General features: G+C 45.1%; 1 protein-coding gene across 1 annotated transcript; it reads right to left on the reverse strand.

The window, feature by feature from the left end:
- Positions 1 to 17,604: 17,604 nt before the first annotated feature.
- On the reverse strand, positions 17,605 to 43,038 carry LOC144685058 (integumentary mucin B.1-like). Its single transcript, XM_078549592.1, has 6 exons — positions 42,966 to 43,038; positions 37,293 to 37,321; positions 37,070 to 37,207; positions 36,457 to 36,508; positions 30,185 to 30,287; positions 17,605 to 18,022 (listed from the first exon to the last, which is right to left on the reverse strand). The coding sequence occupies exons 1-6, from the start codon at positions 43,036 to 43,038 to the stop codon at positions 17,851 to 17,853; spliced, it is 567 nt and encodes a 188-aa protein (XP_078405718.1). The 3' UTR covers positions 17,605 to 17,850.
- Positions 43,039 to 72,089: the final 29,051 nt, after the last annotated feature.

The following is a 72,089-nucleotide window of genomic DNA, read 5'->3' on the forward strand; positions in this document are numbered from 1 at the left end:
TCCACATCGTCAGAGCTAATATCTTTCCTCACTATTGCGTTAATTTCCTCTTTAACCAACAATGCAACTCCACTGCCTTTTCCTTTTTGTCTGTCCTTCCTAAATACTGAATACCTCTGGATGTTCAGTTCCCATCCCTGGTCACCCTGCAGCCATGTCTCCGTAATCCCGACTATATAATACCTGTTTACATCTATTTGCGCGGTTAATTCATCCACTTTATTGCGAATGCTCCTTGCTTTAAGGCACAAAGGCTTGTCTTTTTAACATTACTTGTCCCGTTCCCATTATTTTTCACTGAGGCCGTTTGATTCTTGCCCTTGATTTATCTGCCTACCACTTTCTTATTTCCCTTTCTGTCTTTTGTTCTTGTCCTTGATTCTCCCTTGTTTGACCCCTTGTATAGGTTCCCATCTCCCTGCCATTTTAGTTTAAACCCCCCCCAACTGCTCTAGTAAATACTCCCCCTAGGACATATTTTGCAAGGCTAAGCCTTATGCACAATTAGATGCAGTAAATAAAGAGCTGGCTAGATTAGAAAGAACATGGTCAAACACAAGAAAACCTTGGGAATAAGCACATGCCGATTTCTTTGAAGTGGAAGGGAAAGTGTACCTTGTTTTGGCCAATAGCTATAGCAAGTGGATAAATGTTGAGTCTATGCTCAATACCTCAAGTGCTAAAGCTATTAAGGTTTTGAGAAGTTGGTTTGCAATTTATAGGCTGCCAGAATTGTCAGTGTCAGATAATGGTTCATAGTTTACATCAGAAGAGTTTGAAATATTTCCAAATAATAATGGAGTCAAACGCACTCTAATACCACTGTATCACCCAGCATCCAGTGGTGCTGCAGAAAGATGTGTATAGATTGTGAAGAGGTCTTTAAAAAAAGTATTTTCTAGGTGACAAGCTAGTGTTATGAACAGGGGAGAGAGGCAAAATTAACTCCTTTATTTTTCTCGCCATCTGTCCGTAAACAGAGGTGTTTTAATTTTTGTAATAGACTGTAGTGTGTTTTGCCAAACCCTCTGTTTAAGGAGTTGCAGCAAACCCTCTTTAGGGTTAAATCAGAAGTATTGTTCATTCATACATAGATTCCCTAGACTGGAATGTAACATTAAAACTTTTCAAAGGCCAGACGAGCTTAGGTCATGTGGTGTTGCCCATTGATGGGTCAGATTCAGGTTAACAATCAGTTTCTATGTCTCTGGTCAAAATCCATAGTTCACCTTAGGAGATAGATGGTGACTATTAGCACCTTTGCAGGTATAATGAGTTTCAATGGCTCTCTCTTTGTTTTAAGTCCAGACTAGGAAGACAGACCATCTGCTGCTCCCTTGTTTCATTGATTGTAATGGATCTCCACAATGATAGGTGTGAGATTCCACAAGGATGAGTGTTGAGCTTTGTCCTTATGTAATTAATGTTGGAAGCTTTCAGGACTGTAGCCAACTTGCAAATCATGTGACCTGAAGCAGCCATGGTTTGGTCCAGCAAAGTCCATTTTTAAATAAACAGAAAGTAAGATTTAGGTAAACAGTTTATGATCTCTTTCATGTCTTATAGGCAGTAAATCCCATGTTTCTCTTCAACACAGACTAGACAATTTCCTGTTCTCTTTCACAACAGGTTTCTCACCTTATGAGTTAGTATTTAAACATGTTCCTAGGACAAGGTTTAGTTTGCTTAAGCTTAACTTCAATAACAAAGTAAGAGTAAAGCAAGACAAAGTGAAGGTGTGTTATGATATATGAGGCATGAAACTTAGCGAGTTCAGTGCTGGTGAAAGGAGAAGTGTGTGATTGAAGTTGTTGTAAAAAGACTAGTTGCATTCACATATCTAGTGAATATTGGAGCGAGACCCTGTCAGTGTCATGTACATCATTTGCGTGAAAGAGATGTCTGACAAAGGAAGAGCATGATAAACCTCTTATAGTCCAAATTCCTCCTATAATTCAAAATGAAAGTCAGAAAGAAACTTAATGAAGAAACTTAAAGTTTGCTGGAATAACAGAATCCAACAGTGGAGCAAAGTGAGCCAGAGTGTTTGACAAATCAACTAATGTCACAGACTCAACCATTAAGCAGAGTTGGTAGTCAAAGTCAAATTTCATATTTGACGCAGCCAGAGATGTTGAGAGAACGGAGTCAAGCAAATGGAAATGGAAGGAGATATCCAGACAGAAAGAGAAAGGAGCCAGAGAGGTTAATTAGATAGATATGTGGGAAGGAAGAAGAAGGAAATTGTTTTGTTATTTCCTGTCAGAAGAAGATTTTTGTTAAACACATAGTGGTGGTAAGGAAAAACATTTTTTTGGCATGTAAATTACTCTTTAACATTGTATATGTTTTGGCTGTGATTACAGTAAAAACAACAATCTAACCCAACCTGTTAAATTTCAGGTATTGTTGATATTGGTTTAGTTACATTGGGAGGAATTTTCCGTTCTGGAGACCAAGTGTGTTGGCCGGTGGGATAAGCAACGTGTTTCCCATTGGGCAGTGGGGCTGATTATCGTGCCTAATTTTATGCTTGGAAGCTCATTAATTGTGTATTGGCAAGCAGCTCTCTTAATCACATGGAGGGGCGGGCACTGATTCGTCAGCCCCACCATCACCTAGTGGGGTCAACGGTGCTGGTGCCACATTTAAACGCCACCCAAGCACACAAATTCACTCTCTCCAACTGGCTGTGTTCTCGAGCGACCCTGAGATAGCCCCCAGGACAAAGAAGAGTGTGGCTCTGATCCAAGGTGTCTGCCAACACCAGGATGCCCTTTTCTCAAGGGATGGAGCCAGGAGGTCCACCAACCTCATCTCGGTGGCCTGGGACATAGTTGCAGGGGAGGTCTGCGCATTGGGCACCCGCCAGTGAAATGCCCTGCACTGCAGAAAGAGGGTGAATGCTCTCAACTGCCCAGCCAAGGTGAGTCAGACTTCTGCTTACTCCAATCTCAAACTCTTAATGGCATCATGCATCTCTCACAATATTAGCAAGGGAGACATCAGCACTGAATGTCTAATGGACACTTTAACATCACCAGCGTCTCTTCGATCATCTTTTTATATTCATTCATAGGATGTGGGCGTCAATGGCTAGGCCAGCATTTATTGCCCAACTCTAATTACCCTTGAGAAGGTGGTGGTGAGCTGGCTTCTTCAACTGCTGCAGTCCATGTGGTGCAGGTACACCCACAGTGCTGTTAGGGAGGGAGTTCCAGGATTTTGACCCAGCGACAGTGAAGGAGCGGCGATCATCCTGCACAAACAGCATCTTCTGCCCTTACTGGGGGAGGGCTCAGCACACACAGCAGGTATGCATGCTTTTCAAACTCTCCTCCATCTCTTTGCATTCCATCCATTTGTCTTCATGCAGGCCAAGTTGACCCATAACAGGAAGGAGAGATCCCAGACCGGAGGAGGGATGGCTGATATTCAGGAGCTAACTAAGTTCAAGGAAGATTCTGCCAAGTAGGCTGGGGAGGAAAGGAACCACTCCTGTGGTGAAAGTGAGATCAGCCTCTCCCTGCAAGCCAGTACGTATGAGCCCTCCATGAGTTGATCACATCCTGATATTCACAGTGCGTGAAATGCAATGTTGTATTCTCGCTGGTCATGAACTAAAACTCTCTTCTCTCTCTTACAGACACCACCATGTCCCAGGAAGAGGCCCAGACCAACCATAAGCCCAGCCCCAAGGCCGCCTCAAGGAAGAAGCTGAAGATGCAACTGATGAAGACCCATCACTGCGTTCACCTGCACCCTCCACCGGCACAGCAACACACACCCTGGGGCCATAGATCTAGATTAAGCTTGGGGTCACATTCTGGGGAACAATTCACAGATACATCACCGCAGAGCAGTCAGAGCCAGCGACAGCCCAGGTCTCCAGTATTTGGAGGACTGCTGGAGATCAGGCAGCTGTTGAGCCTGAGTCAGAGGATGAGCCCCTGGAAATGGCCATCGCTAACCTGGTGGAACTGCAAAGGCAGGCGGCAGGCAGTGGATCAGACAGAGCTGTGAGAGGCACTCAACAGACTAGACCAAAGGTGTTATGGCACAGTTGATGGTAAATGCTGAGTTCTTCAAATCCCAAAGGGAAACTTGAAACAACTGTCACAACTTGTTTTGCAATTTGTATCAATTTTGAGATGTGTGCCCTGAATTCAGTAGTAATAAGACCACCAAGTCTTACAGGTTTTTGAAAAACTAGATTAAACATTTATTAATCGAAGAAATGACTTTAAATCCATACATATGTCTACAAATTGCTGCTATGATAACTCCTAAATCCCCTACTTAATCTAACTCCCAGCTACACTTTCATTAAAGCAACAGTGAGACACAGATTTAAAAAAACCCAGGCAATGTAAATGATACCCTGAACAGTCGAATTCAAAGTGAGTTCTCTGAACTTCAGTCCCTGAAGGCAGCAGTTTGAGGCATAGATGCTGAAGGCTTTTCACACTTGTTGACTCTTAGACTGTCTTCCCTTACACACAACCTTTGCCCCTTGATACATATTTTCCCCTTTGAATGCAAATTCCTATTGTTTCACTAAGGTAAAACCAAAATAATGCGGATGCTGGAAATCTGAAACAAAAACAGAAAATGCTCTGAAGATTTTTTCTCTCCACTGATGCGGTTAGACCTGCTGAGTTTTTCCAGCATTTTCTGCTTTTGTCCCATTGTTTCACTATGTCTTTGGACTTTATCTTTCTGATAATAAAAAATCTCTCATAGCATTAAGTTTTACCAGTAATCTTTGGGAAAAATAAACACATTCTTTCTAAACTTCACCTGGCTAGGTGACACATTTCACTCCCTCTTTTCAAAATAATCTAGTCTGGTTTATTTAGAAAAGCAAATGTTCCCTCGACACCTATGTTTCTAAATTTCCCCATGTTTACCTAATTAACATTTCAAACCTAACTTCTCTTCTTACATCAAAGCACCCAGCCTAGCTGCCTCTAATTCAATTAAGTCTTGCTCACACACAGACACATTTAGACCGGACATTATTATATCTTCCTGACAAAATGATGGAGGAGTCCGTCCATATTCTATCTGATGTTGTGGCTCCAGCATGTGAGTACTTCAAGGTCTTCATGGGAAGGATGGCAGCCGCCTTGGTCCTGCCAGATTTGTGTTCAGACCTGTAGGGTTAGTTATAATGTTGTATCATCACCACTGAGCTGTGTTCATTGTGTGCGAAAGCACATGACCTGAAGCCATTATGGTTTCCACAACCAAGTGCAAATCTCTGTGGCCGCACAAAGTGTCTCCTACAGGTGGCAGCGACTGCATCATGTGCAGCTGATGCAGGGTTTGCGCTGATGTGCTGCCTTTCACTTCCTACTGTGGCTATATACAGCTTTGGCTGCTGACCTGCCCAGAGCTGAGACCTCATGAAGGCTGCAGGTTCAAGGCTGATTGCTGAGCTTGCTTGCGATGTGCCTGCTTGTAAAGGCCGTTCCAATCACTGGCACGGCACTAAGGGGCAGGAGAAGGGCACTCGGGTACCCTTACCTGGAATTTACTCCCGCTGGAACCTTGTGGCAATCAGAGTGTCAAGGGCACGTCCACAGCATCGTGCCACTGAGAGGGCATCCTCACACGGAAGCTGACCATCATCGCCGTCTTGAGGCTCCTGCCCTTCCAGGTCTTCATCTTCCGAGGGGTTCTCAGCCTCCTCTATATCTCCTGATGACAAGTGACCTCCAGTTTGAGCACCAGGTTGTGCAGGAAGCAACACAACATAATGATGAGGGGTACCCTCGATGGAGGGTACTGCAGAGCCCTACGTGAATGGTCCGACCAAGGGAAGCGAATCTTCAGGATGCCAATGGTTTGCTCCATGGTGGACCCGGTCACAGAGTGCACCGTGTTGTATCTCTCCTCTGAGGCCCTCTTCAGCGGGTAGCCCTTATCACTCAGCAGCCAAGCCTGTAAGCACTGCAGCCCCTCGATTACCTGGGAGTGATGTAGGAGTCGTGGGAACCTGGCACAAATATGCATGATGTGCTTCTGATGATCGCACACTAACTGAACGTGAATGGAGTAGAACCCTTTCCTGTTAATGAACATCCGGGTCTGCTGCCAGGGAGCTCTTAAAGTGACATGTGTGCAATCAATCAGACCCTGACTCTAGGGGAGCCAGGGATCACTGCAAATCCCAGAAATCTGTCATCCTGGCTAGCTTCATCCATTGTGAACTTAATATAATGATGATCCTTAGTGTACAGGGTGTCCGTCACCTCCTTTATACATTTATGTGTGGAGGACTGAGAGATGATGCATTGGTCCCATGTGGATCCCTGGAACAAACAGCTTGCAAAAAAATTAAGTGTGACGGTGACCTTCAGGGGCACTGGCAGGGGCTGTCCTCCCAGTCCATGGGGCGTTAGATCCTCCCACAGATCTCTTGACAATCGGAGACGTGCTCTGCATTATCTCACGCTCATCTCTAAATAGGAAAGGTGTCTTCAGTAAACCCTCGGTCGTGCCAGTCGCCTCCGTGGGATGGATCTGACCTCCTCTGCCTCGGGCTCTTCCCGGGGCTCCCCTGAGCCATGGAGCTCAGGATGGGGCTCATTGCATCTGGGAAATTATGTGCATTTACCATTTTACATTTTAATTATAAGCTGTTTTTGTAAGTGGGGAGGGAGTGTAGTATATTGTCATAGCCGACATTTTGTTATACTGCCCTTTCTGTCGGTGAGGTGTAAATAAAGTTAGTTCAATAATGCAGCTCAGCTGTGTTATTCTTATTCAGTGTAATACACAACAGTATTAGAAATGCTTAAAGGCTGAGTTATTTTCATTAATGTCTATTGTTGTTGAGAGTGGATCTGTACCTGCAAGGATAGAGAAGCTGTGCTTATGTGTTTTTTAAATTAGAGTTTAGATTCAAAGCATATTCATCAATACAAAATCAGAGACAGCCATATAACTAATGGTTAAACTTCAGTTAAATGTAATAGGAATTCAATAGCTGAAGTTGGGAGCAGTACTGATCTTGTTAACCTAATGAAAAAAGACATTGTCAGTAAACATATTGATGGAAGTTACTGCTAAGATACAATTCCAAATATATTCTCCTTATACAGAGCTGTAATTTAACCTTTCGCATAATCACGTGACAGGGAAACATGCCGAGGACCATGTCGTAGGGACAAGCTACAAGAAGCTTTGGGAAAGAGGAAGCTAAATGTTACTCCTCAGACAAAGGTGTATCGTAAAATTAGTTTAAAGATGTAAAACTACGCATGTGAATGAGACATGATCAGATTTGAGTAGCTTGGCATTAATGAACATTTTGGTATAGAACTTTGACTGAGAAATATATAAAAAGAGCCAGATTGTAAAGGGAGTTTGAAATCGGATGGTTTAATCAACCTACATATAGAGCTGGAAGAGATTTGAGTGCCCAACCAACAGCTGGGATTGTATTATATTTTAAATGTAAGGCTTGGTACTGTTGTATGTACTTTATATGTAGGGTGGAATTTTCCATTTTTGAAACTAACTGCGGTGGTGGACGGGTTCCCACTGATCAGAATGGTGAGTATTCGTGCACGATTCCACCCTTGGAAGCTCATTAATTATGAACAGATGAATATCTCTCCGAATCACCAGACGGGTCGGGAGGTGATTCGTCTGACCTGCCTTTACCTGATGGGGTCGAAGGTCTGGGTGCCATATTTAAATGCCACCTGAGCACACACATCTCACTCTCTCCAGCCAGCTGTTCCCAGGAGACCCACAGACGCAGAAGGCACGCCGCTTCGGCCTCGACATCCTCCAGGCCTTGATCCAAGGACTAGGGCAGCATAGGGATCTGCTTTCTCCCAGGGGTGGCTCTGAGAAGCATACCAGCCTCACATCTCCGGCCTGGGAGGCCATAACAGTGTAGGTCAGCCCAGCTGGCAACCACACCCACAACAACATCCAGTACAGGAAGAAGATGAATGATCTCAACCACTCCACCAGGGTGAGTAAACCTTCAGTCCCCTCCAATATCAAACTCTCATCGTGGAATCACGTACTCAAAGGTCTACTCTCTTCAGGGATCTCACACAACCATTAGCGCAGGACACGTATCACCACAGATTCTCTCTCAGAAACTCACATCACCACTATCTCATCGATCTTGCTGCTCACATTTCATCCTCAGCCCCTTCTGGGGAGGGCTCACCACACACAGGGGATATGCATCCTTCCCAACCCCTGCTTCATCCCTTCTCATCACATTCCTTTATTTTGTCTTCATCAAGGGCAAGCTGGCCCACAACAGACAGGAAAGATCCCAGACCAGGAGAGGGATGGCCAACATTGTACTCCTCACCCAGTTTAAGGAGCATGCCACTGAATTGGAGGCGGTGACGTAGTGATATTGTCACTGAGCTAATAATCCAGAGACCCAGGGTAATGCTCTGTGGTGGGGATCAAATCCCACCCAGGCAGATGGTGAAATTTGAATTCAATAAAAATCTTGAATTAGAAGCCTGGTGATCACCACAAAAGCACTGTCGATTGCTATAAAAACCCATCTGGTTCATGAATGCCCCTTTAGGGAAATCTGCTGTCCTTACCTGGTCTGGCCTACATGTGACTCCAGACCCAGAGCAATGTGGTTGACTCTTAAATGCCCTCATAGGGCATTAAATGCCCTGGTGAGGGCAGCAACACTCACATCCCAGAAACAAATAAAGAAAAAAAAAGCTGGCTCGGGGGGTGGGGTGAGGGAATGACAGGGATCACTCCTGTGGGGAAGGGGAGATTGGCTCGTTCCAGCAACCTGGTACGGTTGACATCTCAATGAGTTCATCACATCCTGACATTCACAGTGAGTGACATGCAACCCTGTAATCTGTCTGCTCATGAACCAAAACCCTCTTCTCTCTCTTACACGCACCAACAGATCTAGGTAGACGAGGAGGCCAATGTGAGCCCCAGCCCCCAGACAACCTCGGAGGAGGAAGCTGAGGAAGAACTCTCACTGTGCTGACCTACACCTCCACCAGCACAGAGACACACACCTCTAGTTTAGGCTCAGGGTCACCTACTGAAGAACATCTCACTTACACAGCAGTTGAAGTCAGGGACAGCCCAAGTATCTGGCACTCGGAGGGCTGCTGGCGGTCAGCCACCCACCACCTGAGTCCGAGTCAGATGATGAGCCGTGAGTGGCCGCCAACTCAATGCAGGAGATCCAACAAAAGACAACGCAACATCAGGCAGAGAAATGGCAGTCACTCAGCAGACTGAAGTGAAGGATGGAGGAGTCCTGTCTGATGCTGTGGCTCCAACATGTGTGCACCTCGAGGTCACCATGGGAAGGTTGGCGACCTCAATGGAGATCTTAGTCCAGCAAGTTATGCTGGATTTGCACTCGGTCCTGGACTCCATAGCCACACACATTGGTGGGCACCATCAGTATCCTGGCGAGAGGGGGGTGAGGAACCTTGCCTTCCCTCCAGGTTCCCCTACTCCTCAATGTGTTAGGGAGGGATCCTCGGGCACCCACAGGGAGGATGAGCCTCAACCGGACACCCCCGTGGCCTCCACTCAGGACAATCCAAAGGTGTCCATCCGCTCTGAATCCCCTCTGCCTGTGACTCCATCCACTCCAGCTGCTGAGGCCGAGGAGGGGCATCTGCCCCCGAGCAGGAAACCCTTATCAAACCAGGGCCCTCCAGGCCTCAGGCTAACAGAGGATGTCAGCCATCATCGTCACAGACACAGGACGTAGCAGTCAGCAGGCTGCCTCCACCTCTGCTGCACCCAGGCTTAGTGGTAGATTAGGAAAATTAAGAAATATTGAAATCAGTTTTGGGTCATGGGTGTGCAACTCTGTAAAAATATTGCAATTTTGTAAACACATTAGATGTTTATGTGAATGGCTTGGTCAACTGACGGCGTTGTGATTATATACACATGAATCCTCTTATTTCGAGGTTTAGACTTCCTCCCATTCACTGATAGTGTCCCTTTGTGTTATTCACATTCATGTGATGCCAACCTCACTAAGATAGTTTCCATACCCTTGTGTGATATCATGGAGATGCGTTAAAATCTTTATTGGAAGTATGTGCTTAATGCACTTGTAACCCTTTCTCCTCATGATACACCATTGTGTGAGAGCAGCTCAGCAGCATTGAAGGATTAGAGGCAGTTGTGTCTCCGCACTGGTAACACCAAAGGTCAAGGCCTGGATGGGAGGATGATATCCCCAACCATGTCCTCATCTCAGTGACTGCTGTAGTTTCTCATTAACGTGGCAACGACTGCATCAAGTAAATTTCCACAGCGTTCTCGCTGTTGTGCTGACTTTCATTTCCCAGAGCGAGCGCATACAGGGTGTACTGCTGAGCTTCATAGAGATATTGGCCTGGTCAATGATGAAGCTCGAAGGTGAAAGTCAGAATACTGAACCTGCTCTCGATGTGACAGGTTGGACGTCCCTTTCAATGCAATGAAGTTACATTAAGTGGCAGGAGAAATGAGGCCATCTCCTGTTGCCTTCACTTTACTCCTCCTGGAATCTGGTAGCAATTAAAGTTGCACGGGAACATCTTTCACATCATGCTTCCTTGATGGCATCATCCATGGAAGCTCATCACGCTCTTCAGGTTCCTGACCCTCCTGCTCTTCATCCTCCGAGGAGCTCTCATCTTCCTCCATTCTTCCCTCTGGCAAGGAATCATCCCTTTGTAGCACCAGGTTGTGAAAGATGCAACACACAACAATGATAGGGGTACTCTATCTGGAGCGTACTGCAGTGCCCTACCTGAGCGGTCCAAATATTGGAAACGCATCTTTAGAATTCCAATGGTCTGCTCGATTGGAACCGCGTGGAGCTGTGATCTGCATTGTACCTCTCCTCCGAAGCACTCCAAGGCTGACACATGGGTATCATGGGCTGGTGTTTCAGTGAGCACCCCTTATCCCCAAGGAGCCATCCCTGAAGACGCTCAGGCCCTTCTATCTGGGGCACCTGGGGGTGATTCAGGATATGGCAACTCCCAGCGTACCTGGCACAAACCTGCATTATGAGCTTCCAATGATTGCACACCAGTTGAACATTGATAGAATAAAAGACTTTATGTTTGATAAACATGGCTACTGCTGTAGAGCCCTTAAAGCCACATTGGTGCAGTCGATTGCACCCTGCACTCTTGGGAAGCCTGAGATGGCTGCAAAGTCATTGAATCTCACTGCCTTGATGCCTTCATTGAGTGCAAACTTCACATAGTGATGAGCCTCATTGTAGAGGCATCTGTGACCTCCTTGATACATCAAATTGTGGTGGACTGCGAGATGCCACACAGCTCCCCTGTGGATTCCTGGAATGATACGCAGGCAAAGAAATTGAGTGTGGCGGTGACCTTTAAGGCCGCTAGCAGTGGATAGTCTCCACCGATGGGGAGCTAGTTCCTCCTGTAGAATGTGCCAGATGTGATCCACCAGAGCTCGGGACAAGCGCAAATGACATTGTCTCTCACTCATCTGCAAATAGGAGAGTCTTCTTTAGTAGACCATTGGTCTAGTGAGTCGCCTCCACGGTCTGGGTCTATTCTTGTGATCTTCATGTCCTTGCCGTGGTCCCCTGGACCTCAGGCTGAAGCTGCGCTTGGCGTCACCTGTCCCTTCCCCTCCTCCCCCATTCTATTGGAAGCCTCAATGAGGCAGCATTAATTCTTAGATCCATTATTGTTTTGTCCTTCTCTTTGAAATGATATATTGAATACATTAATGAATAATGGGTAAAAATAGTGAAGCTCACAATCTTGAACTAATAGCAATTGTAATGGTCTTCATTGGCTTCTACCCTACTGGTCTTGTTGCTGATGCAGGATTGTAACTGAGGCGCTAACAGGCACATTGAGGTGACCAAGGTACCATCCCTGAGACTCAACATCTCAATCCCACAGAGGTTGAAGAATGTTTGAATGACATGCACAGCCTGCCCTAGTTCAGCGCTCCAAACTCAGATCAGACATATTAATTGATAATAAGTTTCTCATGATTAATGACTGGATGCCCTTTGGCCAGTTAGGAATGCAAATTCTGGAAAGCACATGACAGTCCTTCACTGATGGAATGCCATATACGCAGCACCAGTGCCTCCTTAACAGTTGCCTGCATCCCAAATTTCACATTCCTGTGGTGTTAATGTTGAAATACAGTGACTGTGATGTTAAGCCAATGACTCCTAAATTTCTCTGTTACAGCATGGCTAAAAGCATGGGATTGAATCTTCTCAAGGAGGTCTTCCTACTTGCTCTCAGCTCTGGCTCCATATTAATTTTGTGGCACCAACAGGTTAGAGGGTGCCCCAGAAAGGGCCCCTTAGCGCAGCAATGTGCTCCTCTCACAGTGCCTCAAAGCCCTCCCATGCAGATTAGTTTCTACTTTCAATTTATAATTGCACCATTAGTCCAAGTGTGCAAGATAGGGGTTCTGCACTTACTTTGAGACCAGCTTTGACATTCCCTCTCTCACTATCCACATCTCAGAAATTTACCTGGAACCTCACAGTGTGCAGGTAGAGATCCCTCCTGTTTTTCTCCAGCCTCCCCCAGTAATGCTGGATCCCATTGTTGTTGTAGTAGACATTCTTACCCTCCTTCCTGAGCCCATCATTACTGATGTGCCCATGCACCTTGTGAACCTCATCCCTCCCCATCTAGAGGTCAGCTGCAGAGGAGACCCCCCACCACCAAGAGAACTTAACATATTCCCTATCCCCCCACCTTGTTATGTTTTCCCCAAATACAGGCTGCAGATGCCTCCCATCACCATTAGTATCCCATTTGCAGACCAGTACAGAGTGTAAAGAACATATCTTTTTATTTTTGTTTGATTATGGAATAAAATTACAATGGCTGCAGTTTGAAAGACATGCATCCTGGAACATTGTGAGGGATATGTACAGTGTTGCTGTCCTGGAACAGAGTGTGCCATAAAAGACAGGATGGTGCTGAGGAGGCGTCAGGTTTAATGGCAACAACTTTTAATTGCCTCATGACCACGGTTTGTGTGAGAGCAGTGCAGCAGAATAGCTCCTAGACTGAAAAGAGAAAAGACCTAAAACTTTTTGCTCCTGTGTGTGTAAGATTCCAGTAATTCTACAATAATAGCTAGCTGGCTTTTTTCCCCTCATATCTCTATAATCTGCTCTCTCTCGGAAAACCCCTGTAAAAAGCAAAAGGGGAAAATCACCATTAGAGACATGATTCTCTGATTCTGAGACATTGAAAGGCAAATACTCAACCAGTGAACTAAATACTGAAAGTGCTGGAAAACCACCTCGTGTCATCAACAAAGAACTGAAAGGAATTTGGAAAACATTGATCAAAATCAACCCATCGAATCCTGTACTCCAGAATTAATGCTATTGAACTGTTTTTATCCCACCCTTAATATCCATGTTTTGTGCGTCTTATGCATCTTGTGTGTGTGTGTATAGGGATTTAAGAAGGGGAAGAGTTTAGGTTATAGAGTTAGAAATTAGCAGTTCATATTTCTTTCTTTTGTCACTGGTTAAAGACAATTTATTCAGTAAACAGTTATTTACTTATTAAGTTTACAAACCTGGTGCTCGTATTCTGTTAACCTAAATTAAACAATTAGGTAGTTTGATCAAACTTCTCACATTTGTCATGGCTCAGGGAGTAGTGGGGCTTGGTATTACAGCACGCTATCCCCAGTGAGCCGTGACAAGAGACAGACAAACCCATGGACAGTGACTTGAATATGCCCTGCACACCAAGCTGTGCATTATCTCAATTGAGCATGTGCCCCTCCCAGGAGTGGGAGGTCAAAGTGTGTGCCATGCATAGCATGGCCCGTATGCCCCAGGACTGTCTCTACTCTCTCACTCCTGACTGTGAGCCCAAGGATTGTCTTCACACTCTGACTCTGAGCTGCTAGCCACAGGCCAAGGACTTTGACTTTCAATGAGTTTCATACTGACCTTATAAGTGAACACTACACATTCTCCCTTCCCATCCCTCACCAATTCATTAATCTCAGTGTGACCAATCCCTCTTGTGCCACACTACACACCCCTCTTTCATATTCTAGAGTCTACGGGCATCCCCTCCTATTCATACATGTGGTATCCCATTCACTGCGTTGTTTGTCAGCATTTCAGTTTCCCTTGTTGAGCTCCAGAATCCCACCCCTCTGTCTCCCCTCTGCCTGCTATCATTCCCCATCCTCCTCCAACCCTTTGCAAAGCCTTCCTGCCTCTTTGCCCTCCTGGTGTTCCCCCTTTCCCCACACCGTTGCTATGCTTTCTTGTCCCTTTGCCCCCCATGTGTCTGTTATTCATTCTCCCCCCAACCCTTGGTGGAAATGCTGGTCTCTGTGTGAATGTTCAGCCCTGCCTGAATACCGCTGCACAGTGGTGTCCTTCTTGACCACAGAGGCACCCACCGGGAGCAGTCCAACCCTACAGCCCCAGTAGTGGGGCATTCCAGTGGCTTAGCAATGAGAGCAGCACAGCGCTGTGGCAGGTAGGCTATGAATGTTGCGCGCACCTCGAAGTTGCGAGCAAAGTGAGGTCCAACCGCTGCACGCCACTCTTTTTCAGAAGTGATTCAGACCGGCGTGTTTTCCTGCTGGTGTGACGCAAGATTGGAAGGTGGCACTGATTCTGGTGAGCAGCATATTTAATGAGCATTCATGAGATGATAATGAATGTAAATGGCATTCAAGCCACTAGCCAGTGGGATACCTGGCCTGACTTAACCTACCATTGGGAGAATTGCAAACTGTTTTTATTCCAGCTGGAAGCGGGTTTTTGGATTCCGTTAGATTCCCTGCTCCTGCACACCATAAAACCTGCCATGGACACGATGGGAAAATTCCGGCCTTCATTCTCAAAGAACACTCTTGATTTTGATGAATAGATAGAACATCTACTTATTAATGAAAACCATCCTTTAACAGAGACAATGGCCAGGATTTTACGGCCCTGCTGTGCTGTGTCTTCCCCCAACGGATGCAGTGAGCCATTTAAATCTCCATTCAGTTCAGTGACACCGTAATATCCCACTGGGTGGGAGGGGCCATCAAATCCTGGCCAATGTTCTTCAATGTAGATAAATTCAGTGTGAGGCATCTGGGCCATAGTAATTCCGGGCATGTGAACACCCTGCAGAGTTATTCTTTGAAGGCAGTAGAGTATTAAATTCCTCTTGCAATAAGCAACAATGTTCTATTAGCTATCCTAATTATTTGCTGTACCTGAATACTAACCTTTTAGGATTCATGCACTAGGACACCCAGATCCCTCCGCATCGGAGAGCTCTGCATTTCTCACCATTTAGATAATAAGCTTCTTTTATATTCTTTCTGCCAAAATGGACAATTGCACATTTGCCCACTCACTTAACCTATCTGTATCTCTTTGTAGCCTCATTCTGTCCTCTTCACAACTTACTTTCCCACCAATCTTTGTGTCATCAGCAAACTTAGCAACCATACCTTCAGTCCCTTCATCCAAGTCATTTATATAAATTGTAAAAAATTGAGGCCCAGGACTGATCCCTGTGGCACACCTCTCATTACATCTTACCAACCAGAAAATGACCCATTTATGCCTACTCCCTTTTTCTTGTTGGCTAGCCAATCTTCTACCCATGCTAATATGTTACCACTACACCATGAGCTTTTAGCTACTGCAGTACCCTTTATGTAGCACCTTATCAAATGCCTTCTGGAAATAGTACAGCACATCCACCGGTCCCCTTTATCCACAGCACATGTTACTTCTTCAAAGGACTCCAATAATTTGGTTAAACATGATTTCCCTCTTATAAAACTATGTTGACTCTGCCTAATTAACTCGAATTTATCTAAGTGCCCTGTTACAACATCTTTAATAGTAGCTTCTAACATTTTGCCTATGGCATATGTTAAGCTAACTGGCCTTTAGTTTCCTGCTTTCTGACTCCCTCCCTTTTTGAATAAATGAGTTACATAGATTTTACAATCTAATGGAACCTTCCCCAATTCTAGGGAATTTTGGAAAATTAAAACTAATGCATCAACTATCTCACTAACCACCTCTTTTAAGACCCTAGGATGAAGTCAGTCTGCAGCTCCAACAATTTGCTCAGTATCACTTCCTTGGTGATTATAATTTTCAAGTTCCTCCCTTCCTTCCATTTCCTGATTTACAGCTATTTCTGGGATGATACTTGCATCCTCTATAGTGAAGATCGATGCAAAATACCAGTTCAATTCATCTGCCATTTCCCTACTTTCCATTATGACTTTCCCAGACTCACTTTCTATGGACCGATCGGGCTCTCCTGAGAGGCCGTGAACCATGAGTCATGGAGAAGTTAGTCCAACTCCTAGAAAATTGTGAGGGGCTTGGAGATGCCTATCCCTGCAATGTACCCAACCAGGTCTGGAGTGCAGGGAGTGGGCTTGCTATCCGCACCCTTATCCCATGCCAGTCAAGATTGGTGGGACTGGGAATGGGGGCAGGAATCCCAGAATTGTGTCCCATCCACCATTTTTAAATGGCTCTTAAGTTGTTGCAACTTCATGAAAATCCAGGTCATAAACTTTTCACAGAGCCATTGATCTTTGCAAAAATTGCCAAATTCCTCATCCCCAAAATACTAAATTTAAATATATTATTCTTCTCTTCAAACCCTCGAAAAATTTACTGCAGTCTACCTCTGCAGACTCCACTGGCACTATAACCCATCGAGAGCTCCTCTCTTCCTCTGATATTAACCTTCTGTTTACTCTTTCAATCTCACATTAGTCCTACTCTCTTGCATTCCCTCGCCGAATTTCTCTGCCCCTCAACCTTAAAAAACCTTTATAAAATTCATGCCTACAAACAATTGTTTTGTCACCTCTCTTAGACTGGCATTTACTCCAATCTATTATGCTTATCTGTAAAGTGTCTTGAAATATTTCTTACTTTAAAGCTACCAACAAGTTCAAGCAGTTATTGTTCTGGGACCCCACCAGGCCCATTCTGATTTCTGGTAAATAATGTTCCGCCTCTGGTGAAGTTTTGTGGGAAGGCAGGAACAGCCCTGAGGAAATTCCAGTCTCTAGGCTGTTACTCCATTTGCTACATGTTTATTTTATCAGGTTCTTTCTGTAATGCTGTTAGATCTCTCTTAGGCCCAGTCTGTCAACCTACTAGACCCAATTGCCTTTGTGAGTTATGTTCTGGTATCCCTTTAGGTGAGCTCAGTTATCCTGTTAGATTAACATTTTAACAATTAAATGTAAATAAAGTAATTGATATCCAATGGTGTTTCCAAAGTTATCAATGAAATAGAGTATGATCTTCCAGTGAATGAAGAAGGAGGAGAATGTACAGTGCATCGATTGGCAATCTGGTGAACTCGCTCGACATTTTCTCCCTTTTCTTCTCCTAAACCTGCAATTAACTAAATCTACGCAGAGCAGAATCACATTTAGGGATTTGCTTTCTATTGTTCAGTATCATACTTTTATCCACTAGAGATTTCAAATTATATTACAATGGAAAATGAATAGAATGAAACAATTTAATTGAAATCATTTAAATCAATGTTTATTATTCATTACAGACAGTACAAGATTATCTTTAACAAAGAGACATACGTGTGCTCTAAAGGCAATGAGCAAGAAAGACAAAGCATTAGAGACAGAAGTGGTTGATGTTTATTCATTTTAAAATTTCTATTATGAACATAATTATGAATGCTTTCTCTTCATTCTAAATGTGTAATTATACTGACACATTCACATTGATGGCAAGTGATTTTGGGAAAGTGTATCTCACTCATTCCAGTTTGCACCAAGTAGTTTTCTATTCCTCTATTGGTTAGGTTTACAGGCATCGTGATTGCATTCACATTCTTGGAACAGGATGTAGTCCATGAGCATCATCCGGCCACTTTTACAACTGGCATTTACCGTCAGTTTTTTAAATTTCTTTGGCACACAGCAGCCACAATATGTTTCAATCAGACCTGTCACTCCATTATATCTGTCAATTAGAAATAGAAGCATCAGTCATTTCACAATGAAAATGGTGTATTCAAAATGTCTTTTTTGCTGCAAATATTGTTTTTGTCCTAAGATTAACTAAATAATTCTTAAAGAGTAAGAGAAATCATGAGGGTGAATGATTCTGAAAATTTGTACTACTTCAAAATGTTGGGTTCATAAGCAACCCTGCTCTCCAGCTGATCTGCCCCACCCACTATTTTCAGGTTCAGATTATCTACATTGTTCAACACTACAAACCTTCAGGGTCACCTGCCTGCTGTCATCTTGCTGCCAGAAAAGTTACTTATTTTTTAAGATCTGTCTCAGATCCTTAAATATGAGGGTCTGGGGTAAGCATTAAGGGCCACAAGCCTTGGGCGTTGCTCTGTTTAGGGCACCAACTGGAGGCCAGGAAAGGGGCAGGAGGTGAAGGGATACCTGTGCTTTCTATTTCTATGCTCGTGTCTCTTTTAAGCACAAACACCTTGGACCTGAACTTCCGCAGTGTGACAATCAGAGTCAGATTGCCACTCCACTCCTGGTTACTTACCTGGAAAACAGCTCCTTTCTCACCCACCCTTCCGGCTCAGGGCAGGCGAGGACTGTGTAGTGCAGTGCACTCCTGAGGCCTTCAGTCAAGAGCTGGAGAGTTGGAGGTAAAGGAGCCACGCCCCTTTTCTACAGCACTAGCTGCCATAAAGCAAGTCAATTTAAAGGTCCCAGCTACTTTCGGAAGTCAGGGAGAAGGTAGATTTGTAAGTGGGTAGGATGGAGTTGGGAGGTGGGGGTTATCGGTTAGTTGGGGGGTGTCGAGTGGTCATGGGAGGGGTGGGGGGTGTTTGTTGGGGTGGGGTTGGTTGGGTGATCAGTTGGTCATCAGTGGGTGGGTCAGGTGGTCAGGGGGGTCCCGTGGGGGTCGGTGGGGGGTCGGTACTATAGTTACCCAGGAGTTAGAAATGGTTTTAATTCTTCTAACTATTCCTGGGTAACAATTACTCTAAGACAGTCAGAACCATCTGAAGTTTGCGATTTAAATTGTACTTTCAGATGATTAATTGCCATGCAGTCTTTACCTGGGGATGTCTGGGGGGTGAGGGGGTGGTTCCTCAGCGCATCTTTGAGGTACCCCCCCCCCTTCCCCGTTATGATGCCCAGGAGCCCTTGTGTCCCCCTCCCTCCAAAACCATTGAAAGTTGACTGCAATGTGAAAGGTGTAGAGACCCATTTCTAACACTCTCCAGCCATTTTTTTTCTGTGCCCTGAATGTTCCCTGGGCTCAAAGCAGAGGAAATTCGGCATTATATTTAACAAACTAATTGCAACAAATAGGAATGATTAACAAAAAAGATATACAAAATTGTGAAGGCTACCTGCCATTCCCTCCAAGTACTGGAAAATGGGATTAGGCTGAGTGGATTGTTTTTTAGCCAGGGCAAATGGGATGGGCAGATTGGCCTCCTTCTGTGCCATAAATCTTTCTACGTTTTCTGAATTTTCTAAATATCTGAATGGGAGGAGTGTGCAGGTAAATGGGGAGAGGGCAGGGGAGTGGCAGTACAAGAATTGCTCCTTAGGAGAGCCAGCATCAACATGATGGGCTGAATGGCCTTCTTCTGTGCTGTAATGATTCTACTAGAAGTACATACTTCTGATTTGATTTGAAGCTGCTTTTCTACTTTTAAAAAATTTAATGGTTGTCTTCAAGAAGTTACTCAAAATATTTTTGAAAATTTTATATGAAAACAGTTGGAGATGACAAAAATTAACCAGAGGATACATTGACTTAGCTGTTGTTATGCCTGCAGAGGCCTCCTCACAAGGACAGATCAGCAGATGCAGTGTAGCCACTCACACGCATACAAGTGGGCCTGTTCTACATTTATGAGTGCCAGCAAATGACTTTACAAATATCCTGCTGGATCCAATTTACTCTGTATACATAGCCTTTCTTATTGATTTTGTTTTCATTTCACAAGACTACTAGGCAGTTGTTCCCAAAGGAACACTGCTCGGTTCTGAACAAAACAGGTGGTTGCATTGGAACAAGAATGGCTCAAATAACAACATTGTTTCATCTGAGATGTGTGGGTCCTGTCATGATTATAGCTGATTGTGGGGTTGTGGACTCCAGTATTAGAAACTATATGGTACTCTGTACTATATACAGGGTCACCTGACCTGGAGGTTGAAGGTCAGATAGCACATATTGGAGCCTGTCTTGACAGAGTTTAAACATTGCACTATGTGTTCATGTTAGGAAAATGCGTTATTAATAAAGTTCGCTCAGCTATAATGTTGACGGCTTGTGTGCATCATTAAAAAAGAAACAGGAAACAAGACACGTCTAACTGGCCTTGAATTAAAACCAAGCCTTGTAGACAAACCTACTAGAAAACCTAGTATACAAAGCTAGTAGAAAACGTACAAATGGAGATGGATTCAATTGTGATGTGTTGTAAACAGATAGCCATAGTTCTGCTTTCTTCCGTAAATATTACACTTGTTGGCTCAAAGATTGGTAAGGGAGAAATATGCTTTGATTCATGGGGCACTGGCACCAGTACTGGGGAGAGAGGGAGCTGTACCATAGGGACAGCCTTCACCTGAACCATGCTGGGACCAGTCTTGACGAATCGTATAACTAAAGCTGTAGAGGGGGCTTTGAGCTAAATAGCTGGGTGGAGCGTTCATGTGAGGGGAGAATTAGAAAGTTAAAGAGAAAAGGCAGGGCAATAGCTATAACACTGGAATCTACCCGGCAATGTGGAAAATTGTCCAGGTATGTCCTGTACACAAAAAGCAGGACAAATGCAACCCGGCCCATCAGTCTACTCTTGATCATCTGTAAAATGATGGAAGGGGTCATCAACAGTGCTATTAAGCGGCGCTTGCTTAGCAATAACCTGCTCACTGATGCTCAGTTTGGGTTCCGCCAGGGCCATTCAGCTTCTGACCTCATTTCAGCCTTGGTTCAAACATGGACAAAAAAGCTGAACTTCCAAGGTGAGGTGAGATTGACCGCCCTTGATATCAAGGCAGCATTTGACAGAGTGTGGCATCAAGGAGCCCTAGCAAAACTAGAGTCAATGGGAATCAGGGGGAAAGACTCTCCATTGGTTGGAGTCATACCTAGCACAAAGGAAGATGATTATGGTTGTTGGAGGTCAATCATCTCAGTTCCAGGACATCACTGCAGGAGAATTTTCCAAAATTTGCTAGGTTCTGGAAAGGTTCCATCAGAGTGGAAAGTAGCAAATATAACCCCTCCATTCAAGAAATGAGGGAGACAGAAAACAGGGAACTATAGGCCAGTTAGCTTGACATCTGTCATCGAGAAGTTATTAGAATCGATCATTAAGGAGGTTATAGGGCATTGGTGAGATCGCACCTCAAATACTGTGTGCAGTTTTGGTCTCCTTATTTAAGGAAGATGTAAATGCATAGGAGGTGGTTCAAAGGAGGTTTACTAGATTGATATCTGGAACAAGTGGGTTGTTTGGGATACAAACAAACTGGGCTTGTTTCCACTGGAGTTTAGAAGAGTGAGGGGCGATTTGATTGAAGTATACAAGATCCTGAACAGCCTTGACGAGGTGGACGTCAAAAGGATGTTTCCTCTTATGGGTGAGTCCAGGACTAGGGGACACTGTTTTAAAATTAGGGGTCACCCTTATAGGACAGAGATGAGGAGAAATTTTTTCTCTCAGAGGGTTGTGCGACTTTGGAATTCTCTGTCTCAGAAGGTGGTGGAGACGGGGTCATTGAATCTTTTTAAGGCAGAGGTAGATAGAGTCTTGTTAGGCAAGGGAATCAAATGTTATTAGGGGTAGATGGGAATGTGGAAATCGAAACACAAGAAGATCAGCCATGATCTCATTAAATGGCAGAGCAGGCTCAAGGGGTGAATGATCTACTGCTGTTCCTATTTCTTATGTTCATACGAGTTCCTTAGGGTAGTGTCCTCAGCCCAACCATCTTCAGCTGCTTCATTAATGACCTTCCTTCCGTCATAAGGTCAGAAGTGGAGATGTTCGCTAATGATTGCACAATATTCAGTACCATTAGCAACTCCTCAGATACTGAAGCAGTCCATGCCCAAATGCAGCAAGACCAGGCTTGGGCTGACAAATGGCAAGTAACATTCACACCACACAAAGTGCCAGGCAACGATCATCTCCAACAAAAGAGAATCTAACTATTTCCCCTTGACATTCAATGGTATTACCATCTCTGAATCTCTCACTGTCAACATCCTGTGGGTTATCATTGACCAGAAATTGAACTGGACTAGCCATATAAATACTGTGGCTACAAGAGCAGGTCAGAGGCTAGGAATCTTGCAGCGAGTAACTCACCTCCTGACTCCCCAAAGTCTGTCCACCATTTACAAGGCACAAGTTGGAAGTGTGATGGAATGCTTTCCACTTGCCCGGCTGAGCGTAGCTCCAACACTCAAGAAGCTTGACACCATCCAGGACAAAGCAGCCCACTTGATTGACACCCCTTCCACAAACATTCACTGTCCCCATCACTGACGAACAGTGGCAGCAGTGTGTACCATCTACAAGATGCACTGCAGAAGCTCACCAAGGCTCTTCAGCTAGCACCTTCCAAACCCATGACCACTACCATTTAGAAGGACAAGGGCAGCAGACATATGGGAACACCACCACCTGGAAGTTCCCCTCCAAGCCACTCACCATTCTGTCTTGGAAGTATATCGATGTTCCTTCACTGCCGCTGGGTCAAAATCCTGGAACTCCCTCCAATACAGCACTATGGGTGTACCTACACCACAGGGACTACAGAGGTTCAAGAAGGCAGCTCGCCACCACATTCTCAGGGACAATTAGGAATGGGCAATAAAGGCTGGCCTAGCCAGCGATGTCCATATCCCGTAAAATGAGTAGAAAATAATAGTGCAGGGTAGTGATACAGGTAATGTTAACTAGAGCATGATAGAAAGGGACAGAGCGTATAAACATAAGAATGCACCAGCAAATAATGTCAGTGTAGGGAAAAATGGTAATAATACAGGCTCATTATTTGAATGCATGCAGCTTTTATAACAAGATAGATTAATTGATAGCCCGAATAGAAGTGAATGAGTATGATATGATAGCCATTACAAAGACCTGGTTGCAAAGTGACCATGCTGGGACCTGAATATTCAAGGGTATTTGACATTTCAGAAGGACAGAAACAAAAGAAAAGGTGGGGTGGCTCTGTTAATAAAAGATTAGATCAGTACAGTAGTGAGAAATGATCTTGGTTTGGAGAATCAAGATGTAGTTTGGGTGGAGATAAGAAATAGGAAAGGAAATCAGTCACTAGTGGGAGTGGTCTATAGGTCCCCTAACAGTAGCTACACTGTAGGACACAGTATAAATCAAGAAATAGTGGGGGCTTATAGAATGGTACTGCAATAACCGTGGGAAATTTCAATCTTAATATAGTTTGGACAAATCAAATTGGCAATTTGGAGAATTGCCTGGAGAATGAATTCATAGAGTGTATTCTGGGTAGTTTCTTAGAACAATACCAGCCAGGGAATAGGCTATTTTAGACCTGATACTGTGTAATGAGACAGAATTAATTAATAAGGTCACAATAAACGATCCTTTAAGTAAAATTGATCATAACATGAATTTCACATTCAGTTTCAGGGTAAGGAATATGGGTCTGAAACTAGTGTCCTAGACTTAAATAAAGCCAATTGCAAGGGTATGAAGGCAGAGTTGTTTAAAGTTGTAGGTTAAAAGGTAAAACAGTAGAGAAGCAGTGGCAGGCAGTTGAGATATTTCATAATGATTTTACTACAGAAAGCTGAGAGGAGTATAAAAAAAGGGCTGAAATCAAAAAGGAAAGTAGGAAAGCAAAGAGAGGACATAAAAGAATATTGACAATCTAAATCAAGTAGAACCCAAAGGTTTTTTTATCAATATATTAAGAGTAAGAAGATAACTAAGGAAAGAGTAGGGCCCATAAAAGGTAACCTACGTGTGGAGGCAGAGGATGTGGGTATGGCTCTTAATGAATATTGTCTGTCTTCATAAAAGAGGGGGACGATGCAGATATTGTAGTTAAGAAGGAGTAGCGTGAAGTATTGGCTGTGATAAACATAGGCAGACAGGAAGTATTAAGGGGATTAGCATCCTTGAAAGTGGATAAATCATCAGGGCTGGATGAAATGTAACCCAGACTGTTAAAAGAAGCCAGGGAGGAAATTGCGGAGGACCTGACCATCATTTTACGATCCTCACTGGATACAGGTGAGGTGCCAGAGGATTGGAAGTCTGCTAATGTTGTACCTTTGTTTAAAAAGGAGCAAGGGACAGACCGAATAATTATAGGCCAATCAGTCTGACCTTGGTAGTGGGAAAATTTTTGGAGTCAATTCTGAAGGACAAGGCAAACTGCCACTTAGATAGGTATGGATTAATCAACAGCAGTAAGCATGGATTTTCTAAGGGAAGGCTGGGTCTGACTGATTTGATTGAATTTTTTGAGGAAGTAACAAGGAGGATTAATCACGATAATGTAAATGATGTGGTCTACATGAAGGATTTTAGCAAGGCTTTTGACAAGGTCCCACATGGCAGACTGGTTAAAAAAATAAAAGCTTATGGGATCCAGGGGAATGTAGCAAGCAGGATACAAAATTGGCTCAGTGGCAGAAAACAAAGGGCAATTGTTGATGGATGTTTTTGTGACTGGAAGGTTGTTTCCAGTGGGATTCCACAGGGCTCAGTGCTAGGTCCCACGTTTTTCGTATATATTAATGATTTGGATGTAAATATAGGGAAATGATCAAGAAGTTTGCAGTCAGCACAAAAATTGGCACACGGCCGATAGCGAGGGGGAGATAGGCTGCAGAATGATATCAATGGACTGGTCAGGTGGGCAGAAAAGTGGCAAATGGAATTCAACCCAGAGAAATGTGAGCTGATGCATTTGGGGAGGTCAAACAAGGCAATGGATTACACAATAAATGGGAGGATACTGAGAAGTGTAGAGGAAGTGAGAGACCTTGGAATGAATGTCTACAGATCCCTGAAGGTAGCAGGATAGGTTGATAAGGTGACATAAGGATTTAAGAAGACATAAGGATTTTTTAAAAATTCATTCACGGGATGTGGGCTTCGCCAACTGGGCCAGCATTTATTGTCCATCCCTAGTTGCCCTTGAGAAGGTGGTGGTGAGCTGCCTACTTGAACCGCTGCAGTCCATGTGGTGTAGGCACACCCACAGTGCTGTTAGCAAGGGGGTTCCAGGATTTTGACCCAGCGACAGTGAAGGAACGGCAATATATTTCCAAGTCAGGATGGCGAATGGCTTGGAGGGGAACTTCCAGGTGGTGGTGTTCCCATCTATCTGCTGCCCTTGTCCTTCTAGATGTAGTGGTCGTGGGTTTGGAAGGTGCTGTCGAAGGAGCCTTGGTGAATTCCTGCAGTGCATCTTGTAGATGGTACACACTGCTGCTACTGTGCGTCGGTGGTGGAGGGAGTGAATGTTTGTGGATTTGGTGCCAATCAAGCGGGCTGCTTTGTCCTGGACAGTGTCAAGCTTCTTGAGTGTTGTGGGAGCTGCACTCATCCAGGCAAGGTGGGGAGTATTCCATCACACTCCTGACTTGTGCCTTGTAGATGGTGGACAGGCTTTGGGCAGTCAGGAGGTGAGTTACTCGTCGCACTATTCCTAGCCTCTGGCCTTCTCTTGTAGCCACAGTATTTATATGGCTAGTCCAGTTCAGTTTCTGGTCAATCGTAACCCCCTAGGATGTTGATCGTGGAGGATTCAGTGATGGTAATGCCATTGAACATCAAGGTACAAAGGTTGGATTCTCTTGGTTGTAATCGTTTCCTTTATTAGCTGAGGTATCGAATATGCTGGAACTATATAAAACATTGGTTAGGCCACAACTTGAGTACTGTGTGCAGTTCTGGTCACCTCATTACAGAAATGATGTAATTACATTAGAGAGAGTACAGAGGAGATTTACAAGGATGTTGCCAGGACTGGAAAATTGCAGCTATGAGGAAAGATTGGATAGGCTGGTGTTGTTCTCCTTGGAACAGAGGAGGCTGAGGGGAGATTTGATTGAGATGTACAAAATTATGAGGGGCCTGATATACTGGATGGGAAGGGCCTGTTTACCTTAGCAGACAGATCAGTAGCTAGGGGACATAGATTTAAAGTGACTGGTAGAACGATTAGAAGGGAGAGGAAACATCTTTTGACTTAGAGAGCCGTGGGGGTTTGGAACCAGCTGCCTTGGAAAGGATTGTAGAGACAGAATCTCTCAACTCATTTAAAAGGTGTCTGGATATGCACCTCAAGTGCTATAACCTGCAGGGCTACGGATGAAATGCTGGAAAGTGGGATTAGGCTGGGTGGATTGTTTCTCAGCCAGTGCAGACACGATGGGTCAAGTGGCCCCTTTCTGTGCCGTAAACTTCCTATGGTTCTATAACTCTCAATAAACATATATTCTATTGAGAAAGAAAGATTTTATGTGGCTAACTGAGGAAGTTATAAATGGTATCAAATTGAAAGAAAAAATGTACATTACTACGAAGATTAGTGGTAGCCCAGAAGATTAGGAAAGTTTTAGAAACCAGCAAAGGATGACAAAAACAATAACAAAGAGGGAGAAATTGGAAGATAAGAGAAAAATAACAAGAAATGTAAAAGAACATGCAATAAAAGTCTCTAAAAAGGGACTAGCTAAAGTGAATATTGGTCCCTTAGAGGGTGAGACTGGGGCATTAATAATGGGAAACAAGGAAATGGCAGAGATGTTGAACAAGTATTTCATATCTGTCTTCACAGTAGAAGACCCAAAAAGCATCCCAAGAATAATGAAAAACCAAGAGGCAAAAAGAAGGGAGAACTTAAAACAATCATGATTGCTTGAGAAAAAGTACTAGGAAAACTAATGAGACTAAAGGCTGACATGTCCACTGGCCAGCATCCCAGGATCTTAAAAGGAGTGGCTGCAGAGATAGTGGATGCATTGCTTGCAATCTTCCAAAATTGCCTAGATTCTGAAAAGGTGTGGACTGGAAAACTGCAAATGCCACACTATTCAAAAAAAAACAGGGAGACACAAAAGAAGAAACTATAGGCTACTTAGACTAACATTTGTCATTGGGAAAAAGTTAGAATCCATTATTAAGGAGGTAATAGCAGGACATTTAGAAAATCATAATACAACCAGGTAGTCAATGGGCTGGTTTACAGCTACCCGCCCCTGCCCTCCCAGCCCACCGTTGAGCATGTTTTCAGCAGCGGGGTGGGGTGGCATGCAAAGTATGCTGAGTTGCCGGCTCACTAACTTCCCACCCACCCCCGACCTGTTCCCCATAACACGGAGGTGGGGGGGTGGTGTGGATGTGTAAGGTGCCCACCCTTAAGCCTATTGAGGACCTTAAGTGAACAATTATTGCTCACTTAAGGCCGTCAATCGCCTCCACTGTCATAAAACGCTGGGCAGTGGCAGATAGGCAAGAGTAGAAAAGCTTTTTTATTACAACTTTGTTGTAAAGGTGGTAACGAAGTGGGGGGGCACATCATTCAGGGCATTCCCTGTGCGCATTGGAGGCCCCACATGATGTTACCCCACTTTGTTCCTCCCCACATGGCCTCCAAAACATGCACCCTTACTCCCACCTCCCTAGCTCCCTGATCCTTTTCCGTCCAATAGCCCCAACGTACATCTCTCTGGAATCCATGTTGTCTTCTTGTTGTTGTTCTTCTTCTTGACTGTTTGCAGTCCCAGCAGTGCCCTGTAGTCAGTCCTAGTGTTTCTGGGACTGCTAGAGCTTCCGGCCATCAGATTGACTGGTAATTCTTGAGGGCGGGACTTCTTCCCACTGAGGATGGAAGTCCCACATTTACCTTGTTAAGGCTGCCTGGAGCACCTTATGGCTGCAGGGTGGCCTTGTTTAAAGTTTAAAATCCAGCCCAACATGGTTTTATGAAAGGTAAATCATGTTTGACAAATTTGTTGGAGTTCTTTGAGGATGTAACAAGCAGGGTGGATAAAGGTGAACCAGTAGATGTAGTGTATTTGGATTTCCAAAAGGTTACTACACAAGTTAAGAGCTCATGTTGTTGGGGGTGATCAGTAAGCATGGATAGGAGATTGGCTAACAAACAGGAAGCAGAAAGTTGGGATAAATGGATCATTTTCAGGTTGGCAAACTAACTTGTGAAATGTCACAGGAATCAGTTCTGGGTCTTCAAATATTTGCAATCTGTATTAATGACTTAGATGAAGGGACCTAATGTATTGTAGCCAAACTTACTGATGATACAAAGATAGCTTGGAAGGCAAGATATGAGGAGGATACAGAGTCTAAAAAGGGACATAGATGGGTTAATTGAGTGGGCAAGAATTTGGCAGATGGAATATAATGTCAGAAAATGTGAGGTTATCCACTTTGGTAGGAAGAATAGAAAAGCAGAATATTATTTAAATAGAGAGAGGCTGCAGAATGCTGCAGTACAGAGGGATCTGAATGTCTTTGTACATAATCACAATGAGTTAGCATGCAGCTATAGCCATAAGACCATAAGACCATAAGACATAGGAGCAGAAATTAGGTCATTCGGCCCATCGAGTATGCTCCGCCATTCAATCATGGCTGATAAGTTTCTCAACCCCATTCTCCCGCCTTCTCCCCGTAACCTTTGATCCCCTTACCAATCAAGAACCTATCTATCTTGGTCTTAAATACACTCAATGACCTGGCCTCCACAGCCTTCTGTGGCAATGAATTCCATAGATTCACCACTCTCTGGCTAAAGAAGTTTCTCCTCATCTCTGTTCTAAAAGATCTTCCCTTTACTCTGAGGCTGTGCCCTCGGGCCCTAGTCTCTCCTACTAATGGAAACATCTTCCCCACATCCACTCTATCCAGGCCTTTCAGTATTCTGTAAGTTTCAATCAGATCCCCCCTCATCCTTCTAAACTCCATCGAATATAGACCCAGAGTCCTCAAACGTTCCTCATATGTTAAGCCTTTTATTCCTGGGATCATTCTCGTGAACGAGTGGTTAGGAAGACAAATAGATTGTTGGTCTTCATTGCAAAGGGGATGGAGTATAAAAGTAGGGAAGCTTTGCTACAACTGTACAGGGCATTGGTGACCTAGAGAACTGTTTTGGTCTCCTTACTTATGGTATAGCACGGTATACGTGCACCGCCTGAAGGCATGTCTTTGGCTTATTGCCTGCTAATGCTTCACCCTGAGCCATTTTCATCAATTGGGATTTGCCATTGCCTTCCACTCTAAGGGGCAGGGTGAGAAGGCAGGTCCTCAAACTACTTCAGCTGGAACAGGAATTCAACCTGTGCTGTTGGCATTATGCTAGTGCTAGTTCACATGCTAGTCATCTGAGCTAACTGGCCCCCTCAATGAAGAATTAACTGGTTCCAATATAAGTATAGAGAAGGTTCATTAGCCTGATTCCTGGGATGAAGGGGTTGTGTTATGAACCAAAGCTGATGGGAATGATGGAGTGTCCTTTGTGTCGTAAATTAATCCTGTGTGCTTTACAACCAATTACTTACTCTTTGAAGGACAAAAAAAGTGGTTGTTGTAAAAACCACAGCCAATTTCTATACAGCAAGGTCCCAAAAGCATAATGAGGAAGAAGCTTATGAGGAACAGGCCCTCGAGCACGATCCTGTCCCATGTTTCTCTGCCCCAGCCTTTTCAATGCCACTCATGTAGGAAATGTTTCTACACTACCCGGAACCAGGAGAGATATATTCAGTTAGAGGGGAAATGAAATAGTTTGTAGTGACTGTGGCATTGTGTAATTAACAGCATGAGGAAACTGCTGAATGGGAAATGTATATGTCACCTTCCCAGAGAATACTGAGAGGACTGCATATGGCTTCAGAGTCATTAGACCAAGGACTTAAAAATATTTGACTGATCTCTCTGCTGCCATAATTTTGGTGGTAAAATAGTTTGCATATGTAAACAAGATTTCTGCCAATCCTCTGCTGAAGTTACAGCATTGGAGCAGGAGAAGCTCTGAGAATATTAGCTCTCAATGTTATATATTTCAGCATTGTTTTATTATGTTAAAGATCTATTAAAAGTGTTACTTTAATGAGAGTTGATATCAAGCAGAGATTTCTTACCTGGTTTCAGAATCACAATGCCCTTTGCATTGATTGAGAATGACTTCTGCTTTGCAGTCATACTTCCTCAATGTGACTGTGCTTGCAGTAACAGTACACTCAGCTGTGAGTAGAATTAGGTTGAGAAAAATTGTAACATAAATTCTTTAAGGAATATTTTAATGACATTCAGATACTGATTAAAACATCAAAAAATAAACATGCATAATAAATATATTTCATTAATTTATTCATTAGCACTTAACGTTGAGTAATTTGAGATTCTGGGCAGAAGTTCCAACTGTGGTGGAGGTGTAAACCAGGTGGTTGCAAATTTTCCCCTGATGGCTCTGATGAAACAGTCCCACAGACAGGAAAGTGGGCCCTGTTGCTTAAATGCTTTTGTTCATCAAATGCTACACAATGCACAGGCAGAACGGTATCACATAAAGAGCTTGGGATGACAAATTAGTTGCTGGAAGCATCATCAAAGAAAGCGGTTTGAATGAACTGTAGCATTATTCTGGGAAGTGGACTCTGAGCTTGACTGAAACATATAAGATTCTTAGGGAGCTTGACAGGGTAGAGGCTGAGAGGTTGCTTCCCCTTGTGAGAGAGTCTAGGACCAGAGGGCATAATCTCAGAGAAAGGGGGTGCCTACTTAAAACAGAGATGAGGAGGGATTTCTTCTCTCAGAGGGTTGTCATTCTGTGGAATTCTTTACTGCAGAGGACTGTAGAGGCTGGGTTGTTAAGTCTATTCAAGGCTGAGGTAAACAGATTTTCAATCAGTAAGGGAATCAAGGGTTATGGGGAAAAGGCAGGAAAGTGGAGTTGAGGATTATCAGATAAGCCATGATCTCATTGAATGGTGGAACAGACTCAATGGTCCAAATGGCCTACTTCTGCTCCTATTTCTTATGGTCTTCTGAGTGATAAACTTAAATTGGCTAACAACGTAATTCTTAGCACAATCAAGATTGTTTAGCAAATGCTGTCCAATTGTAGAATCACATTTAATGTTGGACACTATGTGCAGAATTTTCTGAGCCCGCTGGTGGCGGGCATGATAGGTGGCGTGCATGGAAAATATGTTTCATGATGGTGTGAAGGCAGGTCACGATCGTCCACTCAGCCCGTCGCCAACGGGTCGCATTTCCCGCCATCGGTCAGTGGGGAGCTAATTGTAATACATCAGCATATAATTAAAAGGCGATCCCGCCAGGCTCTTGGAACCCCCCGTATTGTCCAGCCACATCGGTGGAAAAGCACGCCGACGTGTTTCACAACAGCACGTAGGCAACGTGCATGCGGCAGCCTTCACTTTGGGTGAACTGAGGTGAGTGAACTGCAGAGTTCTCCACAGCTTGCCTGTTGTTTAAAGGCCTCAGGGGCACGAGGGGGTGCGGGGGCAACTGATGCCTGGCCCTGGAGGTGACTACTCGGGGTGGGGTGGTGGTGTCCGGGGGCAAGTGCTGGTCAGCCTCGGAGACAACCGTTGTGGGTGGGGGGGGGCGGGTGTTGTCAAGTGCTGCCCTGGCGCTGCATCCTGCGCACAGACAATCGAGGTGGGGGCAGGGGTAAGTGAAGGAAGTAGCCACGCATTAGCGACACCTGTATAAACTGACCATGCCTCTGCAACTGAGACAGATCAGGCACAGCCGCCGTGATGTGGTTGGGGTTGGGCTCCTAGCCTGCCTGTCCATGCAAGCAACGCAGAGGCAGCGAAGGGCCACCAAGCACTCCATACTTTACCACCGTGCCTCCCCCCCACCACCGCCACCACCACCACCACCCCCTCCCCCCCCCCCCCCCCCCCCACTTCAGGAACATGGAAACATGGATCCTGGTGACCTAGCTGTATGTCTGATGGCCCACAGAGACCTTAGAAGACGGAGGAGAGAGCGACTGAGGCTCCTGGCTGTGCAAAGGCAGGAGCAACAACCTTATGAAGAACAGGCAGCTAGGGCTCCCGCACACACTGCCCAGGAGCGAGAGTGAGCCTTGGCTGGTCAGCGCCTAGCGACACCCAGGGACTATAGGCACAGCCTGCCATTCCTGCAGATGAATGAGAACCCGTGTCATCAACAACTGTGCATGTCTAGGGACCTGGTGGCTCACATCTGCCACTTACTACAGGACTTGCCGCCAAGGGGACATGGAGGGCATCCACTGCCAGTGGCTGTGAAAGTGACTGTGGTGCTCAATTTCTATGCCAGTGGCTCCTTTCAGGGCTCCACAGGTGACCTCTGTGGGATTTCACAATCTGCCACCCACAAATGCATCCATGAGGTTACAGATGCCATCTTCTCCATGGCACACAACTTTGTACATTTCGCCCAGGACCAGGACAGCCAGGATGCAAGGGCCATTGGATTCTCCCGGATCTCGGGATTCCCACAGGTTCAGGGTGCGATTGACTGCACTCATGTGGTGCTCAGGTCTCCGTTGCTACACTCGGTGGACTTTATCAACTGCAAGGGCTTCCACTCACTGAACGTGCAGCTGGTGTGCAACCACCAGAAACACATCCTGCAGGTATGGGCACGGTTTCCAGGGACTGTGCACGACGCCTACATCTTGAGTCGCTCGCAGGTCCCTGCAGTCTCCCAGGATCCATGGAGGTTGCAGGGTTGGCTCCTCGGGGACAAGGGCTACCCACAGAGGACGTGGCTGATGACACCTGTGTGGCGGCCTCAGACTGCAGCAGAGTGACGGTATAATTAGGCTCACGCTGCAGCTCACAACTTGGTGGAGCAGACCATCAGGATGCTGAAGATGTGGTTCCGGTGCCTGGACCGGTCTGGTGAAACCCTGCAATACAGTCCACAGAGGGTGTCACACATCGTCGTCGTCTGCTGCGCCTTTTACAACCTGGCACTGCAACGGGGAGAGGAGCTGGCTGAGGAGGAGATGGGGAGCTGGAGATCTCCTCCGATGAGGGGGACACCAACGGGGATGAGGGTGAGGGGATCCTCGATGGTGACGATGACGAGGATGAGGCTCTCGCACTGGCTAGACGAGGTAGGTGCATTCAGGAGGCCCTCATAGCTGCCAGATTTGTGGAGGATGATGATGACATGCAGTGAGGTGTCCCCATAGATCCTCACATTGCAGCTGTGAATGTTTGACTCCAGTCTGGCTATGGCAGCACCATATGGCACCTCTGTGAGAATGCTCCTGTCATGGAGGTGCAGTGGAGGCCCTAATAGTCGTTCAATTGCAGGAGGATGATAACGATATGCAGTGAGGACACTCCATAGATCTTCACATAGCCTCTAAGAATGTCTGACTCCTGTCTGGCCCAGGGCAGCTCACTTGCGTTCTGTGATAAGGACCATCTCAGAGATGCAGTCATGAAACTTTAGACACATCTGATGCTGTGTCCGCCTTCAGCACCTCAGCCCTTCAGGAGCTGGTGCACAGCATCACTGGTCGCAGATGCTGGTGGGATGGGGGCCAAACCAACCTTAAATGTGCTGAGAGCACACAGAGAGAATGAGAGAACTCTGCGGCGCCTGCCCACTACATTCTGACAGCAATGACCAGCACCGCCGAGGTGTAGGCATCAGTAATGTTTCCGGGGAGTGTGAGGCTGGACCATCACTGTGGTCTGAAGGCTGCACAAAGCACAGGGAAGAGGCCCTAGACTGAAACACCTGCCTTTATCTTGTGCAGGAAGGTTTCACATCTGAGTGACAAGAACATTGATCACCAGAACAAGGAGCCATAGGCAGGGAGACATTCTTAGGAGTTTATTGACAATAGTGTACAGTATGTACAAGTGATGAACACCCGTGCCCAGGCTGTGCAACTACTTTTACCTAACTTTCCTAACCCAGCCGCTACGTCTAGGTGCTCCCTGGATATCCACAGTGGAGGTGGAGACAGCCTGATGGTAATGCCCTGCCTGTGATGACTTTGGCAGGCATACTCTGGAGGGCCGAGACTTGATGGGCCATGGACTACTTTCGGGGTCCTGCTGTGTGGCAGTGGCACCCTCCTCAGCCTGTGGAGCTGGAGCTGCTGAGGTCACAGTAAGAGGGGCTAGAGTCACCTGGGTGGATGGCCCCGGAGTGTGCACCTGCTGATCCTCCTCCCTATGGGTGCTCAAGGGCCCTTGGCTAACTCCGTGAGTGGAAAGAGTAGCTGGAGTGAGATTGAGCTGCCCAGCATCCCTCTCGCATACACACTGTTGGAGGCCAACTATGGCACCAGCGATGTAGTTGAGCCTGTGCAGCAGTGCAGGAGTGAAGTCCTGGACCAAGGTCTCCATGGCAGCCGCCATCCTGCCAGTGTTGACCTTGGTGTGTTGCAATACCAGTGCTATCACCTCAGCCTGAAGGCAGACGGACTCCTCCATTGTGCCTTGCAATCTGAGGAGTGCAGCGGACATCCCTTCCTGGTGTTCCCGAGCTTGCTTTGCAGCTCCAGCAACTGTGACATGACCGAGTCCAGAGGCTCATCATCTGACTCGGACTCAGCAATGTTCTGGCCTCCAGCAGTTCTCTCAGTGCCAGGGCCTCCGCCTGCTGTGGATCAGTGTGACGTGCTCACGGGATTGTGATCCTGAGGCTACTCTAAAGCTGGGTCCCACTGAGGTCTCTCTGCGCTGGTGGAGAGTCTGGGTGAGCGCTGAGATGGGATTTCAGGGAAGGTGCCTTCAGATTCCTCTTCAGATGTTTCTTTGGGCTTGATTGGAGTCCCTGGGTCATGGACTCTGTTGGCTGTTTGGCAGATGTGCCTGCGAAAGCAAGGGGAGATAATTAGTGCATGGCAGTGGCCTGTGAAACAGGACACATCACTCACAGTATGGTTGTATGATGGATGCTGCATTGCTGGACCCTCACTTGGTAGAGCAGCACCGACCTCACTGTCAGCACAGGACCGGTCCCGGTCATCACCGGCCAGCTGGATAGCTCTGTTTTCAAATTCTATCAGAACTTTGATCTCCAGCATCCCTCCACCCATCTGCAACCGTTCCCTCCTGTTGTGAGCCAGTTTGTCCTGCATGGATAGAGATGGGGAGAATGTATCAGGACGCCTGCCGGGCATATTCAGATTCAGTATTCAGATTTAGTGTTTAGATTTCCAGCATCCGCAGTATTTCACCTTTATCCAGATGATAAGTGTGCCTGACCTGTGTGGGTGGTGAGTGGTCCCATGGATGGGATGAGGACAATGACAGTGTGTGTGAAAGAGTGATTGGTGCTGTCCCTTGAACTGGCAGCGAGTGAGGACCCTGTGGATGTGTGATGGGTTTGTGAGTGTGTGAGTTGAGAGTGATGAAAAGAGTGACTTACCCTGGCAGAATGGAGGAGATCATTCATCCTTTTGCGGCACTGGTTGACTGTCCTCCTCTGCAGGCCATGTCCCCTGGGCAGCAGTGGTGAGCTGGTGGCGATGAGCGCTTTGCTGGCAGCCAGCGTGATGCAACAGTGGGGTGATAGCAAGCGGGCGAATGAGAGCCCGCTTGCCATGGAAACGGCGTGTTTCGCGGGAGTGAATAAATAATGAGGTGGGTTCAGGATGATACGGCGTGAAAACCTGCCATTTTCATTCATGGGTAGGACTTTATGTTACCCGCTTCTACCGCATTTGGTGCAATTCCGGGAAAAGTCTGCCCTATGTTTTGAATTTTGCAAGCATGGGCTGGTTGGGTATGGTCAGTACTTTGCCTGTTGGGAACAGCTGAAGGGACATGCTGTTTGATACGATCCGTGAGTTGTTGGGACATATGGCCTACATACCTGGAATCACACTGGCATTGAAATTCATATACAACATTACTTATTTATGTGATAGGCAGAATGTGTTTTTGGCTTGACAGCAGCAATCAGGCTCGCATATGGATCACGTACATATATTCACATACAGGGCCCTGTCTTTTGCAGACTGAAAGAGTATGTCCAAGCATTGTGCCTTTTTCAACTAAACAAAAGTTTCTGGGACAGCCATTCCCTGGTTCATTCCCCATGGCATTGCACTAGCCAATCAGAGTTGACCTGCCTGGTTTGAATTCAAACAAAAGCTTGACAGTTAACTGTTCCCTGGTGCATTCTTCATGGCAACACCTCTACCAATCGGAGTCCACTTTCCAACCAATCAGCACTCTGTTCTCATACAGTATAAATTGTTGTTCCCATTACAAGTAGTCTTCTTGCATATCTGTCCTGATGAGTGCAAGATGAATAGCTTCAACAACATGTCTCTTTTTTCAGCAATACTCAAGTTTTGTACTATTAGACAACTATCACAAATAACAGATGAAAATTCTGTTTAAAAAAATCTTACAGTTGCAGTGATATATTCTACAGCATCCATTTGCATCATATCCTAGTGGTATCTGCAAACAAGCAAAAGAATATTAGCTTGTGTTATCTCCATAAAATACTGCGCTAGAGAGGTTCGCTAGTTTTAAGCAGCCTACTGTTATCTCTCCTATTTTAATGTGAGGAAAGGCTAACATTTAAATAGCATGGCTTAAATGTTTGGAGATAATTCTACCTTATGAGGTAAAATCAGGAAAATGGGAAGATTATGGAAAACTAGCATGATACATACATGATGGACTGAACGGCTTCATTCTTGACTATAAGTTCTACTATGTTTCAGACATTATATTTTTTGGCTCTTTCTTCATGTTCTCAAAATAGACTCTGTAACTGCATGTAGACTTAACACAGTTATTTCTCTGATCACCCACCATGCTCAGATTACCACCAGAAGTGTGATTCTATCACCACCTAAAGGCCTCACAGGAAATCGTTATGTGTAAGCATAATGTACAGGTGTGGGCACATTCAGCATGAGATTGTTTTTAGGAGGATTTTTAGATAGGACTTTTCAGAGAAAGACATGACAGATGTACTGATTTTAAAAGTGCAAAAGATAGTACAGCACTTACACAATTTTGATCTGGTTCAGGTTTAGTGCAACTTTCAGTAAGAGTTGTTTTAGTCAGCAGATACTTATGATCTTTGTAGACACAGGTCCCAGTGATCTTTGTACAGTTGGAAACTTCCAGCTCAACACTTTCACCAAGCTGTGGAAATAGAAGAGCTAGATTACACAATGAAATAGATGTTTTCATGAAGCAGTAAATTCAGCCGTTGGCATGCTGTAATTACCTTAAGATACTTTCCATTTACGAAGCACTCTGAAAAATAATAACAAGCAAAATATTTTCAGCTTCAATAAGGTATTAGCCCAGAGGCTATTACTAGCAGTCAGCCCCACTGGCATGCGGCATCTATTATCTTTGCTACTCCAACCGTGGCTTGCCCAGTCTGGGATCACATTGGGATTCAAAGCTGATCCTTCCATTTTCATTTTTAAGCAAAAGAAATCAAACCCTTTTCCTAGCTTCCTAGCAGCAAGTGAAATATCTATTGAAATATAACTATTTAAAAGAACATTGTCCCACAGTTTTCTTTTTTGCTCTCTCGCTAGTGGTAAAGAACTGCCTGACTTTCACGTTGCAACCACTCCCTGAGGGATGATTGAAACCAGCAGCTCACTGTGTGGAAAATTATAAATTCACATTTGTGTCCCACCACCCTTTCATGTAGCAGCTGAGCATGTAGCTTGAACAAAATATTGACTAGAATTGTGACCATCAATGGAAAGTTGAGCTGATGGACATTAGTATAAAGAAGAATCAAGATTGTAGAGAAAGTATAAAGTAATGGGCTTTTAGCTGAAGACAGTTGTAATTTAAAATGAATACAAAGTGTAAGAACCTCACTACAATCAAAGTTTATTTGTGCAGTCATTTTATATATAATGGAATATTAGAGGTGCTAAAGGATAGTTTAATTCCCATTAGAAGTCTGATAATGTTTTATCATCCAACCAGTAACAGCATAAAACAAGGCACTGTGAAAATATCTAAGATTTGCAACAAAACTGACTTGAAGAACTTCTGAAGAACTTTATTGCTCAGATAAACAGAATGTGGATAACTTATTGGGGAAATTTATCCTGCTGCTGCTCTTGACTGAAATGGATCACCTGGACACAATGCATAGAAGAAGTAGGGTGGAGAGAAGCTTACACCCAAAAGGAAGTATGCCCAGTTTTCCATCCATTTAAACTAAAGTTATATAAAAGGCACTGGCACAATTAATGATACATTCTGATGATATCATGAATCTTAGTGATCCTATAATGATACATTCCATACATGAATGTCAGTGTGACTGTTAATGACGTCATTACTTACACTTCTTTATATGCAACTCAGTTACAATATTATTGACACATTCTATATACATATATATATATATGTCTCAGTGACTAAATTGATATCACATTCTACATTTGAATCTCACTAACTCTGTTAAGGGCACAATGTGTAAAGGAATTTCAGTGACACTATTAATGATACATTCTTTATATGATGTTTAATGGCTAGATTAATTTCTGTGCTCATCCATGAGATAAAAACGCATAATAGTACAGTGACATACTACATAACACTGCAACTTACCTCCATGGATAGCAACAGGAGGTAATTATTGGAAAAGGAGGATCAAAAGTTTTGAATTGGTTTGAAGAACTAGTGCAAAAGAGGAAAAATGTAGGAGTTGGAATGCGAGGTTTGATCGAGAGAGCAAATAAGTTCTCAAAGATCACACATTAGAGCAAATATAATGATTTTTTTTCTTTTTCCACAGCTTGGTGAAAGTATTGAACTGGGGGTTTACAACTGTACAAAAATCACTGGGACCTGTGTTTACAGAGACACAAATTCAGCTCCTGGCCTCATTACAGCCTTGGTGCAAGCCATGGACAGAAGAGCTGAATCAAGAGGTGAGGTGAGAGTGACTGCCCTTGGCATCAAGACAGCATTTGACCGAGTATGGCATCAAGGAGAGCTAGCAAAACTGGAGTCAATGGGAACTGGGGGAAGCCACTCCATTGTTGGAATCATGTCTAGAATAAAAGAAAATGGTTGTAGTTGTCGGAGGTCAATCATCTCAATCTCATTGACATCGCTGGAGGAGTTCCTTTGGGTAGCGTCCTATACCTAACCATCTTCAGCTGCTTCATCAATGACCTTCCCTCCATCATAAGGTCAGAAGTGGGGATGTTCGCTGATGATTGCACAATGTTCAGCATCATTTGTGATCCCTCAGATACTGAAGCAGTCCGTGTCCATATGCAGCAAGGCCTGGGGTTGAATTTTCCATGCCCGTTGTGGGCAGTGTGTTTGGTGGCGTGAGCAGACAATATGACAAGAAGGCCAAAAATCAGTTTCATAACGTCATGAAAGTAGTTTGCAATCGTCTGCTTTGTCCGTCAATAGCAGGCCGTGTTTCCCGCCATCGAACATTGGGAACTTCATTGTAATACATTTGCATATCATTATAAGACCAGTTCACCGGAATCACCCCCCCCCACTGGATCATCCAAGCACGTCAGTATGATTGCATGCCAATGTGTTTCGCAGCAGCATTTACAAGGCCTGCACCTGGTGAGCTGCACTTCAAGGGGAACTCGGAGGTGAGTGCACAGTGACTTTGTGAAGCTCTCGTGAGGGCCGCCTGTTGGACTTCGAGGAAGATGCACCGTGCGTGCATACAAGGGCGCAGGCAACTTGCTTTTTCCCTGCTGGCTGACAGTGCGGTGCTGGGGTAAGGGTTGCCCTGCGGTTGAGGTGACTGGGGAGAGTGGGGGGACAAGGGCTGCACTGTAGTTGATGGTAGTGCACAAGCATGAGTGGGGCTGGGGGGAGCATTTGGGAAACCTTGTATAAAATGACCATTCCTCCACAGCTGACACAATACAGGTGAAGCCACATTGACATGCTTGGACTAGGGCCTCTAGCTTATCGGCCCATTCAAGCAATGCAGAGGCATGAAAGTGCCACCCAGTGCTCCAAAGCCTTGTGCCCCTTGGGCACAGACTGCAAACTAATGAGTGTTTTAGTGGACTGCAGAGCAGTTGGACGACATTGTACAATCTCCTTGCTAAAGCTGGCCTGGAGCAGTCACTGCTGGATACACTCACAGCCCCTTGCAATGTCAGCATCCCGGTTTGGACCATTCTCCCTCATGGTTCAAGCTAACACCGCAAGCTTACAGTGTGAGTTAGGAGAATGTCTGTGCCTGAGCTGAGAGCACAGCGTGTAGTGTGATGGGCAAAGCTGCCGCCAATCGGTCAGGTGGAGTTGGGCGGAGTTGGGTGGGGTGTCAGGCAGCCATTCAGTGCACTAAACTCTGGCCATCTAAGTGGTGGCCAGCACTCTCCAGGATGCGTTAAGGGGCCTTCAGACTTAACCAAGAGAGGTTCTTAGTACACCCAAGCTAACCGATGTGTCTCTCTCTTTCATCCTGCAGGAGGAGTACATCAGGAGCATGGAACCTGGTGATGTAGCTTTATGACTCTTGGCTTGCAGAGAGCAGAGGTGAACGAAAAGAGAACGATGGAGGTGCCTGGCTGGGCAGAGGGAGGAGCAGCACCCTCAAGAAGAAGGGGCAGCTGGGGCTCCCACACGCCACTAAAGAGCCTCAGCGAGCTGTGTCACTGAAAACTATGCATGTCTAGGGAACTGGCTGGTCATATCTGCCACCTGCTGCAAGATTTGGCACCAGGGAATATAAAGGGCATCAACTGCCTGTGGCCATGAAAGTGACCATGGCGCTCAATTTTTACACCAGTGGCTCCTTTCAGGGCTCCACAGGTGACCTCTGTGGGATATTGCAAGCCTCCACCCACAAATGCATCCATGAGGTCATGTACGCCATCTTCGTGAAGGCACACAGCTTTGTGCATTTTGCCAAGGAGCAGGAAAGCCAGGGATTTGCTCAGATCTCAGGTTTCCCACAGGTGCAGGGTGCCATCAATTGCACTCACATGGCACTCAGATCTCCGTGGCAACAAGCGGTCAACTATATTCAGCTGGTGTGCGACCATCACAAACACATCCTGCAAGTCTGTGCATGGTTCCCAGGGAATGTTCATGACTCCTACATTCTCAGTTGGTCTAAGATCCCTGACGTCTTCCAGGGTCCACAGAGGCTGCAGGGATGGCTCCTCAGGGACAAGGGTTACCCACAGAGGACGTGGCTGATGACACCCATGTGGCGGCCTCAGACTGCAGCAGAGTGAAGGTATAATGAGGCTCTTGCTGCAACTCGCAACTTGGAGGAGCAAACTATTGGGATGCTGAAAATGAGGTTCCAGTGCCTGGACTGGTCTGGTGGAGCCCTGCAATATAGTGCACAGAGGGTGTCACGCACAGTTGTCACCTACAACCTGGCACTGCAATGGGGAGAGGAGCTGGCTGAGGAGGAGATGGAGGAATTGGACGTCTCCTCTGATGATTGATGGGGATGAGGGTGAGGAGGTCCTCAAAGGCAAGGATGACGGCGTTGAGGCCATCGCACTGGCCAGACGAGGCTGGCGTGCTTGGGAGGCTCTGCTAGATGTGTGGAGGATGATGACAACATGCAGTGAGGAGACACCATAGATCCTCACATTGCATCTGTGAACGTTTGACTCTAGTTTGGCTGATGGCAACACACATATACTCTGTGATAAGGCTCCTGTCATGGGGACACAGTGGAGGCCCTAATAGTCGCTCGATTCCAGGATGATAATGATGACATGCAGTGAGGACACTCCATAGATCTTCACATAGCCCCTGTGAATGTCTGACTCCTGTCTGGCTGAGGGGGACTCGCTTGCGCTCTGTGATCCGGGTCATATCATGGAGACGCAGCCATGAAACTTTAAATACACCCGAGCCTTTGTCAGCCTTCAGCACCTGACCTGTTCAGGAGCACAGTGTCACCAGTCACCTCGTCTGGGATGATAACAATGATGTCAATTGGGTTGTTTTTAAATACGACCAGCCACCTTATTGTTTCTGATTCACAAGGCACAGAATACAAGGACTTTAAACATCAATGCTCAAATGACCCGAATGCTGACAAGATGGGGACCAGTCCCACCTCAAAGGTGCTGAGAGCACACAGAAAGAATGATGGAACTCTAAACACCTGCTCATGACATTCTGGCAGCAATGACAAGCACCATCGAGATGCAGGCATCAGCAATGTGGCCAATGAGTATGAAGCCGTGCCATCACTTTGGTCTGAAGGCTGCACAAAGCACAAGGAAGAGGCCCTGGAGGGACAGACCTTCCTTTATCTTGTACAGGAACCAAGGTTTCACATCTGAGTGACACGAATACTGCTCATCAGAACAAGGAGTCTTAGGCTGAAAAACATTCTTGGGAATTTATTTACAATAGTGAATATTATGTACACCCATGCCCAGGCTGTGCAACTACATTTTCTTAACCTTCCTAACCCTGCCCCTACATCTTGGTGCTCCTCGGACATCCACAACAGAGGTGGAGGAAGCTTGCTGACTGCTACGCCCTGTCTGTGATGATCTTGGCAAGCGTCCTCTGAAGGGACAAGACCTGGTGGGCCCCAGCCTGTTTTCAGGATCCTGCTGTGTGGCAGTTGCACCCTCCTCAGCCTGTGGAGCTGGAGCTGCTGGGATCACAGGAAGAGGGGATTCGGATGGGCCAGACACTCCCAAAGTCACCTGAGTGGATGGCCCTGAGGTGTGCACCTGCTGACCCTACTCACTATGGGTGCCTGAGGGCTCCTGGCTGACTCCTTGAGGAGACTCCAGGGTAGCTGGAGTGAGATCGAGCTGCTCCGCACCCCTCTTGCGTACACACTGTTGGAGGCCAGCTATGGCATCAGCAATGGAGTTGAGCCCAAGCAGCAGTGCAGGAGCGATGTCCTGGACCAAGGTCTCCATGGCGGCTACCATCCTACTAGAGTTGACCTCGGTGCGTTGTAATGCCGGCGCTTTCACCTCTGACTGAAGGTGGACGGAATCCTCCAACATGCCTTGCAATCTGAGGAGTGCAGCAGACATCCCTTCCTGATGTTCCCGAGCTTGTCTTTGCAGCTCCAGCAACTGTGACATGACCAAGTCCAGAGGCTCCTCATCTGACTCAGGCTCAGCAATGTTATGGCCTCCAGCGGTCCTCCGAGTGCCGGAAACCTGGGAAGTCCCTGCCGCCACCTGCAGTGGATCAGAGAGTGCGATGTGCTCACCGGATTGTGATCCCAAGGCTGCTCTAAAGCTAGGTCCCATTGAGGTGTGTGTCTCTGTGCAGGTGGAGGGTGTGGGTGAGCACTGTGATGGGTCATCAACGAGGGTGCCTCCAGATTCCTCTTCTGCGGTTTGTTCGGGGCTTAATTGGAGGCCCTGGGCCATGGACTCTATCAGCTGTTTCCCGGATGTGCCTGTGAAAGCAAGGAGAGATAATTAGTCCATGGCAGGGGACTGTGGAACAGGGGAAGTGACTCATACCATGGTTGTCTGATGGATGTTGCACTGTTGGATCCTCACTTGATAGAGCATCGCCGACCTCACCATCAGCACAGGAACGGTCCAGACATTCACTGGCCAGCTCGATGGCTCTGTTTTCGAAGTCCATGAGGACCTTGATTTCAGGCATTCCTTCACCGGTCTGTGACCTCTCCTTGTTGTTGTGAGCCAGCTTGTCGAGCATGAAGACAGATGGAGAGAGTGTAAGCAGGATGCCTGCCAGGCCAGGTGATAAGTATGCCTGGCATGTGTGGGTGGTGGCACAAAAGTAAAACAGGGAAGGTGGCCATACCATGGCTTACAAGGGAAATTAGAGAAGTATTAGATCCAAGGAAGAGGCATACAAATTGTCCAGAAAAAACAACAGACCTGAGGATTGGGAGCAGGTTAGAATTCAGCAAAGGAGGACCAAGGGATTGATTAAGAAGGGGAAAATAGAGTACGAGAGTAAGCTTGCAGGGAACATAAAAACTGATTGTAAAAGTTTTTATAGGTATGTGAAGAGAAAAAGATTGGTGAAGACAAATGTAGGTCCCTTACAGTTAGAAACAGGGGAATTTATAATGGGGAACAATGAAATGCCTGACCAACTAAGTACATACTTTGTTTCTGCCTTCACAAAGGAAGACACTAATAACATACCAGAAATGTTGGAGAACACAGAGTTTAGTGAGAGGGAGGAACTGAAAGAAATCAATATTAGTAGGGAAATGGTGTTGGAGAAATTGATGGGATTGAAGGTCGATAAATCCCCAGGGCCTGATAATCTACATCCCAGAGTACTTAAGGAAGTGGCCTTAGAAATAGTGGATGCATTGGTGGTCATCTTCCAAGATTCTATAGACTCTGGAATAGTTCCTACAGATTGAAGGGTAGCTAATGTAACCCCACTATTTAAAAAGGGAGGCAGAGAGAAAACAGGGAATCATAGACCAGTCAGCCTTATGTCAGTAGTGGGGAAAATTCTAGAGTCCATTATAAAAGATTTAATAGCTGAGCACGTGGAAAACAGTGGCAGAATCACACAGAGTCAGCATGGATTTATGAAAGGAAAATCATGCTTGACGAATCTACTGGAATTTTTTGTGGATGTAACTAATAGAGTTGATGTGGGGGAGCCAGTGGATGTGGTTTATTTGGACTTTCAGAAGGCTTTTGACAAAGTCCCACATAAGAGATTGGCGTGTAATATTAAAGCGCATGGGATTGGGGGTAGAGTATTGAGATGGATAGAAAACTGGTTGGCAGACAGGAAACAAAGAGTAGGAATAAACAGGTCTTTTTCCGAATGGCAGGCAGTGACTAGTGGGGTACCGCAGGGATCGGTGCTATTAAATGTAATATCTCCAAATTTGCAGATGACACAAAGCTGGGTGGGTGAGCTGTGAGGAGGATGCAGAGATGCTTCAGTGTGATTTGGACAAGCTGAGTGAGTGGGCAAATGCATGGTAGATGCAGTATAATGTGGATAAATGTGAGGTTATCCATTATGGTAGCAAAAACAGGAAGGCAGATTATTATCTGAATGGCTATAAATTGAGAGGGGGGAATGTGCAACGAGACCTGGGTGTCCTTGTACACCAGTCACTGAAGGTATGCATGCAGGTGCAGCAGGCGGTAAAGAAGGCAAATGGTATGTTGGCCTTCATAGCCAGAGGATTCGAGTACAGGAATAAGAATGTCTTGCTGCAATTATACAGGGCCTTGGTGAGACCACACCTGGAATATTGTGTGCAGTTTTGGTCTCCTTATCTGAGGAAGGATGTACTTGCTATACAGGGAGTGCAGCGAAGGTTTACCCGACTGATTCCTGGGATGGCGGGACTGACATTTGAGGAAAGATTGAGTCGATTAGGATTATATTCGCTGGAGTTCAGAAGAATAAGGGGGATCTCATAGAAACCTATAAAATTCTAACAGGACTAGACAGGGCAGATGTAGGAAGGATGTTCCCGATGGTGGGGGAGTCCAGAACCAGGGGTCATAGTCTGAGGATACGGGGTAGACCATTTAGGACTGAGATGAGGAGAAATTTCTTCACCCAGAGAGTGGTAGCTTGTGGAATTCGTTACCACAGAGAGTAGTTGAGACCAAAATATTGTATGCTTTCAAGAAGGAGTTGGATATAGCTCTTGGGCCGAAAGGGATCAAAGGGTATGTGGAGAAAGTGGGAGCAGGCTACTGAGTTGGATGATTAGCCATGACCATAATGAATGGCGGAGCAGGCTTGAAGAGCCGAATGGCCTACTCCTGCTTCTAGTTTCTATGTGAGTGGTGCCATGGACGGGATAAGGACAATGAAGGTGTGTGTGAGAGTATGATCGGTGCTGTCCCTTGAAATGGCAGTTAGTGAGATCCCTGTAGATGTGTGATGGGTTTGTGAGTGTGTGAGTTGAGTGATTAGAAGAGTGGCTTACCCTGGCAGAATGGAGGGGGTCATTCATCCCCTTTCGGCACTGGGTGGCTGTCCTCTTTTGCAAGGCATCAGCACTGACCATCACTGCCACCAACTCCCACGCTTGATTTATGATGTTGCAGACCCTCCTGCAGCCAGAGCGTGGGTATAGGACATCGCGGTTGGCCTCCACGGTGTCCAAAAGGAGCTCGAGGATGGGTCATTAAACCAGGGTTCTGAAGTCTTCTTGCTTTTTGGGACCACGTCTTCTTTGCAGCAGTCCTGGGCTGGAAGCTCTGAGAGGTGTGTGCGCGGCTGCACTTTAAATATGACGCCTGGCGTTAGGAAGTGGAGAGGTGATGCCATGGTGGGCGAATGAGAGCCCACCTGCCATTGAAACGGCGTGTTTCCTGGAAATGCATGAGTAATGAGGCGGGACTGGGACGATACGGTATGAAAAAAGCCGCCATTGCGGCCAGCAGTAAAACATCCTTTTATCCGCCCGCTACTGCACTTAGTGCAAATCTGGGACAATTCCGCCCCTGGACAATATTCAGGGTTAGGCTGATGGATGGCAAGAAACATTTGCGTTACACAAGTGCCAGGCAGTACTGTCTCAAACGAGAGAGAATCTAACCATCTCCAGTTGATATTCAATGACATTACCATCACTGAATATCCCACTATCAACATCCTGGGGGTTGCCATTGACCAGAAACTGAACTGGACTAGTCCTATAAATACTATGGCTACAAGAGCAGGTCAGAGGCTAGGAATCCTGCAGCAAGTAACTCACCTCCTGACTCCCCAAAGCCTGTCCACCATCTACAAGGTAGAAGTTAGAGGTGTGATGGAATACTGTCCAACAAGAGAGAATCTAATCGTCTCCCCTTGACATTCAATGGCATTACCATCACTACCATCACTATCAACATCCTGGGGGTTGCCATTGACCAGAAAGAAAGAAATTCTGTGGCTACAAGAGCAGATCAGAGGCTTGGAATTCAGCTGCAAATAATTCACCTCTTGACTCTCGTAAGCCTGTCCACCATCTACAAAGTACAAGTCAGGAGTGTGATGGAATACTCTCCACTTGCCTGGATGAGTGCAGCTCCAACAACACTCAAGAAGCTTGACACCATCCTGGACAAAGCAGCTCACTTGATTGGCACCTTCAACTTTCACTCCCTCCACCACCGATGCGCAGTAGCAGCTGTCTGGACAATTTACAGGATGCACGACAGCAACTCACCAAGGCTCCTTCAATAGTACCTTCCATACCTGTGACCTCTACCACCAAGAAAGGCAAGGGCAGCAGATGCATGACAACACAGCCACCTACAAGTTCCCCTCTAAGACACACACCATCCTGACTTGGAATTACATCACTGTTCATTCACCTTTGCTGGGTCAAATTCCTGGAACGCCCTTCCTATCAACACCACCACCTTCTCAAGGGCATTTAGGGATGGGCAATAAATGCTGGCCTAGCCAGCGAAGCCCACACCCTGTGACTGAATAAAAAAGCAGGCTTGTCATCTGCAATCACTAGAAGGAGGATCTGATAGAACTGGAGAGTGAGGAATTTAAAGTGTTAATCCTGGAATTAGAAACACAGACAATGTGAACTAGGGATTTATTAGCACTTGTAGGCCTGAGGCCTGCAGGCCTACAGCCATCAAGTTTTGCAATTTTTCATTTTTGCAATTTATTTCTACTTTGTTCTTGATTTTAAGCCTTTAGTGAATATTTAAAGTTATTTTGTATTAAATCTTACTTGGTTGACATTGATCTTAATCCATGAATGTGCTTTGATTAATTAATCAAACTAAATCAGTAGTGACCTGTTTTCTCAAACCTTGTTTTCTTCCATACTGGCCATGCACAGTTTATATTAAGAGTGCATCTTTGTTTTCCATTTTTCAAGCTAGAATACGAAAATAAGTTGTCTTTTGTTCATCAGAAGTCCTTTTTCTTACTGCATTCAGTGACCCTTGGACTACAGGCCAGGACAATGAGTAACCTTTTGTGGTCACCTAGCATGGTCATCAGAAGATGAAGTTTGATGAACATAACACTTGAAGGATGACAGGTGGGAAGACACCATCAAAAGATGCGTAAACAACTTGGATATTGTGAAGTCTGTACGGCCTTGCAGTGCCTGTGAGAAGAATCGATAAGAACTGAGACTTGTTTTGTGAAAGGACTGTGCAGGCTTCACAAGGCCAGAACGGAACCAGAAATTTGGCTTAAAGGGGCATTGCTTTGAAGACTTACTGCTGCAGCCAAAGTGGGAACAGTCACCACTGAAGATGGGAGGAAGGGCCAGGAATGGAGTGACCACCCATAGGCTACTCAGTGACTTGGTAATGTACGTACCAAGGAGATGGTAACAAGGAGATGGTACCAAGGAGATGGTACCAAGTAGATGGTACCAAGGAGGTGGGGTTATCCATTTTGGGGACCTGCCGTGGAACAGACCAAATTGGGGATATTCTTTGTGCTTTAGAAAAATCTATCTTTCTTCTTTTCTTTTGCTATATATAAAATGCTTTCTCCTTTCAATAAAGTTATTTTTCTTTCCTTTAACTTATTTTTCTATTATCAATTATAATTGTCATATTATTGTTTTGTTATAATAATTATTCAATATTCAATAACATTGTTGTTTTAACACATTACTTGTCATAGACACTCATTCATGTTACATCCAGAGTACAGCTCTGAACCTAAGTGAGACTCCAAAAGGGATTCTCGCGCACCCTCTCCCCCCCAACACTGATTGGGGGTTGCAGGGACATAGCCTCTAATTCCTTTTGAGGGCATTGCCAATTTGTTTGAGTGCACGGGTCTAATAATTTTTTTTGCGCAGCAAGCATTCATGGCAACTTAAAGGGGCACCTGGCAACAGGGACTTTCAGGATGGAACTTTGGCGCTAGGATATCTGAGTAGGGTGTTTTGTGCACTGTGCAAGCTAAGTTATAAATTATTGGGGCACTTTCTGAAACCTGGCAGTTTTTTAATGGGATGTCATTTGTCCTTGCTCTATTTCAAAACCAGCAGACAGTGCACACCGGCTGCATTTCTGTTCACCACCAACTCTCCTGATCTGTTCAGAGTCCTTTGTGGTGCAATAATCATGAGTTCTCCAACTTAATAAGTGGGACAATACCTTTGAAATATGTTATGTCACTGTTACTTTTTCAAATATCTTTGCACCTGCCTCTGATCTGCAGAGGGAGTTATACATGGGTTTCCTCAGTCAACTCATTTGCATCCCTATCACATAGGATATACTGCCCAGAAGACTCCATTCAGCCCAACCAGTCCATATCGGTGTTTATGTTCCACTTAGACCTCCTCCCATCTTTCCTCATTTAAATGACCAATTTAATCCCTCCTCCCTCAAAAGCTTGTCTAGCTTCGCCTTAAACTGATCTATACTTTTCGCTTCAACCATTCCCTACGGTAGGGAATTCCACATTCTTATCACTCTTTTGGTAAAGATGTTTTTTCCGAATTCCCTATTGGATTTCTGGTTACTATCTTACATTGATGGCCTCTAGTTATGCTCTTGCCACAAGCACATTTTCTCTGTATCCATTCTATAAAAACCTTCCAGAATTTCAAAGACCTTATAGGTCACCCTTCATCCTTCTTTTTTCAAGAGAAAAGAAACCAGCCTGTCAATCCTTTCCTGATATGTATACCCACACATTTCTGATATCACCCTTATAAATCTTCTCTTCACCCTCTTCAGGGCCTCTAAATTCTTTTTATAATATGGCAAACAGAACTGCACGCAGTACTCTAAGCATTGTATAACTAAAGTTCAATGCAGACTTTTCATCACATCCCCACTTTTCATTCCTATTCCTATTGAAATAAGGCCTAGTGTTTGGATTGCTTTTCTGTGGCCTTGCTAACACATGACACAACTTTTAGGGGAGAATTTTCTGCTTATCAGACGAGCACACGCTCGACCCAACCAAGCATAAAATTACACGTGGTGACGTCGGGCAAGCATCCTGACGTCATTGTGCACTCGCGCGACATTTCGTTCGGCGAGCGCGCGACAATTAAAAGGCCTATTAAGGCCATTAAAAGGGTAATAGAATGAAATTTTTCACTGCCTGTCCAACCTTGCAGTTGGCGGGAAGGTGAAAAGGCCAAATGGCCTTTGCATCTTTTAGGAAACTTCATCCACGGGCGGGATGAGGTTTCCAACAGCAAATAAAAATAAAGTAAAATCTTTAAAATTTAGTTAATAACGTGTCCCTGCTCATGTGACTGAGTCACATAAGGAGACATGTTTTATAACATTTTAGAGATCTTTATTTTTTATTTTGAAAAATGTTTATCTCCCTGAGGCAGCTCTGTGCCTCAGGGAGCTTCTCACGCCAGTGTGAAATCGCAGTCCAGCCCTGATTGCGGCCAGCGGTCAGCTTCCAGACCGCCCCCACCGAGCCTGCCTGATGAGGGAAAAATCCTCCCCTTAGTGATTGATGTATTTGTACCGTGAGAAGCCTTTGTTCCTCTAACCCATCTGGACTTGCAACCTCCAAGTAATAAATGACCTCCCTATTCTTCCTATCAAAATGTACCACTTCACATTTATCCGTGTTAAAGTTAACTTACCAAATATTTGTCCATCTGCAAGCTTATTAACCTACACGTGTAATTTCTTGCAGTCCTCCTCAGTATTGACTGCCAAATTTAATGTTATCCACAAATTTAGAAATTGTGTTTTGGATTCCAAAGTCCAAATTGTTAATGTAAATTATGAACAGCAGTGGCCCCAGAACTGATCCTTATGGAAGTCCACTCCCAATCTTCTTCCACTCTGAATAACCACGCTACTTTCTGTCTTAAATCCAGCTAGCAATCTATTCAGCCACTTGTTCTCTGGCCCCACATTCTGAAGGGTTCTCAAAATTCTCACATTTTTCATATCATCAACAAGGATATGACTTTTGGACTTTTATGGCAGGGGATCCAACTGCTGAGTTAAGTGTAGGACCCTGCAGCCCATGAAGGCCTGGGACTGGACATGCCCGGGCTTGTTGAGTGCAGTGTGGATTGTTGTCTGTAACCAGACAACGAGAGGAGACAGAATACGCATTCTTCCCTTTAAAACAATCAACCCAGAGAAAGACTTCATCTTACACGAAACTAAAGCCCATCAAAATCTTGCATAAATAATCACTACTAGCTACTAAGGCAGGAAGGCAACAATCATGTAATTATGCGAACCCATCAATACTCCACATATACAATGGCTTTCAGTTCAAAACTAGTTATGGGGACAGGAAGACAATGATAAACATCATGCAAGCCCATTAAAAACAACGAGACAACAGTCACCTGAAGAAGCCCACCAAAAGATCAGACAAAGAACTAACCTTGATTTGGATTGAGATAAGGAATTCGAAAAAAATAGTCTAACTGGGCCACCAGTTACGAAGGGAGTGAGCAGTTTAGGGGGCTGAGCAGTTTTGGAGTGATTGAAGCAGAGTTTAAACAGGGAGAGGTAGCTGAGCTAAGCGGAGGGAGGAGATCTGGAGGTTTGCAGGCCTGCAGGCAACATCACGGTGAGGGGCACATGGTGGCAGGCTCAACCGAAGACAACAAGGCCGCAACCGCAGCCCTCCACAAAGATCGACCACCCACAACCGTGCCCTCCACCCAACTGAAGAACCTTCGCAGATTCCACAGACCAGGACAGCAGGCCCCAGAGGACACAAAGAGCGTACCCCAAAACTGCAACCGGCTTACTTGGCTGGATTTCGAACTGTCAAAGAACCCTGGTTGGTGAGCATGATACCTGACCTCTCCTAGTTCAATTTAGTTAGGTTTTGGGGGTGGGACAAGGGTAAGGGGATTGGTAGCGTGATTTTCCCTCGTTATGCCGTGTGTTCCCCATTCTTAACTAAGTGTACTTTGTAGGTCTGTATAATCTCAGTGTAATCCTAATGTTATAAGTTCATTTGTGACTTCAATAAATCCAGTTTTTTTCTTGCACCAAAACCAGTTGTCTGCTGCACTTTGTCACAACCCCCAAATAAGTCCAAGGTCTAGACCCCAGGGAGTGGGAGCGATTTGGACCACTCAGAAGTCAGAGGTGAAGCTGACACACACCACCACCCCCTACAGTTCTCTGGCCTTATTTATTAGTCTATTATGACCATATGGAAGGCCTGTTGGAAACTCAGATAAATTACATTTACTGCATTACCATAATTTACTCTCTGTTACCTCCTCAAAAAAATTCAAGAGTTTTCTTTTTGAAATCCATGCTGACTATTCAGTATAATTTTCCTTTCTCAATGTTCTTTCAATTTCTCCTTTAGTGGTGATTCCAATATTTTTCCTACCACTGATGTTAATCTGACTGGTCTATAATTCCATGGGCATATTCTGTTCCCTTTCTTAAATATAGGAATTACATTAAATATCCACTACACCTTTTTTCTAATTAATTATTAAATGTGTGATAATACTTCTGTTATCTCTTCCCTAGATGCTTTTAAAATACGCAGAAGCAATCCATCTAGATCAGAGCTTTTATCCTCCTTTAGTTAAATTAATTTATTTAATACCCTTTTTCTAATTTTAAATGCACTTTTTACCATTTCTCAGCTCATCAGTCAATGTCATCCCTACCTGTTCTATCTTCCTAGTAAGTACCAAAGCAAAATCATTATTTAATATATCTGCCACCTCTCTTATCATTACTTGTGTATTATCCTGTGTATTTCTTAATGGTTCTATTTCCATCGCAGCCTTCCTTTGTTTATTGAGGTGCCTTTACTCTTTTATTTTATGTTCCTCGATAATTTAGTTTAATTTATTGCTCTTTTCTTTTTTGTGACTTCTTTCCTAATCCCCTCATATGATGCACTCCTCTGCTATGTACTTAATGTATGCTTCTTTCCTAACTCTCAGTTTTTCCCTTATGTCTTTATTCATCAATGCAGCAGGTCTTCAAGGGCTCCTGAAATACTTCCACTTAGAAGTAATTAGATAAATTGGGTAAAAGGCAGTGGAAATCCTAATGTCCCAAAATTAAACACATTCAAAATCTGAATATCATTTTTCTTTACCTGATGAATTATTGTAGTGAAGTTTTACAGTATTATATTTTTAATTGATATTAAGAAGGAAGAAGATTGAAAGTGTTTAACAAACAGATGGTAGAGACAGGAAATGATAATCTACACCAAAACTGTATAATACAAATTTCAGTGCTTCCTTGGTAGATTTATAATTTCTGCAATATTTATAGAAATGGAACTAAAGTGCTTGTGAAGTACAATGGCTGGTAACTCAATACCAGTTAGACACCAATCTTATGTAAAATTATTGAAGACCGAAGTAGATAATCAAATGTACCAATCACATCTCAATCACTTATTAGTACCTCTGATTAATCCAATTCTGGGCTAGCGGCTCTGAAATACCACAGTGCCACCACTGATGACCTGCTGTAATTTTGGTGGAAATCTGGAAGAAGTCTGCTAGGATCAGGGACAACAGCCATTTAGGATTCACTTGTGTATAAAATGTAAGTTACTGGTTTATAGGAACCATTAAAACAAATATGATTAATGCTCTGTCAAGTTCAGTGAACCATGGGTTATCCATTCTCAGTAGAGCACCATATCTGTGCCATTTACACAGTCCAGCTAACTTTGATGTCATGAGGTCAGTTCATAAAAATAATTTGTGTATTGGTGAAAAAGGATATTTTGTTGAAGCTTTTCATCTTGCACTCATCAGGACAATCACAAGAATACCAATGTCAGGGGAATCAACACCTTTATACTGTATGGTTGGTTGGCAAATGGACTCTGATGGTGACTGACAGTTAACTGCCAAGCATTGTTTGAAATTTAAACCAGGCTGTTTGATTCTAATTGGTTAAGGCATTGTCCTGAGGAATGAGCCAGCGAATGGCTATCACTTATTTTGTGCAAATGCCTTTCCACACTGACCAAAGTATGGGCAGTGTATTGACAGCCTGGGCATTCAGTGATTCAGGCGCTCTTCAAGAGCTTCTGAGATACCTCCACTCAAAACTAATCAGATAAATGGGGAAGAAGTGGGTAGAAATCAAAACATCTCAAAATGAAAGACATTCAAATGCTGAAAATTGTGTTTATTTACCTAATGGATTGTAATGGTCAGATTCTTCTGGAAAAGGAGCAATACATTTTCAGTTAATGTTAAATACAAAGAAGTTTGTTGGAAACAGCTATGTTTGAAGAACAGATGGGAACATTTTCAAGTAGTTTCCTACACAAAACAGCACAATACAAACTGACAATGCTCACTCGTGAGAAAATGCTAAAACTTCTGCCAACAGGAACTGAAGTGTGTGTGAAGTATGATTGGAAGATTTGGTACAAGGTAGGTGCAGATTGAATTAGAGAAGCAAATGTACCAAATCACATCAATTATTAAAATCATTCACTGGTCATATCCTGCAACTCTGATCAGTGACATGACTCTGAAATTTTCTTGCTGTGAATTTGGCAGGAAATTGGCAGAAACTTCAAAGAATATATGCAAATAGCCATTTGGTCCTGATCTGAGTGTAAAGTCTAAGTCACTGTTCAGTATAAAATAGCCACCATTAGAAAGGTAATTAATGCTCTGTCAAGGATTGGCAGACAGTGGATTACCTCAGCCTTCAAAACTCCCTAATTTAAACAGTCCAGTGGACCTTGTCCACTGACATCATATCAGCTCGTTTCAATATTTGTGTACACACCTATGCACACTGGTCTAGGTATAGGAAGCACATTGATTTATTTGGAATCCAGTGACCCAGCAACACTTCAAAGCCTCTTAAGATACTTCCACTTACAAATAATTGGGTAAATTTGGAGGAAGGGAATTAAAGAAACAAAACTTCTTGAAATCAAAGATACTCAAACACTAAGGGCTGGGATTTTCCAGTCCCGCCAATGGCATGGGCAGGACAGGAAAATCTGGAGTGGCCAAAAGTCAATTGACTTTTGACCACTCTCCAAATTTTCCTGTCCTGCCTGTGACAATGTCCACCACCGACAGGACTGGAAAATCCCGCCCTAAATATCATTTTCACTTACCTGATGGAAGGTAGGAGTCAGGTTCGCCTGGAAAAAGATCAAAATTTCAATTAACATTAAGTAGGAAAGAGATTTGTTGCAAGGGACCAGTATCTTTTGTTGTAAAGTAGACAAAATTTGAAATCCAGGTATTTACTCGGAGAATAAAGCCACAAGAATCCATGGTTTTAAACAAGCAGAAGAAATTTTACTATACAAGAGCCAACAAAGCTAAGAGTCAATATTATCTTCTCATACTCTAACATCCAGAATTAATATGAGGTTTACATGACTTAATGGGGAAACTGTGGTCAAACACACCACAAACTGCACATTAAATGCAGATACAACCAAGACAGATCCCACAATTTTGTCAGCAATCCACCCATTTGTCAGTGATTGCTGTGAATCACAAAAAATCTTTAAAGCTCTGTCTTTCTCATAGGAATTTCAGCTGCTCTTTCAAGGAGATAGCATCTGATTTCCTCAACAGCAGCTCCAACTCAGCCTGGAAACCCTCTTGCTTCTTCTGCCAGCACTGAGTTGCCAGGCAACCAGAATCCAGCTCACACTACCCCAATGAGTGCTCATAGAACCATAAGACCATAGAAAAGTTACAGCACAGAAGGAGGCCATTCAGCCCATCTTGTCCATGCCAGCCCGAGGACACCCAGGTGCCCTTTCTAATCCCACCTTCCTGCACCCGGCCCATAGCCCTACAGCTTACAGCACTTAAGGTGCAGATCCAGGTACTCAATCCTTCATCCAAGACTGTGTCCCACTGGATTGGCCAGGCTGCATCCCAACATCTAACCAGCCAGCTTGCTGTACTGAGCAGACAACCATTGCTCACCACTGTTTTCGCTTTGCCTCAACTACCAGCTTCACAGAGCAGCCAGATTCACTTTAGCTTCACTGAGCTGATACTTCTTCAACTTCACTGCACCGACACTGGTACCCCAGGCTTTCTGTGCTTCAACTCCCAGCTGAGTTGTTGCCAACAGCTGCTGTTTGAACACTTAAATATTACAACAGAGGTCAGCCTCTGTTCTGAAGCAGGGTTGAATGTATTCAAACGGGTTATACTCTGTACCTTAAATGTTACAGTCTCCAGTCAACCGAGGGTCACTCCCACAGATGCTAACTTATAATGGCCCCACATCCTCACAGATTTTTGGAAGTGTTTAAAGAGTAAATGGGCAAGACACTAAATAACATGCTGTACAAAATTCTACAATACAACCAAATAATGCCTCCTTTTATGAAGTGATACAATGTAGAGCAGCTGGTGGTAAATTCTTCCCATGTGCAGTACAATAGCTGGTATATTTGAAACCCATCAGAAATCAACTCAAGATTGATTCTGACAGAAGGAACCAACCGATTGTATCAAACCATTTACTAAAATCTGTAACAAAAACAGAATTACCTGGAAAAACTCAGCAGGTCTGGCAGCATCGGCGGAGACGAAATCAGTTAACGTTTCGAGCCTTCATGGCCCTTCGGCAGAACTGAAGCATAGTTAGGAGAAGGGAGAAATATAAACTGGTTTAAGGTGGGTGGGGCGGGGGGGGGGAGAGACATTGAGGGTGTGGTGATTGTGGAGATGAGCAGATAATCAAAAGATGTCACAGACAAAAGGGTCAAAGAGGTGTTGAAGGTGGTGATATTTGTCTAAGAAAAGTGCTAATTAAGAATGGAAGACAGGATATTCAAAGTACAGCTCTAGTGGGGGTGGGGTGGACAGACTAACAAGGTTTTAGTTTTAGATTTAAAAATAATGGAAATAGGTGGGGAAAGAAGAATCTATATAGATTATTGAAAAAAAAGCGGGGGGGGGGGGTGGAGAAACGGGGTGGGGATGGGGGGAGGGGGAGTTTAAGATCTAAAGTTGTTGAATTCAATATTCAGCCCGGAAGGCTGTAAAGTGCCTAGTCGGAAGATGAGGTGCTGTTCCTCCAGTTTGCGTTGGGCTTCACTGGAACAATGCAGCAAGCCAAGGACAGACATGTGGGCAAGAGAACAGGGTGGAGTGTTAAAATGGCAAGCGACAGGGAGGTTTGGGTCTTTCTTGCGGACAGACCGCAGGTGTTCCGCAAAACGGTCGCCCAGTTTGCGTTTGGTCTCTCCAATGTAGAGGAGACCGCATTGGGAACAACGAATGCAGTAGACTAAGTTAGGGGAAATGCAAGTGAAATGCTGCTTCACTTGAAAGGAGTGTTTGGGCCCTTGGACGGTGAGGAGAGAGGAAGTGAAGGGGCAGGTGTTGCATCTTCTGCGTGGGCATGGGGAGGTGCCATAAGTGGGGGTTGAGGAGTAGGGGGTGATGGAGGAGTGGACCAGGGTGTCCCGGAGGGAACGATCCCTACGGAATGCCGTCAGGGGGGGTGAAGGGAAGATGTGTTTGGTGGTGGCATCATGCTGGAGTTGGCGGAAATGGCGGAGGATGATCCTTTGAATGCGGAGGCTGGTGGGGTGATAAGTGAGGACAAGGGGGACCCTATCATGTTTCTGGGAAGGAGGAGAAGGCGTGAGGGAGGATGCGCGGGATATGGGCCGGACACGGTTGAGGGCCCTGTCAACGACCGTGGATGGAAAACCTCGGTTAAGGAAGAAGGAGGACATGTCAGAGGAGCTGTTTTTGAAGGTAGCGTCATCAGAACAGATGCGACGGAGGCGAAGGAACTGAGAGAATGGGATGGAGTCTTTACAAGAAGCGGGGTGTGAGGAGCTATAGTCGAGGTAGCTGTGGGAGTCGGTAGGCTTGTAATGGATATTGGTGGACAGTCTATCATCAGAAATTGAGACAGAGAGGTCAAGGAAGGGAAGAGAAGTGTCAGAGATGGACCATGTGAAGATGATGGAGGGGTGGAGATTGGAAGCAAAATTAATAAATTTTTCCAGGTCCCGACGAGAGCATGAAGCAGCACCGAAGTAATCATCGATGTACCGGAGAAAGAGTTGTGGGAGGGGGCCGGAGTAGGACTGGAACAAGGAATGTTCCACATACCCCATAAAGAGACAGGCATAGCTGGGGCCCATGCGGGTACCCATAGCCACACCTTTTATTTGGAGGAAGTGAGAGGAGTTAAAGGAGAAATTGTTCAGTGTGAGAACAAGTTCAGCCAGACGGAGGAGAGTAGTGGTGGATGGGGATTGTTGGGGCCTCTGTTCAAGGAAGAAGCTAAGGGCCCTCAGACCATCCTGGTGGGGGATGGAGGTGTAGAGAGATTGGACATCCATGGTGAAGAGGAAGCGGTTGGGGCCAGGGAACTGGAAATTGTTGATGTGACGTAAGGTGTCAGAGGAATCATGGATGTAGGTGGGAAGGGACTGGACAAGGGGAGAGAGAAGGGAGTCAAGATAACGAGAAATGAGTTCCATTGGGCAGGAACAGGCTGACATGATCGGTCTGCCAGGACAGTTCTGTTTGTGGATTTTGGGTAGGAGGTAGAAGCGGGCCGTCCGAGGTTGGGCGACTATCAAGTTGGAAGCTGTGGGAGGAAGATCTCCAGAGGAGATGAGGTCAGTGACAGTCCTGGAAACAATGGCTTGATGTTCTGTGGTGGGGTCATGGTCCAGGGAGAGGTAGGAGGAAATGTCTGCGAGTTGACGCTCAGCCTCCGCGAGGTAGAGGTCAATGCGCCAGACAACAACAGTACCACTCTTGTCAGCGGGTTTGATGACAATGTTGGGGTTGGACCTGAGAGAACGGAGTGCAGTGAGTTCAGAGAGAGACAGATTAGAATGGGTGAGAGGAGCAGAGAAATTGAGACGGCTAATGTCACGCCGACAGTTCTCAATGAAAAGATCAAGAGAAGGTAAGAATCCAGAGGGAGGGGTCCAAGTGGAGGGAGAATATTGGAGGTGGGTAAAAGGATCCGTTGAACGGGGAGAGGACTCCTGCCCAAAGAAGTGAGCACGGAGACGAAGACGGCGGAAGAAGAGTTCAGCATCATGCCGAGCCCGAAATTCATTGAGATGAGGGCGTAAGGGTATGAAACTAAGTCCTTTGCTGAGCACTGAACGTTCAGCATCGGAGAGGGGAAGGTCAGGGGGTACAGTGAATACGCGGCTGGGGCTGGGATTGGAAGATGGGGTGAGGACGGAGGGACAAGCAGGGGTGGAGGGTCCCAGATGGGTGTTGGAGTCGATGAGTTGTTGGAGCTTGCGTTCCTTAGCACTTGAGAGAAAGAGAAAAAGTTTCTTGTTGAGGCGACGGATGAGGCGAAGAATAAAATGAAACTGGGGGCACGCGCAGCTTTGAAAAAGGGTGCGGCGGTGCTGCTGGAGGGAGAGGTCGAGTGTGTTCATATGGCGGTGCATGGCACTGAGTGTGGATCTCAGAATGCGACGGGAACAGCAGTCCGAGAAACGTTTTATGTCCCGGAGATACCTGTAATCCTGGGTGGGTTCGAAACAAGAGGGATGGAATTTCAGTTGAAATCCACGTGGGGTGAGTCGGAGACGGAGACAGTCACTGAGAAAGGAGATATGGCTGTGAAAGCGGGTTTTAGTAAACACCTTGTCAAACACCAGGAGAGAAATGGAAAGCAATGAAGGTGAGCAGGGCAGAAGAGACAGTCGGAAATCCTGTCGGAGGACAGAACTGTACTTCTTCAAAGAGGGCATTTCTTGAAGAGAGGTGGCAGTCAATTAAACACAAAGATAAAAACAAAAAGCTAAAAGCTACTGCGGATGCTGGAAATCCAAAACAAAAACAGAATTACCTGGAAAAACTCAGCAGGTCTGGCAGCATCGGCGGAGAAGAAATCTAAAATCTGTTACTGATCTAATCTTGGGGTCAATGATATCAGCACTGATCTCCTGTGGTGAATTTGGCATTGATGTAAATATACATTTGGTGATTACCTGAGTACAAAATGTAAGTCACTGTCCAGTTTATAACAGCCACTACAATTGTACTGAATGTTCTGTCAACGTTGACAGCAGATTATTTGCTCTCAGTCCACCGGCAGGTCTTAAGGTGTCAAACTTGGCCAGTTACCCATTCCAGCTGAGCTTGTGTGATGTCATGAGGTCAGCTCATTGTTATGGACAGAACGGGTTTTAATTTAAACAGTACTGATTTCTCCACTCACCACCCGTCTGTAAACAGAGAGGTGTTTTGGTTTCGATCCACCCCCCCCACCGCCCACCACCCCTCCCCCCCACCCCTCAAGCTTAGAAGCAGTGGCATATTTCCTAAACCCTCAATTTTGGTGTGATCCAATTTCTATTACTAACCCCACATCAAACTCAAGATAGGGTAAACTCAGAGGGTTAGTTTATTTGCACACACTCAAGCATGAGTGCCAGGTCCTAGGATCATGGGTCTGAGCTGCTATTGTCCAGCTTAGCTCTTGCCTGTCTACCTTGGTGACCTGTGGGTTCAGTTGTTCAAACCCAGGGACTGTGGTTGGGCTGATTGCCAGGAAATTGGGGTGTTTTAAAGGGACTTTGGTCTATTTTAGGGGATTCTGGTTCAATGACCAGCTCGGGTGCTAGCAAAACTGGGGTGTTTCAGCTTCAGTGGCTAGGTGCTTTGGGTTAGCATGGCAACCGGTGGGCAGCCCACTACTGAACTTGGGCCAGCATTTATGGGCCTGGGTGATAGAAAGATGGCCTTCTAGAAGGAGCCTCTTCAGCACCCATACAGGGTAGGGCCACAGTCCTGTGGGTTGGTGGGTTGTTATGGATCATTTCAACCATGGGAGCAGCCCTGTCAGATCACTTTGCGATTCTGCATTAAGGTGGTTGAGAATGGGGTCCAATCTGGCTGGGGGCCTTCTGCTAGTCAGTTAGACGGTAGGCTCTATGTCTTTTGGGACACTACTTTCCACTGGTGGGTGGTCAGCTCTCACTGTACCTCCTGGTGGCTTTTCAACTAAGCGGGGCATCACCCTCACACTTTCTGGGCCAATTTGGGAATTTTCCTGGTCTGTATTTAAAGTTGCCATAAAACTACTGTCTAAGCCTTCTAGTTAGGGCCTTTGGCTTTAGATGGGGTGCTCTCCTAACTTGTTCCATGCGCCTTGGAACACCACTGCCCTCAAGTGCAGCTGCAGATCCAGCTACATGCCTTTTTGGCTTTTCAACTGGGGGAAGGCATCTCAGTCCCTGTCTGCTCATCTGTTTGGAGACTCCTTTGACCTATCAAAAGTCGGAAAGAAGGTTTCTGCTAGTCATTCTGCAGGTAAGTCCTTAACCTCTTCCTTTCTGGGTTCAAGAAACTGCCTTCCTTCTGACTCTTTGACTACATCGGGCATCTACCTCACTATCTCTTTCCCTGCTCTGGGACTTCTCTGGCCCTATTTAATTCTGGGATACTCTGTGAATCTATCTTAGATTCTGGTGGCTTTTCTTGGACCTCTTTTAACTTTACTGGCCTGTCTTTGGCCTTGTTACATTTGAGTGGCCCACGTTCAAGGTCCCTAGGTGCTATTTCACCTTTTTGGGCCTCTGGACCTTCCCCATCTTTCTGCTCTCCTGCAGCTTTCTGCTGCCTGGCATTGGCCTCTTTTCTTTCGCTGGCTAACACCCTGCTTCCAGCCAAATCATTCATAAGGAGGAAACTGATTCCTGCTACTGTTAACTCAGGGGCAATTCCTACTGTAACAGGGCCTGAAACAAGATCACACTCTAGATGGATCATATGGAGGGGTGCAAAAACAGATCCTCTTCCTACTCCACTGATCAATGCTTGGCTTCCTGGGAGGACTCGGCCTGGGAGGTGGGGGGTGGGGGTGGCTAGGGGGAGTGAGTGGCCCCTGTGTCCCGGAGCAGTACAATGGACTTGCTCGCATTTTGGGATGGGTAGGGGGACATTGTTCCTGAAAGGACAAAACTCCACAAGCTCTCTGGGGGTTTGTCCGTCTCAGACACACAGAGTGCCATCCCTCCAAGGGTTCAGGGCATCTGCTCAGGGCTGGAGAGAAACTTGCAGTGGGAGGGGGAGGATCCAGTGGTCATGGTCCATGTAGGTACCAATGACATGGCCAGGAAGAAGAAGGACGCTCTGCATAGTCAGTATGACGAGCTAGGAACCAAATTAAGAATCATAGCCTCAAAGGTAATAATTTCTGGATTATTACCTGAGCCATGTGCAAATTGGCACAGGACAAATAAGATTAGAGGAATGAATGTGTGGCTCAAAAACTGGTATGGGAAAAGTGGGTTCCAGTTCGTGGGGTACTGGCACCTATACTGGGGAAAGTGGCATCTGTACCATTGGGATGGTCTATACCTGAACCGTGCTGGGGCTGGTGTCCTCATGAGTCACATAACTAGGGAAGTAGAGAGGCTTTTAAACTGAATAGTTGGGGCAAAGGATCAAATTCGGGAAGATATGGTATCCCAAAGAGTAGAGATTCGGCAAGAGAGAAAGGTATTAATATGGGAAATGATAAACAGACTGTGACAGGAAGGGACAGTGAGTACAATTCTAACAGTAAATCAGCAGAGAAGGTTAGATGCTACAAAAATAATAAAAGGACAAAACTACTCTGTATCTAAACACACATAGCATTCAAAACAAAACAGATGAACTGATAGTGCAAATAGAAATAAATAAGTACAATCTGATAGCCATTACAGAGACATGGCTACAGGATGACATAGATTGGGACCTGAATATTGAAGGGTACGTGACATTTAGGAAGGACAGGAAGTTAGGAAAAGGTGGAGGGGTGGCTTTGTTAATTAATGATGGTATTAGCACATTAGAGAGGGATGACCTAAGTTCAGGAAACCAGGGTGTAGAAGTGGTTTGGGTTGAGATGAAGAACAATAAAGGCAAGAAGTCATTTGTGGGAGTGATGTACAGGCTCCCTAATTGTAACTACACGGTAGAACAGTGTATAAAAGAAGAGAAAATGGGGGCTTGCCAGAAAGGTACAGCAACAATCATGAGGGATTTTAATCTACATGTAGATTGGAAAATCAGATTGGCAAAGGTAGCGTAGATGAAGAGTTCATAGAATGTTTTCAGGATAGTTTCTTAGAACATTACGTTCTGGAGCCAACCACGTAGTAGGCAATACTAGACCTGGCATTGAGCAATGAAATAGGATTAATTGATAACCTCATAGTGAATGCACCCCTAGGTAGCAGCGATCATAATACGATTGAACTTTACATTCATTTTGAGGGAGAAATGAGTGCGTCCAAAACTAGTATTTTAAACTTAAATAAGGGCAATTATGAGGGCATGAAAGCAGAGCTAACCAAAGTGAACTGGCAAATGAGGTTAAGGGATAGGTCAATAGAGGTTCAGTGGCAGACATTTAAAGGGTTATTTCAAAATACACACAATAGATGCAATCCAATGAGAAAGAAAAATTCCAAGGGGAGGGACCACCATCCATGGTTAACTACAAAAGTTAAAGACAGTATCAGGCTTAAAGGAAAAGCAAATAATTATGCAAAGATGGGTAGCACGACAGAAGATAGGAAGTAATATAAAGGACAGCAAGGGATGACAAAAAGATTAATAAGAGGGAAAAATTAGTGTACGAGAGAAGGCTAGCCAGTAACCTAAAGACGGATAGTATGAATTTCTATAGATATTTAAATAACAAAAGAGTTAACAAAGTGTGCGTTGGTCCTATAGAGAGTGCCTCTGGGGAATTGATAATGGAAAGTAGGGAGATGGCGAATGAATTAAACAGGTATTTTGCTTTGGTCTTTACTATAGAGGACACAAGTAACATCCCGGAAATAGCTGTGAATCAGGAAGTGGAAGGGAGGGAGGAACTCGGGAAAATTACAATCACCAGGGAAGTGGTATTAAGCAAATTGTTGGGGCTGAGGGCATAGAAATCCCCAGGTCCAAATGGACTTCACTCTAAGGTCTTGAAAGAAGTGGCTAGTGAGATAGTTGATGCATTGGTTTTAATTTTCCAAAATCCCCTAGATTCGGGGAAGGTTCCACTAGATTGGAAAAATAGCAAATGTAACTCCTTTATTCAAAAAGGGAGGGAAACAGAAAGCAGGAAACTACAGGCCAGTTAGCCTAACATCTGTCATAGGGAAAATGTTATAAGCTATTATTAAAGATGCTACAGCAGGGCACTTCGCAAAATTCAAGACAATCAGGCAGAGTCAACATGGTCCTGCAAAAGGGAATCATGTTTAACAAATTTATGGAGTTCTTTGAAGGAGTCACATGTGCTGTGGATAAAGGGGAACGGGTAGATGTGCTGTACGTAGATTTCCAGAAGGCATTTGAAAAAGTGCCACATCAAACATTATTGCAGAAAATTAAAGCTCATGGTATAGGGGATAACATATTGGCCGGGATTTTCCGGTCCCATCGCGAGCGGGACCCGCTGCAGGTGAGGTAGCACCCCAGCCAGAAGCCCATTGAATTGCGGCGGGACTGGAAGATCCTGGCGGTGGGCGGATGCGGAAAACCCCACCCATGGGCATGGATAGAAGATTGGCTAATTAACAGGAAGCAGAGAGTTGTCATTCCTGGTTGGCAGGGTGTGACAAGTGGTATGAGGAAAGGCTGGACAGGTTAGGCTTGTATCCATTGGAATTTAGAAGAGTAAGAGGTGACTTAATTGAAACCTTTGAGATCCTGAGGGGTCTTGGGAAGGTGGATGTGAAGAGGACGTTTCCCCCTGTAGGAGAATATAGAACTAAGGGTCACTGTTTAAAAATAAGGGATCGCTCATTTAAGACAGAGATGAGGAGAGATTTTTTTCTCTCGGAGGGTTGAGAGTCTTTGGAATTCTCTTCCTCAAAAGGCAGTGGAAGCAGAGCCTTTGAATACTTTTAAGGCAGAGCTAGATAGGTTCTTGATTAACAAGGGGGTGAAAGGTTATCGGGAGGAGGCAGGAATGTGGGGTTGAGGTTACATTCAGATCAGCCATGATCTTACTGAATGGTGGAGCAGGCTCGAGGGGCCGAGTGGCCTATTCCTGCTCCTAATTCATATGCTTGTACATACCAGTGTATAAACAACAGAAAGGAAAAACACTAAATATTTTTTGAGACAAAACTGTATAATAAAATTGCTGAGGCACTTTTATCAGAATGGCCAAGTATTTGAGCAACAGAAACTGAAGGTTGCGGAACAGGCTGAATGTCTGAATGTACTAATCTTGTACACTTCTGAAGCACACTAGCTGCTATATTGATGCCAAATGGATGCCAAACTGATCCAAGGTCGATTCTGATCAAAATATCAAACCAAATGGATCAAATCTCAAGACACACATTTATAAGAATCTCTCACAGATTCAAATCTAGGGCATTGATCAGTGACAGTGACTGGGAAATTCCACTGTGCCACTGACGATCACCAGCCATAATTATGGCAGAATCTGGTCGAGCACGCAGAGATATGGCATAAACAGTAATTTCATCCTGACCCAAGTTTAAAATGTAATTCACTGTAAAATTAATTAATACTCTGGCAAGGATAACAGGAGAGTAGATTATCCAGTGGTAGTATACGGCCAGGTCTCAGGATGAAAATATTGTCCATTTACACAGTCCAGCTGACCTGTGTGTTGTCAGGGCATCAGCTCATTTCAATAATTTGTGTATGGTACAATGCACACTGGGCCAGGTATAGGAAGTGTAATGATCCTTTGATATCCTAGGATTCTGCAGCTCTCCAAGTACTTACAATAAAGCACCACGTAAAAATAAAGACTGGTATTTATATAGCACATTTGATGACTATGAGTCTTCCTATAGTGCTCCAAAGTCAATGAAGTGCATTTGAAGTGCAGTTACTTTGGTAATTTAGGAAATCCCACAGCTAGGGCAGAATTTTCTGCCTACCGGGCGGTCAGGCCCAACCCAATCTCCAGCGGGTAGGGTGACGATCCCCACTGGAGAAGCGGGCCCCGCTGTCATTTTACATGGGCGGGCCAATTAAGGCCCGCCCAGCGTGATGCCCGGCGGGAAGCGCTATTCGCTTCCTGTGAAGGTGGGGGAGGATTTCCCAAGTGTGAGAGTGCGCTGTTTTGCATATGTGCACAAAAGAGCGCACATCTCCCTGAGGCTAAGTGCTGCCTCAGGGAGATCGCTTACACTTGTACAAACATTAAAAATAGGAAAATAATAAAATCCTTAACATGTCCCCCTCATGTGGCAATGTCACACGAGATGGGACATGTTAATAAATTTCACTGAAACTTTAATAAACTTTTTAAAACCCGATATGAAACCTCATCCCGCCGGTGGATGAGGTTTCATGTTTTTTCAGAAGCCCGGCGGGGCTCCTAGCCTGCCCACCAACCTTAAGTTTGGACGGACAGATCCTTTAATTGTTTTAATTATCCTGTCAATGGCCTCAATTGGCCACTGACAGGTCGGCGGGCCCTCAGCTGATTTCGCTGTGTCCCCGCCTTCCTGGAAATTTAAATGGGGCCGGATGATGTCGGGGGCTCCGCTCAACATCATCCAGTGTCATTTTGCTGTTGGCGAGCGGACCCCACCCCCTGTTCGCCGACAGCAAAATTCATCCCCTAGTTTTGTGCGCAGCAAGCTTCTACAAACATCAAAGTGATAATGAATAATCGGTTTCTGTGATGTTGATTGAGGGATAAACATTAACCAGTACGCCATAGAAACTATAGGGCAGAATTTTTGGCGTGTGGGCGTCATCCCGCGCTCGCGTGATAATTCAGTCGGTGGGCGTGCGTGAGTGTCGGAAGCGTGCCTGCTGATAATTAAGAAGACAATTAAAGTTGTTAAAGTTCCAATAGTCCCTGATTTTTCATCGTTTGTCCAACCTTATGGTTGGCAGATGGACTAATCTGCTAGGTGGACTTTGCATTTTTGATGAAACCTCATCCAAGGGCGGGATGAGGTTTTCAATATTAAATTTAGAAAAAATAAAAATGTATGGACAGAATTTTCATCATGTATATGTTCAGGTGACTTATTCTCATGTGTGAACATATTTTTCTGGATTTTAAAATCTTCATTTAATTGTTTTGAAGCCTTCAGCTCCCTTAGGCAGCTCTCTGCCTTCAGGGAGCTTTCATTCAGCTCGAGCGCGTACTTACGCCAGTGCCCGCTCTCCTCCTGCCCCCACCCCGGCAGTGCTGAGCATTTCAGCGCATGCTTCACACCGGCTGTTAATTGGCCAGCCAGAGTGAAATTGCGGTCGGGGGCCGATCGTGAGTGACGGTCCATGCCCCGGCCGCTCCCGGGCCTGCCGATCGTGCCCGTGTGCCGACCTAAAAATCCTGCCCATAGAAAAGTTACAGCACAGAAAGAGGCCATTCAGTCCATCGTGTCTGAGCAGGCCGAGAAAGAAAAAAAAACTAGGCCTGCAATCTAATCACACCTTCCAGCCTCCGGTCTGTAGCCTTGCAGATTATAGCACTCCAAGTGCAGATCCAGGTACCTTTTAAATGCATTTAGGGTATCTAACCACAAAACCAGGCAGCAAATTCTAAACCCCATCACCCTCTGGGTGAAGAAATCTTTCCTCATGTCCCCTCTAATCCTTCTACCAGTCACCTTAAATCTGTGCCCCTGGTAATTGACCTCTTCACTAGGGGAACCAGGTCTTTCCTATCTACTCTATCTCGGTCCCTCATAATCTTGTACACCTCAATTAAGTCACCCCTCAGCCTCCTCTGTTCTAAGGAAAACAGCCCTAGCCTTTCCAACCTCTCCTCATCGTTGCAACTTTCAAGCCTTGGTAACATTCTTGTAAACCTTTTATGTATTTCCCCCCATTGCAATTATGTCTTTCCTGTAATGTGGCAACCAGAACTATACACAAAATTCCTGCTGCGGCCAAACCAGCATTTTATACAGTTCCATCATTATATCCCTGCTTTTGTATTCTATATCTCATCCAATAAAGGAAAACATTCCATATGCTTTCTTTACCACCTTACCCACCTGCCACCTTCAAGGACCTGTGGACATGTACTCCAAATTCTCTCACTTCCTCTACCCTTCTCAATATCCTCTTGTTTATCATGTATTCCCTTTGTTTGCCTTCCCCAAATGCACTTTTTCCCTCACACTTCTCCGGATTGACTTCCATTTGCCACTTTTCCGCCCACTCAATCAAACCATTGATACCATTCTGGAGTCGACAGCTATCCTCTTCACTATCAACCACATGGTTAGTTTTTGTGTCACCTGCAAATTTTCAAATCATGCCTCGCACATTTAATTCCAGATCATTAACATATACAACAAACAGCAAAGGACCTGTCACTGAGCCCTGTGGAACACCACTGGAAACTGCTTTCCACTTGCAAAAACATTCACTGACCGTTAACCTTTGTTTCCTGTCACTGAGCCAATTTTGGTTCCAAATCCTCACATTCCCCTGTCTCCCATGGGCTTTTACTTTTCTGACCACTCTGCCATGTAGGACCTCATCAAATGCCTTACTGAAATCCATGTAGACAACATCCACTGCACCACCCACATCAATCCTCCTTGTTACTTCCTAAAAAAAAATTGATTAAATTAGTAAGACATGACCTTCCCCTAACAAAACCATGCTGACTATCCCTGATTAATCCGTTCTTTTCTAAGTGACAGTTTATCATGCCTCTCAGAATTGATTCTAATAATTTTCCCACCACCAAAGTTAGACTGACTAGCCTATAATTTTCTGGCCTATCCCTCTTACCTTTTTCAAATAATGGTACAACGTTTGCAGACCTCCAATCCTCTGGTACCTCACCTGTATCTAGTGAGGATTGGAAAATGATCCTCAGAGCATCCGCTATTTCCTCCCTGGCTTCCTTTAACAGCCTGGGATACAATCCATCTGGCCCTGGAGGTTTATCCACCTTCAAGAATGACAGTTCTTCTAGTACTTCCTCTCTCATTATGCTTATTGTATCTAATATTTCACAATTCTCCTCTTTAACTAGAATGTCTGGATCATCCCCCTCCTTTGTGAAGACAGAGACAAAGTACTCATTAAGACCCCTGCCCACATCTTCTGCAACCATGCATAAGTTCCCTTATACATCTTGGATAAGCCTTACCCTTCCCTTAGCTATCCTCTTGCTCTTAATGTACTGATAAAACATCTTTGGGTTTTCCTTGATTTTTCCTGCCAATATTTTTTCATATCCTCTCTTTGCTTTCCTAATTTTCCTTTTTACTTCACTCCTGTACTTTCTATTCTCCTCTAGGTTTCCTACAGTATTAAGTTTTTTGTGACTGTCATAAGCTTTCTTCTTCTGCTTTATCTTTTCCTATGTGCTTCTAGATAACAAGGGGGCTCTAGATTTGGCAGTACCAACCTTTTTCTTTGTGGGGACATGTCTGCACTGTGCCTGTAGAATCTCGTTTTTGAATGCCTTCCACTGATTTGTCACTGATTTTCCTTCAAGCGGACTATCCAGTCGACTTTCGTCAGATCACTTAACAGCTTCACAAAATTTTCTTCCCCTAATTTAGAGCTTTTAATCCTGTTCTATATTTGTCGTTTTCCTAAATGATGCTAAATCTAACTGCATTATGGTCACTATCTCCAAACTGGTCCCCCACTGCTACTTCATCCACTTGTCTTCCACTGCTACTTCATCCATTTGCCCTACAATTAACAGCCAGCCAGCGTGAAAGGCGCACTGAAATGCTCAGCGCTGCCAGGACGGGGGTGGGAGGAGGACGAGTGCTGCAGTCAGCGCAGGTGTGGGGGGGCACTCACATAAAGCCCCCTGAAGGCAGAGAGCTGCCTCAGGGAGCTGAAGAATTCAAAAGCCATAAATAAAGGTTTTAAAATGCCGAAAAAAAAGTCCACGCATCAGAATGAGTCACCTAAACATGGATGCTGAAAATCTGTCCAAACATTTTTATCTTTTTAAAAATTAATCTCGGCAAAGGCAAAAGGCAAAGGCCGCCTGGCCAATTCGTCCCCCCACCCACCAACCGTAACGTTGGACTGGAAATGAAAAATCCCTGGTAATTGCAATGTTAATGGCCTTAATAGGCCTCTTAATTGTCGGCAGGTGCTCTGCCAACTCTCGCACGTGCCCGCTGACCGAAATATCATGTGAGTGTGTGATGAAATCGGGTCGCTCAGCTGACGTCATCATGTGCTATTTCACACTTGAGCGTGTTGGGCACTCGTCCGCACGCTGAGTGAAAAATTCTGCCCTTGAATGCTGTTCAAGAATTTTGTGCCCTTTGTGCCATTCACACTGTTTGTATCCCAATTGATACCACAGGATGAGCATTCCACACGATCTTGCCATGCCTCAACTTTACTTCACTTACATTAACTTTATTTTACACAGGTAATAACTACCCTGCCATTCTTCCAAATAGCGCCAGGGGAACTTTTATGTCAACCCAAGAGGGCAGACATTTCATCCAAAAGGCAGCACTTCCCACAATGCAGCACTCTCTCAGTACCACAGTGGAGTGTCAGTTTAGATGGCTGCACTCAAGTGCTGGAGTGGGATGTTTGAATGGTTGGATTGTACTAGTGATAGCCATTTGGAGCCAAATGCAAATGGTTTCCCACCTTGCATAATGCAAGCTCCTAACCCAAACTATTATTGACCTATTGTGTTTGCATTCTGAAATTTGCCTAGATATTTGCTCTTCTATCTCCCACTTACCATTTGGGGGCCTATAGTACATTTTTAGCAGTGTGGCTACCTCTTTTTATTTCTGAGCTCAACCCATATGGCCTCATTTGATGATTAATTTAGTATATCATCCCTCCTCACAGATGTATTTGATTCATAGCCAATAATGCTACTCCCCCACCTTTTTTATCCACCTCTATATTCTGTCTGAAAACTCTATATCCAGGGATGTTGAGCTGTCATTTTTGCCCTTCTTTAAGTCAAGTTTCCTTTATAGCAATGACATCAACCTGCCAGGTATCTACCTATGCCCTCAGCTCATTGACTTTTTTTGTTCTAAATTTTAAATTCCTGTTCTGTACGCTTTTTAACCTTTGCTTCTTCTATCTTTTAGAGTCACTCGCTAATTTTCTGTCTCCCATTCTCTGCTCTGAATTTGTCCTACATGAGTCTGCCCTCAGGTTCCCATCCCCCTACCAATCTAGTTTAAACCCTCCAAAACAGCACTAGCACATCACCCCATGAGGATATTCATCCCAGTCTTGTTCAGATGTAAACCATCCGACTTGTGCAGATCCCACCTTCCCCAGAACCGGTCCCAATACCACAGGAATCTGATGCCCTCCCTCCCACACCAGCTTTCCGGCCACATGTTCAATTGCTCAATTCTCCTATTTCTATACTCGCTAGCACATGGGACTGGGAGCAATCCTGAGATTACTGCTTTAGATGTTCAATCTCCTTCCCAGCTCCCTAAAATCTGCTTTCAGGGTCTCATCCCTTTCTTACCCAAATCATTGGTGCCAATGTGGACCTCAACCTTTGGCAGTTCACACTCCCCCAGAAGAATACCCTGCAGCTGCTCCATGACATCCTTAACCTTGGCACCAGGGAGGCAACGTACCATCCTGGAGTCACGTCTATGGCCAAAAAAACACCTGTCTGTTCCTCTAACTAATGAATCTCCTATCACTATTGCTCTTCCTTTCCTCTTCCTCTCCTCCTGTATAGCTGAGCTGCCCATGCAGCCATGAGTTTGGCTCTGACTGCACTCCTCTGAGGAGCCATTATCCAAAACAGAAAACCAGGGGCCTCAGGGGGCTCCTGCACTACCTGCCTGGTTCTCTTGGTCTGCCTGGGAATCACCCATTCTCTTTCTGCCTCCATGTTTCTAAGCTGGAGTATGACAACCTCTTCGAATGTGCCACCCATGTAGCTCACAGCCTCATGGATGCGCCACAATTACTTCAGCCGCTGCTTGAGTTTTGAAATCTGGAGCTCACGTTTCTGCAAATGGTGACACTTCCTGCACATGTGGTCATGCTGAGTCACCGGTAGCGTCCATAACTTCCCACATACTATAGGATGCGCATTCCACACAATTGAGCTGCCTTGCCATGCCTCAACTTTACTTCATTTACATTAACTTTATTTTACACTGGGAATAACTACCCTGCTGCTCTTCAAAATAGTGCCAGGGGAACTCTTATGTCAACCCAAGAGTGCAGACATTTCATCCAAAAGGCGGC

Source organism: Cetorhinus maximus, chromosome 9 (genome assembly GCF_964194155.1).
Source record: "Cetorhinus maximus chromosome 9, sCetMax3.hap1.1, whole genome shotgun sequence".
NCBI lineage: Eukaryota > Metazoa > Chordata > Chondrichthyes > Lamniformes > Cetorhinidae > Cetorhinus > Cetorhinus maximus.

Coding starts and splice junctions, on each gene's coding strand:
- LOC144685058 (XM_078549592.1), bottom strand. CDS start 43,038: ATGTTGGAGGATTCCGTCCACCTTCAGTCAGAGGTGAAAGCGCCGGCA. Junction 36,509..37,069: donor CTGAACCAGATCAAAATTGT/GTAAGTGCTGTA, acceptor GCTTGTTTGCAG/ATACCACTAGGATATGATGC. Junction 18,023..30,184: donor CATTGTGATTCTGAAACCAG/GTAAGAAATCTC, acceptor TCTAATTGACAG/ATATAATGGAGTGACAGGTC.